This window comes from Panthera onca, chromosome A2, assembly GCF_046562875.1.
Source record: "Panthera onca isolate mPanOnc1 chromosome A2, mPanOnc1 haplotype 2, whole genome shotgun sequence".
Classification (NCBI taxonomy): Eukaryota; Metazoa; Chordata; class Mammalia; order Carnivora; family Felidae; genus Panthera; species Panthera onca.
This window is the reverse complement of record NC_138340.1, coordinates 12,003,315-12,074,628: the sequence shown is the minus strand read 5'-3', so window position 1 is coordinate 12,074,628 and position 71,314 is coordinate 12,003,315. Positions and strand designations below refer to the sequence as shown.

The 71,314-nt window shown below is 46.0% G+C and overlaps 4 protein-coding genes across 4 annotated transcripts; 2 read left to right on the top strand and 2 right to left on the bottom strand.

Annotated features, from left to right (window-relative positions):
- Nucleotides 1-26,518: 26,518 nt before the first annotated feature.
- On the bottom strand, nucleotides 26,519-27,463 carry LOC132673948 (olfactory receptor 2Z1-like). Its single transcript, XM_060626894.3, has one exon. It carries the CDS (start codon nucleotides 27,461-27,463, stop codon nucleotides 26,519-26,521), a length of 945 nt encoding a protein of 314 aa, XP_060482877.2.
- A 10,529-nt stretch (nucleotides 27,464-37,992) lies between these two features.
- Nucleotides 37,993-45,385, top strand: LOC132678314 (C-type lectin domain family 4 member G-like). The gene is made up of 7 exons (XM_060630504.2): nucleotides 37,993-38,218; nucleotides 38,551-38,658; nucleotides 39,165-39,218; nucleotides 39,315-39,404; nucleotides 41,654-41,805; nucleotides 42,676-42,779; nucleotides 44,178-45,385. The coding sequence occupies exons 1-7, from the start codon at nucleotides 38,137-38,139 to the stop codon at nucleotides 44,314-44,316; spliced, it is 729 nt and encodes a 242-aa protein (XP_060486487.1). The 5' UTR covers nucleotides 37,993-38,136; the 3' UTR covers nucleotides 44,317-45,385.
- A 10,352-nt stretch (nucleotides 45,386-55,737) lies between these two features.
- On the top strand, nucleotides 55,738-56,734 carry LOC132678310 (olfactory receptor 10H1-like). Its single transcript, XM_060630500.3, has one exon. The coding sequence runs from the start codon at nucleotides 55,738-55,740 to the stop codon at nucleotides 56,695-56,697; it is 960 nt and encodes a 319-aa protein (XP_060486483.3). The 3' UTR covers nucleotides 56,698-56,734.
- Nucleotides 56,735-64,912: 8,178 nt separating this feature from the next.
- Nucleotides 64,913-65,863, bottom strand: LOC132678312 (olfactory receptor 10H3-like). Its single transcript, XM_060630502.1, has one exon. The coding sequence runs from the start codon at nucleotides 65,861-65,863 to the stop codon at nucleotides 64,913-64,915; it is 951 nt and encodes a 316-aa protein (XP_060486485.1).
- Nucleotides 65,864-71,314: the final 5,451 nt, after the last annotated feature.

Below are 71,314 nucleotides of genomic sequence, written 5' to 3'. Positions count from 1 at the left end.
ACAGGGCTTTTTGGGCGGCTCCCCTGGCTGCATCACTCCTGAGCGATGCAGTGCTGAGGTGTGCTTTCTCTGGGATCCCTAGGAACATCACCCTTCAGCTGCCCCGAAGTGGGAATCTACTCATCCATGCCTCCCTTTCCCAAACGTTCATTGGCTCTCCTGGGACTACCTCCTAACGAAACTATTTGCACTCAAGTCCTTGACTCAGAACCTGCTGTGGGGAGAATCCAAAGGAAGACTCAAGGATTCCAGAATTTCTTCCATCTTTGAGAGAATCCCTTCTTTGTCCCAAATAGCTCTCCAGCTACTGCTCCCTTTCCCTGCTTCCCTGGACTGCCATACTTTTCAAAAATATTGCCTGTTCTTACACGTCAAGAGGAGCCATGACCCCCCACCACCCCTCCAAGACAGCCAGCATGTGCCGGCACAAGTGTCCATTGATAAAATCCGGAAATGTTTGGCACAGGCTAGAGCATACGCTTATAGTCCTTCTAAAGAACAGTAAAATTAATCAACAATACAAATCATAACATAAGCTCAATACTTCAATTCATTGCTGTTGAAGGTTGCAATGAGCTCTGATACATTGGCAACATCTGAGAAATATTTGCCAAACCTTTTGCCAGTTTGGCTATTGTCACTGCAAGCGGCATGGTCATGTGCTCATGAAATGCTCTGCACTGTAGGAGAGGTACCAGTGTGTCAGTATCCTCAAATCCGAGGTGGGCTTTGGTCTTAGGTAAGATTTACTTCGGCGTTTACCATTTGTGCATTGTAACTTTTGCGTAAGTGATTAAGTGTGCGATGCTTGGATAATGATCAAATCAAGTTTACAATAAAACATTAAAAAGAAAAGATCCAGGGGCCGCCTGGGTGGCTCAGTAGGTTAAGCATCCGGCATTGGCTCAGGTCATGGACTCGCAGTTCATGGGTTCAAGCCCCTCGTCAGGCTCTGTGCTGACAACTCAGAGCCTGGAGCCTTCTTGGGATTCCGCGTCTCCCTCTCTCTCTGCCTGCCCCCCACTCGTGCTCTGCCTCTCTCTCTCAAGAATAAATACGCATTTAAGAAAATTTTTAAAAAAGGATTCAGGATGAAAAGGCAACAAGGTTTCAATAAGTTTTTCATGTTCCTAGTAAATATGAACAGTACTCTGAATTTGTGGGAGAGGAGAGGAGGAATGCTATTCACTGTGAATTGTAACCCCGCAACATCTGATGATAGCAGAAGTCAGAGCATCCTGAAACAGTTTTGCTTCGATGTAAGACTCACTGTAAAATATGACAACTAATTTATATTTTTGGCAAATAATTATTTAGCAATAAAAATATAGATAGTTTATAGGAAGTAACAGGTGAAAGAGGTATTATATCCAAATACTGCTCACAAGCTGTTCACTCAAGTTTATTCATTTTGGAGAAACAGAGACAGAGCGTGAGTGAGGGAGGAGCAGAGAAAGGGAGACACAGAATCCGAAGCAGGCTCCAAGCTCTGAGCTGTCAGCACAGAGCCCGATGTGGGGCTTGAACTCACGAACCGTGAGATCATGACCTGAGCTGAAATCAGACGCCCAACCGACTGAACCACCCAGGCATCCCGTAAAAAAATTTTTTTTAATGTTTATTCATTTTTGAGAGGGAGAGACAGAGTGCAAATAGGAGAGGGGCAGAGAGAGAGAGAGGGAGACACAGAATTGGAAGCAGGCTCTGGGCTTTGAGCTGTCAGCACAGAGCCCGATGCGGGGCTTGAACTCATGAACCATGAGATCATGACCTGAGCCAAAGTCGGACGCTTAACTGACTGCGCCACCCTGGTGCCCCAAAAGTAATATGACTTTTTAAATTTTTTTTTTAACGTTTCTTTATTTTTGAGACAGAGAGAGATAGAGCATGAATGGGGGAGGGTCAGAGAGAGAGGGAGCCACAGAATCTGAAACAGGCTCCAGGCTCTGAGCTGTCCGCACAGAGCCCGACGCGGGGCTCGAACCCACGAACTGCAAGATCGTGACCTGAGCTGAAGTTGGACGCTTAGCCGACTGAGCCACCCAGGCGCCCCAATATGACTTTTTAAAATACTCCGATGTATGGTTAAAAGTAACTGAGACTTTTAAGAAACAAAATAATTAATAAAACCTCAAAAACTATAATACCCATATGGGCATGACAGTACCATTCAGACTTGTGGATCTGTGCGTGGCGAAACCCATTTACTGAAAAGAAAAAATAGCTTTGTGAAAAATTACCTCAAGTAATTAAAACCTCAACCATGATCAGTGTCACTAGAATTGTTTCTGTAATTTATTTTAAAAGCGAAATTCAAGACCTTGAAAGCAGTTTTAGGTTTGTGGTTGATTGCACGAGGCTGTGTGATTTATTTCAGAACAACATTTGAACTAAATCTGACATAAGTAAAAAATAGAGTCAAATTTATTGGATCTGAAAAGGTGGTCACATGATGCTTGTGACAGTTTGGTGGTGTTTTAGAAATGTCATCTCCACAGAAAATATGTATGTGAAGACTTTCTGGGAGTTTGTAGAGATATAATGTAAGTCCAGAGTTTTGGGCAAAGTGTGCAAAACATTCTGGATGTTTTAATTTGCTATCATTCAAGTCTTTCTGTTTAGTTGTTGCTGAATGAGTCAAAAAAGATATAACTAAAATGGAATACTTTAAATATTTCTCTTAAAACTTTACATATGCCACCACGCATCCAGGAAATGCAGAGAATAAACCAATGTATCTGAAGAACTGGAGACAGAAATAGTGAAAATTGGAGGCGTATTTGGACGCAAATGGACAATCTGAGAGGAGCCAAAGCTGCAAAGAACAGACTGGAAATCAGGTCAGGTCTTGTAAATCCTTTTCTCAATAAAATTGTGGGAAAGGAGTCAGCCTTTAGAAAATAAAGGTGTGGGGCGCCTGGGTGGCTCAGTCGGTTAAGCGGCCGACTTCGGCTGAGGTCATGATCTCGCGGTCCGTGAGTTCGAGCCCCGCATCGGGCTCTGTGCTGACAGCTCAGAGCCTGGAGCCTGTTTCAGATTCTGTGTTTCCCTCTCTCTGACCCTCCCCTGTTCATGCTCTGTCTCTCTCTGTCTCAAAAACAAATAAACGTTAAAAAAAATTAAAAAAAAAAAAGAAAAGAAAGGTGTGTGTTTTTCAGTTTGTGTTTAGTGTTTAAGATTTGGCTTTAATAAATACATTTTTAAGAGGGACATCAATACTCTGGTTTTACAAAAAAAGGTTTGGTTGGGTTATTAAAGCTGATGGTAATTTGATGTATAAAAAGAACTGAACACATAAAAATAATTGAAAAAAAACCCCACCGAGACGGAAGTGAAAGATATTACAAGAATGAAGAAATGTGCGATACTATCTGAAAACCAACAAAATAAACATCAATCCCCAGGTGCGGGGAGTGGGAGACTATTTGGAGGTCCATGACTAGATTTTATGAAAATGAATTTGTTGTTTGATGACACGAGTAAAAACAAATCCATTTATGGAATCCTAAGAGTTGATCAAAGTATATCCGCGAAGCTCTGTGGGACAAATGTTAATGCAATCAAGCTCTTCAAATAAATAGGACAATTAAACCATTGCTAGAGCTTAATCACGTGAAGAGGTATTGAATATATAAAAATCTCAGGATTACAAGAGCTAGGACTTGGCTTTCAATTTGAATTGTTTGTTCAGTAGAAGGTGAGAAAGGGGGCTCCTGGGTGGCTCAGTCGGTTGAGCGGCCGACTTCGGCTCAGGTCATGATCTCGCGGTCCATGAGTTCGAGCCCCGCGTCGGGCTCTGTGCTGACAGCTCGGAGCCTGGAGCCTGTTTCAGATTCTGTGTCTCCCTCTCTCTGACCCTCCCCCGTTCATGCTCTGTCTCTCTCTGTCTCAAAAATAAATAAACGTTAAAAAAAATTAAAAAAAAAAAAGAAGGTGAGAAAGGACTCAGCACCTTGAACATTGGTATTGATGTTAAGAGGAAATCTTGACTTTTTGAAGCTACAAGTGACCTAATGACAATCACCTTGAACCGTACCTCCTTCCATCTTTCCCTTCTCATTTATGATCTCACCTCCTACTCTCCACTGCACTCATTTCTGGTATCACTGATGTTCCCGGAACAAGCCAGACATGCTTCTGCCTCAGGGCCTTTGCACTTTCTGTTCCCTCTGCTTAAACATTCTTTTCCCCCAGATATCCACATGGCTCTGTTTTCCACTTCTGGCCCCTAAAATAACATATTTGTTAAGCAGGCAGGAGGAGCTTTTACAGAAGTAAACTAAATCTTGTCCTTTGTGTAGCATTTCACTCCCCCTCCCCGTAATATGTAGAGTACAATTCTGAATCCTGGTGCAACCACTATAGAAAACTATATGGAGGTTCCTCAAAAAATTAAAAAGGAAATGAAAACGGAATAGCTGAGAGCTATCTGCAATCCCAAGTTCATTGCTGCATTATTCACAATAGCCAAGATATGGAAAACAACCCAAGAATCTGTCAGTGGATGGTCAAGAAAATGTGGTATATGGGGTGCCTGGGTGGCTCAATAGGTTAAGCATCCGACTCTTGATCTGGGCTCAGGTCATGATCTCTCGGTTCATGGGATTGAGCCCCAAGCCCTGCACTGATACCTTGGAGCCTGCTTGGGCTTCTCTCTCTCTCTCTCTCTCTCTCTCTCCCTCTCTCCCTGCCTCTCCCCAACTCACGCTCTTGTGCTCTCTTTCAAAATAAATAAATAAACATTTTAAAAAAGAAGAAGGTTGTATGATTTCACTCATATGTGGAATTAAAGAAACAAAACAGATGAACATAGAGGAAGTGAAGGAAAAATAAGATGAAAACAGAGAGGGAGGCAAACCATACGAGACTCTTAAATACGGAGGACAAACTGAGGGTTGCTGGAGGGGAGGTGGGTGGGGGGTGGGCTAAATGGGTGATGGGCATTGAGGAGGACACTTGTTGGGATGAGCACTGGGTGTTATATGTAAGTGATGAATCATGAAATCCTACTTCTGAAACTGGTGGTACACTATATGTTAACTTCCTTGGATTTAAATAAAATTTAAAAAAATAAAGAAAAGGGGCACCTGGGTGGCTCGATCATTTGAGCATCCAACTCTTGGTTTCGGCTCAGGTCATGATCTCACAGTTTGTGGGTTCAAGCCCCACATTGGGCTCTGTGCTGACAGCTCAGAGCCTGCTTGGGATTCTCTCTCTCCCTTGCTCTCTGCCCCTCCCCCACTTGCACTGTCTCTGCCTCTCTCAAAATAAATAAGTTAACTTAAAATGAAATGAAATGAAATAAAATAAAATAAAATAAAATAAAAATAAAATAAAATAAAATAAAATAAAATAAAATAAAATAAAATAAAGAAGAATGTTGCTTAAGTAAAGTTCAAAAACACGCAAAATGATTCTATGGATTGTTCATGGATATGTCCCTTGTAGTGAAGGTGCAAAATGTGTATGGGAGTGATCGACACTAGCTGTAGATGTTGGGTGTGTCAGAGAGAGGGGTAAGGAGGGCAGCGACATGGGCAGTATGGGAATATGGGAATGGTGGGGGGGGAATGTACATGGATGTTTTACTTCTTCATTTGAAGGATGAATACAAACTATGTTTCAGCCTGAAGCATGATCTATGCAATATCACACACACACACACACACACACACACACACACACACACACACTGGTCCCCACATACCTTGAAGGAACTCACCAGGAGAGATGGGTGGGTAAGTAAATGATAGATTCCACCTCACTCTCAGGTCAAGGTCACTGCGTCCCTCGAGCTCCCATCCCAAGGCTCCAGACACATCTCTTGGGTGCCCCACCTTTGCTGAACTTGCTCTGGCTCCCACAGGCCCTGTGTCAAGCCCAGCTCAGCGTCTACCCCCAATCCTGTTCTACCTCTGTGCCCAGGCTTAGCGCTGCCCTCACTGACCCCCCCAGGCACCTGGGTTAGAGATGCGGGTGGTAGCCTGGTCTCCTTCCGCCCCACTCACTGCATCCTGAAGGTTCTACCTGAGCTTCCTCTCTTCTTCCTCTCCTCCCAGTACCCTACTGGGTTCCTGTCTTGTCATTCTTCAACTTCAACCCTGCTCCTTCTCTGGACTCTTTGGTTCCAGATTTCCTCTTCTGGATGAGCCTCCATAATGGCCACCACCACAGTGAAATGACATGCCTCTCCCTTGCTTAGAACCCTGCACTGGCTCCCCATTGCCCTGCTGCTAACAGTTAACCTTTCTTACATGCCTCCTGTGCATGCCACGGCAAGGAGTTCAACATGCTTCGTCTTACTTTGCCCTCTAAGATGGGCACTCTTACCTCCATTTCTAGGATCAGCAAGCCTGGAAAGGACAATCAACCACCCACCTTGCAGTTTCTTTTGCTCCAAACCTCCTCAAGCTCTCCGGTGAGGACCTCTTAGCACAGGACACTTCCTATTTTATTTTGTTTTCATTATACAGACAAATAACTGAAGCCCAGAGAGGCAAAGTCACTCCCCTGAGGCACACAGCAAGCCTGGCTGGAGACTCCACAGTCCCCTGCCTGTGGTTTACCCTGTCTGACTCCCTTTCTCCCCACTCACCTACGGAAGGTGTCACCTCTAGCCACAGAGATGTGTCTCCAAAGGTGAGCCAGCTTTTGCTGGGAGAGCATTGTGGGCCACACGTGATGTAGAGGCAAGTCTTTGGCCTCACAAGAGGGAGCTCAAGGACCTGACAGAGTCAGATTTATCCCTCCATCCCATTCCTCGAGCCCAGTCCCCGAGTCCTCGAGTGTCTTGTTGGGGCACGTGCTAATTGTCCGCTCCACACTCTGTCCTACTGGCCTGTCTCTTTGGGGAGGAGGGCGACTGCAGCTCGCTCTGGGCCTTTCCCTCTACTCCTGAGCTGCAGGTGGCAGGGGCTCTGGGCCTCTTCGGGGGACCTTCCCTGTGGGGCCTGAGCCCAGCAGACTCCCCCCCCCCCACCCCCTCAGCTCTGCCTGGAGCTGCCTCACCACTGGGCTATGTCCGTGGCTCCCCTTTGCTGGAAGCAACAGCCTACTGACATTTATTCTTAGTTAAGGTGAAATCCACATGACAGAATTAGCCATTCAGAAGCGACCACTTCAATGGCATGTAGCATATTCCCAATGTTGTGCGACCACCACCTCTATCTAGTTCCAGAACATTTTTATCTCCCCAGAAGGACACGCTGTCCCCCTTCTGTACTCACTGACGGTCCCTCTCCCCCAGACCCTGGCAAGCACCAATCGCTTTCCATCCCTGTGGATTTGCTCGTTTTTTTTATTTTTTTATTTTTTTTATTTTTGGGACAGAGAGAGACAGAGCATGAATGGGGGAGGGGCAGAGAGAGAGGGAGACACAGAATCGGAAACAGGCTCCAGGCTCTGAGCCATCAGCCCAGAGCCTGATGCGGGGCTCGAACTCACGGACCGCGAGATCGTGACCTGGCTGAAGTCGGACGCTTAACCGACTGCGCCACCCAGGCGACCCATTGCTCGTTTTATATAAATGGAATGATGCATGTGGGCTTTCGTGTCTGGCTTCTTTCACTCAGCACGACAGCTTCTAGGCTCATCCACATTGTAGTGTATGTCAGTGCCTCATTCTTTTTCACGGCCGAGTAATATTCCGTCGTATGAATGAGCCACATTTTGTTTATCCATTCACCATAGACATTTGGGTTATTTCCGCCTTTTGGCTATTGTGCATAGGGCCACTGTGAACACCTATGTACTGATATCTCTTCGGGTCTCTGCGTTCAGTTCTTTTGGGTACATCCCTACGTGCAGAATTGTTGAGTCATGTGGCAATTCTGTGTTCAACTTTTTTGGGGAACTCTGCAAAACTGTTTTCCACAGTGGCTCTCCCACTTTATGTTCCCCCCAGCAATGTATACGAGTTCCATCTCCTCCACATCCTCACCAACGCTTGTTATTGTCCGTCTTTTTTTACTATAGCTGCTAAGGGGTGTGAAGTGTTATCTCACTGTGGTTTTGACTTGCATTTCCTTCCATGAATGATCCAGTTGTGCATCTTTTCATGTTCCAAATACTTCGGAGCTTGCATAGCTACTGGTAAAATCTATTTGGGCACATACCCCTGCTACATGTATATTTATTGAAAAACAAAGTACTATTGTGAACATTATAAAACGCTCCTCCCAAATTGAAGTTAAAAAGAGGGCCACCCGGGTGGCTCGGTTGGTTAAGGGTCCAACTTCGGCTCAGGTCATGATCTCACAGCTTGTGAGTTTGAGTCGTGCGTCGGGCTCTGTGCTAACAGCTCAGAGCCTGGAGCCTGCTTCGGATTCTGTGTCTCCCTCTCTCTCTGCCCCTCCCCCGTTCATGCTCTATCTCTGTCTCTCTTTCAAAAACAAACAAACACTAAAAAACTTAAAAAAAAAAAAAAAAGGAGAAGCTCTGAGGATGACATAAACTCTTGGTCACTTCCGATCACCCTGATTAACCCTGACAATGGTTAATGCTTCAAGGTACCCTGGGACCAAGTTCATGGCTAAGGTTGTGGATAGAAACCCTTATCACAAGGGCTTTTTGACAACTGAAAAATATTAGACCCTTTCCAATCACAACTAATTTCTTTGCCACTGCCTTTCCCTGTCACAATGGGGCTGACACAGAGTTTATTTTAAGGGTAGAAATGATGCCACCAGCATTTTCTGGTTGACATTGTCCCAATATGCTGTCTTTCATGACAGGGGTTCATTTTTGGCGATGAGTTAATATAAAAATGGTTAATACAACCCGTAAATCAATTCATCCTGGCGCACAGAAATCGCATTAATGCCCCTTAAAATAGGCTGAGAGCTAGAGTCAATCTAGTGAAATAGAAAATGTTAGCAAAGTACACTTCCCTGTTACTTTTTAAGCCCTTTTTATTTGGAAATAATTTTAGACTCACATAAAAGTCACAAACATAGATGAAGTGATTCCGTGTATCTTTCACTCAGCTTTCCCCAACAGAAACATTCTTATAATTATATAATTATATATGAAAAGCGTATTAAAGTTATAATTATATATTGTATAACATATATGTATATATAATTATAGATTTATATTCTGTATATTTAATAGTATATAATTATGGTACAATTATAAAAACCAGGACATTGACAGTGGCACAATACTATGAACTAAATACCTTTTTTTGGAATGCATCACTTTTTATATGCCCTCAATTGCTTTGAAACGCTTTATGAAATTTTGTCAGTTGCATGGAGTTATGCCATCACCACCACAGTCAGGGCACAGAACCATTTCATCACCCCAAAGAAACTCCCCCATGCCTCCCCTTTGCAGTCAATATACTCCCCCCTTCCCTAACCCTTGGCAATCATTATCTGGTCACTATAACCCCCATAATCCTAACATTTCAAGAAAGTTGTAAATAATATCAGGCAGTATGTGACCTACTCAGCATCCAGGTTGAGAACCATCCAGTTTGTCACTTGTATCAATAGTCTGCTCCTTTTCACTGCTGATTAGTATTCCATTGCATGGATGGACCACTGGACAGTTAGGCTGTTTCCAGCTTTGGGTTTTTGCAAATAAAATTGCTATGAATATTCGTGTACAGAAGTCTTCATGTCTCAAGGGTTTTTACCCAGGAGTGAGATTGTTGGATGATGTGGTAAGTGTAAATTTAACTTTATAAGAAACGGTCAAATCCTTTTCCAGAAGGGCCATTCTATTTTGCATTCCCAGCAGAAATGTGTGAAAGTCCTGGTTGTTGGCACTTGGTATTGTCAGAGTTTTTATTTTAGCCATTCTGATAGTTGTGTTCTGATGTCATTCTTGGCTTTAATTTGCATTTCCCTGATGGCTAGTGCTGTTGAACGTCTCTTCATGTCTTTGTCATCTGTACATCCTCTTTGGTGAAGTGTTCGTGTGTGCAAGTCTTCTGTCCTTTCTCTAATTACTGTAATTTTAATTTTAATTTTTTATTATTTTTTTTTTTAAATTTTTTTTTCAACGTTTTTTATTTATTTTTGGGACAGAGAGAGACAGAGAATGAACGGGGGAGGGGCAGAGAGAGGGAGACACAGAATCGGAAACAGGCTCCAGGCTTCGAGCCATCAGCCCAGAGCCTGACGCGGGGCTCGAACTCACAGAGCGCGAGATCGTGACCTGGCTGAAGTCGGATGCTTAACCGACTGCGCCACCCAGGCGCCCCTGTAATTTTAATTTTTAAATGTTTATTTATTTTTGAAGGAGAGAGAGACAGAGCATGAACGGGGGAGGGGCAGAGAGAGAGGGAGGCACAGAATCTGAAGCAGGCTCCAGGCTCTGAGCTGTCAGCACAGAGCCCGATGCGGGGCTTGAACTCACGGACCACAAGATCATGACCTGAGCCGAAGTTGGACACCCAACCAACTGAGCCACCCAAGCACCTCTCTGATTACTGTTACTTGAAAAGTTTTTGGAAGAGAAAATGAATGTACTTGAAAGTTATTCTGTTTTCTCCTTACATGCAGGGCCACTATACAGCAGAACTCCCCAGTGTGGAGGGTGTGTGTGGGTGTGGGTGTGGGTGTGTGAACCATTCTCATTGCTGTCTGTGTGAATGGCGCCCCCATGAGGTTAGTGCAGTGCACACACCCCACTCCATTGTTCCTGCCAGCCCTGTCTGTTTCTCACTGGAGCATCTTGCCTGCCCCAGGTTGACAACAGCGGACGCTGATCTATTCTCTTGTGGTGGGATGTTGTCCCTCACCTGCTTGGGAATAGGATTCCTTACAACCTAGCTCCAGTGGACCTTGCCAGTCTCCTATACAGCCAGTTCCTATCTCCACTCTATCCTAAAATCATGCTTTCTCAAGCCCCAGGGCCTTTGCACATGTGGGAAAGCCACCATCTCTACAGACTAATGATTCTTTATACTATGTTCTCCATGCCAAGTTCAAGCCTCATTTCTAGGACATTTTTCCTTCACTGTTGATCAACCCCCAGGACCCTCACTCTGACCCATCCTTAAACATTTGTGCTGGTTGGGGTGGGGGGTGGTCTGTGTCTCTAGACTGGAACTTCTCAAGGGCAAAGTATGGAACTGAGCTTTCTCTGCCACACCAACAGTATTCAGCACAAGGCTGAGCAAAGAGAGCCAGCAGAAGAGTGGTCTGTTGTTGAAATAATAAGCATGGGTTTATTTTTTTAAGTTTATTTATTTATTTATTGAGAGAATCCCAAGCAGGCTCCATGCTGTCAGAGCAGAGTCCAACATGGGGTTGGATTCCAGAACCATGAGATCAAGACCTGAGCTGAAATCAAGAGGCAGACCCTTAACCGACTGAATCACCCAGGTGTCCCTAAGCACGAGTTTGAAGAAGATTTTGACAGCTAATATTCAGAGTTTTGCAATGAAATCATATGAATTTTGAGTTGGGTGGGAAGAGCCTACAGGAACAGCTTTATCATTCTCATGCCCCTGTTTGGACCTTCCTGACGGCCTTCCTTCACTCACTCATTCATTCATTCGATTGTTATTGAGCACCTGTATGTGCCAAACCCTGGGCCAAGGGAGGAAAGACAGCATCTTTGTCCCTCGTCCAGTTCACATTTGAATGGAGAAGGCAGGCAGAAACCCAATAATTGCACAAATAATAAATATATGGTTACAACGTGACAGGGGCTATAAACCATGTGATGCTAAGAGCAAAGGTAATGGGGGCCCGAGTTGGGGTCAGAGAAGGCTTCCCTGAGGAGGTGGCCTTGAACTGAGATGGGAAGAATGAAAGGGAGTGGAGTTGGCCAAAGTAGAGAGGGAAGAGTGATTCAGGCCAAAGGAACAGCAGGTGTGAAGGCAGGAGGCAGGACATCCCCGGGGCACCTGCACTCTCAAAGATCCCGTTCTGCCTCATAACACACATCTTAGCAAGCCACTCGCAGTAAATGCATTTCTTTCTCTGTTAAAAAAAAAAAAAATCGTAGGGGTGCCTGGGTGACTCAGTTAAGTGTCTGACTCTTGATTTGGGCTCAGGTCATGATCTCACGGTTTGTGGGTTCAAGCCTCACCTCTGGCTCTGTGTTGGCAGCACGGAGCCTGCTTGGGATTCTCTCTCCCCGTCTTGTGCTCTCTCTCTCTCTCAAAAATAAATAAATGAACTTAAATAAAAAGTAGAAAAGATTGTTATACTTTTGCTTTTGAAATTATTTAGGGGCCATGAAAATTACTGCACCACCTGCTTGCTGTGCTTCTACAGGGATTCTTGCAAACAGAGAACATCTAACCCACAGGTAACTTTCCAAATGTAACCACTTTTTGGGGGAATGCTACCGTTCACAATGAAAGGTGTTGACATCATGCTAGTGGAAGGAGACATTTCCTCCAAGCGTTTATTGATTTTGATTGTGCAGCCTTGCTTTTATGTTTTCAAACGTCAGAGAGTGTAGTTTTTAGTTTTTTCTTCCAGGTTTGAACATTTTCAGACTCCCAGAAAAATATCCTGGCGGGTCGGCATACTGGCGCCCCCCAGCGCCCATACTGGGAAACGCACCCTGCAAGGATGTAGGGTCTTGGCCGGCCTGGGGCTGTGAAAAGTCAACCTGCAACCCAGCTCGCCCCACCCGCTGTCATTGTTGTCCCCGCCAGGTGAAACCCAAATTGCAACTAGAAGGAAGTGTCTCCACAGCACAAGATTCCTATTATGCCTCTCTGTCTTTGCAAAGGAAGTTCCCTTTCTATTCTTTTACTTATTTTTTTTTATTTCCAAACTAGATTGAGGTATCATGGCTACACAGAAAACGGCACATATTTATGTATTTATTATTATTACTTTTAATGTTTATTTATTTTTGAAAGAGAGAGACAGAGCATGACAGGGGAGGGGCAGAGAGAGAGAGGGAGACACAGAATCCGAAGCAGGCTCTAGGCTTTGAGCTGTCAGCGCAGAGCCTGATGCGGGGCTGACCTGAACCAAAGTGGGAAGCTTAACCAACCGAGCCACCTAGGCGCCCCCAAAGGGCACACGTTTAGAGTGTGCAATTTGATAACTTCTGATGGGTGTGTACATGCATGCTTTTAAAATTATAATGATTTATAATACTAATTTTAAATATATAATGATTTATAATACTAATTTTAAATATATAAAATACAAATAACATAAAATTAAAATAAATTCAAATTGATGAAATAATTGCGAGAATATTACAAAGAATTCTTCCAAGTCCTTCTCCTACTTTGACCAATTGTTAACCTTTTTTTTCCCCACATTTGTGTTATAGTTCCAACTCTGTATATATACATTTTTTTTTTTTTCTGAACCACTTGAGGGTTTTTCTGAACCACTTGCAGACATAATGCCCCTCTACCCCTACTTTATGTGAATTTCCTAAGAAGAAGGGTATTCTCTTATGTGACCATAGAAAATTTATGAAATTCAAGAAATTCATCACGGACACATTTTATTATCTAATAGCTAGTCCGGATTCCAATGTCTCCAATTGTCCCCACATGGCTACAATCTATAGTGGTTTTCTTCTGTGATCCAAGATCCAGAAGGTACAAGCAGGATCAGGTGCATGTAGATCCAGTCCAGGATCAAGCATCCATTTCTAGTTATTATGGTTCTTTTGACTCCTTTCATAAAGACCAGCCTCTCAGCTTTTCTTGCTCTTTCATAACATCAAACATGTAAAACTATACTTGATTTTTTATTACAAATTTTCCTACAGGATAAAAACATTGAAAGAGTTTTATAATGAATTCTTTATTTATTTTTAATTTTTTAAATGTTTCTTTATTTTTGACAGAGAGACAGAGTATGAGCAGGGCAGGGGTGGAGAGAGAGGGAGACACACAACCCAAAGCAGGTCCAGGCTCCGAGCTGTCAGCACAGAGCCCGACGCGGGGCTTGAACTCACAAACCGCGAGATCATGACCTGAGCTGAAGTCGAACGCTTAACCGACTGAGCCACCCAGGCTCCCTGATTACAATGAATTCTGATATGCCTGCCACCCTGGTTCAAAGGTTCTCAAAGTTTCGACATTGACATATTTGAAGAAAACAGGTGGATTTTTGTTTAAGTTTATTTATTTACACTGAGAGAGAGAGGCCAAGAGAGGAGAGAATCCCAAGCAGGTTCTACGCTGTCAGGGCAGAGCCCAATACGTGGCTTGAGCCCATCAACCAGGCTGTGTCCCACCAACTGTGAGATCACAGCCTGAGTGAAACCGACTGAGTCACCCAGGCACCCTCTGGTGGATTTTAATGTGGAATGTCTCTCAGTGTGGGTTTATCGGACATTTGATCATGATTAGATTCAAGGTTATAGTTTGGCAGGAACCACAGACATGTTGCGTCCTCCCTGGTTCATGGTTTCAGGAAGCACGCAATGCTATTTCTTTCTCCTTCTATGGGCACCTGGAGATCTCATGTGCGGATGTTTCTGGGGAGACCAAGGGAAGGAGTGTCCTGAGGAAGAGCCAGCAAAGGCTGCTTGGGCAAGTGCTTCTGTGGGCAGAGGGTGTGAGGGGCTGCTACGTACGGGGGCCAGAGAGGATGCGGTGTTTCCCAGGGTGTGAGGAGGGACATATTCTGGTTCAGTGCTCACATTTTCCTCTCTGTTTCTCTGAGTCAGTGCTTCTCACTTTCCAGCTTGCTTCCAATGAGTTTCTGCCACTAGGAGTGTCTCATGAAGGCCCAGAAGGTTAGAGGAAAGTCAGATCAGAGGGAGACAGGTGGCTGTCATAATGCCGGAAGCTCTCCTGGGAGCATCAGCAGGTGGCTGAGGCTCTGGCAGCCGTGGTGGCAGAACTCCTTCGTTTGAGGAGGAAGAAACCCTCTCTGGTCCAGACTTTGAAGAAACCCTCTCTGGTCCCCATGAGCCCCTCTGCTTGCCGCCTGTCTCTCTCCCCTTCCCGGTGGGTCTGTAACAGCCTCCACTTCCTCATTCATTCATCAAACCCTTATTGAGCATCTCATTTGGGGGTACTCCTAAACCTATGACCAGACACTCAGATGACCAGTGTAAGATTCCACCCTTACCCACAGCAGAGACATAAAGAAACAATATCACAGACAGGGGAACCCAGACGCCACATGAAAAAACACAAGGATGATCAACCTCATCAGTAATGGGGGCGGGAAGCCACTACAAGATGCTGTGTCACACTCATGACCCAAGGTGGATGAAAAAGTCTGGCAACAACAACAAGGTTTTTTGAGGCTTTGGGACAAAGAAACCCTTATCCACTGCTGGGGGGAAAGCAAATGGACAAGATCACTTTTGGAGAATAACGTGACAGTATCTGGAAAGGCTGAGAATGCACTATTCTATGATTAGTAATTCTTAGCTTTATACCCTACAGAGATATGGGACATAGAGATGTGTCCTGTGGGAAGCATGGGGTATATGTTTCCATGTGAGCACATGAGAGGTTGTGATCAGGAATGTACGTCAGCATGGGGCACCTGGGTGGCTCAGTCCGTTAAGCATCCGACTTGGGTTCAGGTCATGATCTTGAGGTTTGTGAGTTTGAGCCCTGCATCGGGCTCTGTGCTGACAGCTCAGAGCCTGGAGCCTGTTTTGGATTCTGTGTCTCCCTCTCTCTCTGCTCCACCCCCACTCATGTTCTGTCTCTCAAAAATAAATACAAATGTTAAAAACAAAGGAATATACATTAGCAAAATGTGGTATATCCATGTAATGGAGTACTACACAGCCCTAAAAAGGAAGGATGTTCTGACCCAGGCTACAACATGGATGAAACTTGAGGACATCATGCTGAGTGAAGTAAGCCAGTCACAAAAGGACAAACACAGGTCGATTCCACTTCTGTGAGCTCCCTAGAGGAGTCACAGTCACAGAGGCAGGAAGTAGATGGGGCGAGCCAGGGGCTGGGGGAGGGGATGGGGAGTCAGTGTTTCACGGGGACAGAGTTGCAGTTTTACAAGACGAAAAGTGTTCCAGAGACGGATGGTGGGGAGGGCCGCGCAGTGGTGTGAAAGTACTTAGTGCCACTGAACTGGACACTTAAAAATGCTTAAGATGGTAAATTTTACATCATGTGTATTTTAGCCACAAGAAAAAATTTGGAAAGCAAACCATTGGCAACACTGCTCATAATGGTGGAAGATTAGAAAATAGCTAGATGACCCTCAGCAGAAAGATGGAGAAATCCGTGAGGGTGTATTCCCATGGTAGAATACTGTCACCCCGGAAGCAAATGAACCAGAGCCACGTGTGCTGACTGATATAAATCTTAAAAACATGGTTCTAAGCAAAACACAGCAAGCTTCAGAAGGATGTGTAGAGTGACCGTATTTATATAAAGATTGTAAAACCCCTAGGGGCATGACAAAGGCCGTATTTAGAACAGTGGTTACCTTGGAGGAGGGAAACGATGGGACAGGGGAAGGGACTCACGAGGTCTCAGTTGCATCTGTGACACCCCCCTGTGAGGAGGGTTAATGTTTGTTTATTGTAAACTATACTTTAAATTTTTTTCCTTTTGATTTTTGTTACTATTTTTTTGACGTGTGCCTTACGAGCGATGAATGGCATACATTTGGCCTGTGAAACCGGCCACAAGAAAGATATTGAACATTTTTTTGAATGCCTGAAATCCAAAGGCTTCTTTTTTTGTTCCTCTCTGTGCGTGTGTATGTCTCTGTTTCTCTCTGTCTCTGTCTCTCACTGTCTCTGTGTCTCTTTCTGTATTTCTGTTTCGGTCTAAGTCTCTGTGTCTGTCTGTCTCTGTTCCTTTCCCTTCTCTCTCTGTGCCTCTGTTTCTCTCTGCCTCTCTCTATCTCTCTCTCTCTCTCTGTGCCTCTGTGTCTGTGTCTCTCTGTCTCTGTCTGACTGTCTGTCTCTCTCACACACATTTGATGAAGTTCTTGGTTCCTGTCTTCCATTCTCAAAGAAGAAAGTGGGAACAGCAACAAGTAGACTGGGCCCACTGGCCCGTATCTGGGTTCTGACCACAATGCTCGGGCTGATGTCGCCCTCCTGGGCATCCACTGGTGGACATCCTCCAGGACTTCCCAGCCTCCCTGATATTCCTTGAACCCCCAAACCAGAGCCTGGGTGTTGTCACCCCTATCTGTGCTGCCTCACCTCCATGGCCAATAGGTCACCACTCCCTGCTTCTCTTACCTCCTAAAATATCCCTCCTTCCTGTCCCCTACTCTCCTCTCCAGCCCCCTGCCTCTCATCTCTCTCCTGGACAACCATTCTATGCCCTCACTGGTCGCTCTATTATCTCCCCTTTCTCTCTTGTCCCCTGGACAATCCCCAAAGTAACCTTGTAACTAAGTCCAAACTCCTTGCACGACAAGCCCATAAATCAAGAGGCATGATGTTGGGATAGGAAAGTGACTTTGTTTGGGGTAGGGAGCCAAGGATGGCTGGCTCTGTCCCAAAGAGCCATCTCCCTGGGCATGAAATTTGAGCTTCTTTTGTGTTAGCAAAAGGGGGAAACAGGAGGAAGTTGGAGTCAAAAAGTGACCGACATCCCAGGAAGGTCGTGAAACTTCTTGGTCAGCTGATCCTTACATACAGAAATCTGCTCACATCGTTCCTGAAAATCTTGAACTTAGCGCAGTCATTTCTGTACATCCTTTCTCATCTCAAGTGAGGTAGGTTTCAGGTTAAAAAAAGCAGTTTTTGCAAATCTCAGCTGTAAGCAAAATTCCTTTGATGATTAACATGTCTCCCTGCAGGGCTCATCAGAAGTTTCTAAGCTACGGATCATAGCAGCAAGGAAAATAGGAGGAATATGGAGTCAGACGTGCTAAGTTTCTCCTGTTTGCAACCTCACATGCCTCCCTGCCAGCAACCCTGCAATAGCTTTTCCTACCAAGAGGTCACCTGTACTGAGGGTTCACTATGTGAGTGATTCTGTGTATCTGATTCTCCAAGGTAGCAACTATTACTCCCATTCCCTAGAAGACTTTGAGGTGCAAGGAGGTCAGATGACTCAGGTCTATTTGCTTCCAAAGCCCGTTCGTATAAAACATCCCAGCCCAGGAGTTAGCACGGCTTACACACATGAAGACTTTCTAGTCCCATTCGTACAATATGAAGACTAACTAGTCAAGACTCAGAGAGGCAAAGTCACCTGTCCAAGGTCACACAGCGGGTCTGGCTATCTCCAGAACTCCTGCTCTTTCTTTCTGCTCCCACCTGTTCTACCTCTCTTCCCACTCACCTGGCACGTGAGCTATGATGTCAGGCACTAAGCCCACGGTGGTCCATACACTTCTGTCTTCTGGATCTGAAGGTATCTGGTAAGTGGTGAGTTGGGTTGCGTGGAGAATGGGGTCTGGGGCTTTGAGTGATGGGGAGGTAGGTCTGTGGTCCCCCAGGAAGGAGTTTCAGTGCTCATAGCCCATTGCCTTGGGGGTGAGCCCCTGAGTGCCTTGTTAGGGATCCAGAAGCCAAATAATCGTCTGCTGTGTATAGAACCACCACTAGATGTGGCCTCTTGGGGAAAGTGAGTAACTCTCATCATTTCTTTCCTTTTCCTTTTCCTCCACTTCTGTAGAGGCCCTGATCTCTGAGACATTTTTCTTGGAGAGAACTTTCTTCCAGGGCTCTGGAAGTGGCAGAACTTCCCTGGCACCCTTGCGTCCTGTGACAAACCCAAGGTGCTCTTCTCCTGCTCAAAATCCTACCATGGCTCCCATCCTTAAGCAGGACCTCCACACTTCTTTTTTTTCACACAGCTTTTTATAGGAAAAAAAGCATGTAAGCATATATTCATGCTTATTTATAAATAGATACATCTGCTACAGATAGAATATACAGTATTTTATGAGCCACATCCTGTAAATGCTAACTTACAAAAAGCAAGAAGAAAATGAACCCTATTTAAGTAGATTTATAATTACAGCAGCTTCATATTATTCTTAGCTTACACGTCCAGGCACATATAATGGTTAATATTAATGCTTACACATGTGTATATAAGACAGTCTTCTTGATACTTTCACATTTTTTGCCGGGAGGCTGACTTCTATTCCTGCTATTGCATTTATCAATTGCTTTACAACACATAACCCCCAAAGTTAGTGGATTTAAACAACATCAATAAGAACATTTATTTTGCTTATGAATATCTTTGTTTTGTTTTCATTTGTTTTTAGATTGAATCTCTCCCCCCCCCAGCTTTATTGAATTATAATTCAGTATATATTTAGGGCACACAATGTGATGATTTGGTATGTGTATACATGGTGAAATGATGACCACAATCGAGTTAACACATCAATAATCTCTTGCAGTTACCAAAGTTCTTTGTGTGATGAGAACACTTAAGACCCACTCTCTTAGCAAATTTCAAGTGTATGATACAGAAGGATTAACTATAGTAGCCACGCTGTGCATTAGATCCTCAGAACTTGTTCATCTTATAACTTATAAAGTTTGTACCTTTTGACCAACACCTCCCCATTTCTCTCCCTTCCAATCCTGGCAACCACCATTCTGCTCTGTTTCTATAAGTTTGATTTTTTTCCCCCTCCCAGATGCGGCAGATAAGTGAAATTATACAGTATTTGTCTTTCTCTGCCTGGCTTATTTCACTTAGCATAATGTCCTCCAGGTTCGTCTATGTTGTCACGAACGGCATTATTTCCCTCTTATTTATATCGATAAATCTCCATCTGTATATCACATTCCTTTATCCATTTATCTGATGATGGACACTTAGGTTGTTTCTGTATCTCAGCTATTGTGAAAAATGCTGCAATGAACTTCAACATCCAGATATCTTTTTGAAATACAAGACAATATCTCTGAGGAACATGAATGCAAAATTCCTCAACAAAATATCAGCAAACCAAATTCAGTAGCACATTAAAAGAATCATACATCATGGCGTGCCTGAGTGGCTCAGTCAGTTAGGCGACCAACTTCAGCCCAGGTCATGATCTCATGGTTTGTGAGTTTGAGCCCTGTGTCGGGCTCTGTGCTGACAGCTCAGAGCCTGGAGCCTGCTTCCAATTCTGTGTCTCCCTCTCTCTGCACCTCCCCTACTCATCCTCTATCTCTCTCTGTCTCTCAAAAAATAAATAAATGTTAAAAAAAATTTTTTAAAAAGAATCATACATCATGATCAAATGGGATTTATCTCGGAAATGTAAGGAAGGTTCAACATATACAGTAAGTAAATGTGATATGGAACACTAACAGAATGAAAGGTAAAAATCATATGATCATATCATTAGATGCAGAAGAAGCATCTGACGATACTCAACATCCTTTTGTGATAAAAACTTTCAACAAATTGGATATAGAAGGAATGAACCTCAACATAATAAAGGCCACATATGACAAGCCTATAGCTAACATCATACTCAACAGTGAAAGGTTGAAATCTTTTTCTCTAAGATCAAGAACAAGACAAGGATGCCCACTCTCACCTTTCCTATTCAATATAGTACTAGAAGTCCTAGCCAAAGCAATTAGGCAAGAAAAAAAAAATAAAGGGCATCCAATTGGAAAGGAAGAAGTAAAACTGTGTTTGTTTGCTTATGGATTTTAATTTGAGATGGGCTTGGCAAGGCCAGTTCACCTCTTCCATTGGAAGGCTGAGGGTGGGAATCATTGAACACAGTGTATTCTGGATGTCGGCTGGACTTCGGCTGGGACTGGCTTGCAACACCTCTGGGTGGTGCCTCCATGTTACACCTTGGCTTCCTTGCAACATGCAGCTGGGTTCCAAGAGTGAGCATCCCAACAGGACCAGGTGGAAACTGTATGATCTTTAATGATTCAGCTTTGGAAGTCACATTGGGGCCACTTTGACATAGTCACAGTGCCCCTCCCCCCCCCAGATTTAAGGGGAGGATATTTACGCCCCACTTTTTGATGGAAGAGTATCAACATCACATTGTAAGAACAGTATGTGGGACGGCAGATATTAGTACGGTCATCCTTGGAAAATGCAATCTGCCAATGTCACTGATTATGGTATTTTCCTCTCACATTTTACCCAATGAAGGGTCCTAGCCTCAGTCACTTTCATAGGTATTGTGCTTGCGTTTTTAAAATTAATTTTTTTCTGCAGATTATTTTCAAGGAACGTTCTTTAAGTTACTTGTCTGTTACATGGAGGGTGGTTTAGGGAAATCTGGATAACTCAAGCCATTCGTGCACTTTATCAAGTATGCAATCCTTCTATAAGACAAATTAAGAACAATATACATTAAAAATATATTTATCTGTGAAAATATGTGTATTTTTCTCTGTGAAAAAGAGGAGGGGTGCCTGAGTGCCTCAGTTGGTTAAGCGTCTGACTCTTGATCTCAGCTCAGGTCATGATCTCACAGTTTGTGAGATTGAGCCCCACATCGGGCTCTGTGCTGACAGCATAGAGCCTATTTGGGATTCTTTCTCCCCTCTCTCTCTGTCTCTCAAAATAAATAAATAAACTTTAAGAAAAAAGAAGAGGAGGAAATGATCTCTTGAGGAAAACGGGTATTTCTCTCTTGAAATCATTTTGTTACCATGAGTATATTGCTTATTTAACCCTTAGCTGGATACTTTGAGCATCAGTGGACTTTCCCATTAAGTTAAAAAGCAAAAATATAAATGAGTTCCACTGGATTTTTTTTAACCCAAGAATGAGTCTTTATTACCAAAGTAATTTTTTTTGTTTTTTAAAACTTATCTTGAAATAGTTATAGATGCACGAGAAGTTTGAAAAATAGTACATCGAATTCTGCAAACCTTCCACTCAGTTTCACCCAGCAGTTACATTGTATATAAGTATGTAGTACAAAATCAAAACCAAGGAATTCACATTAGTACAATGTATCTATATAGTTGTATGCAATTTAATCACAGGTGTGGATAAAATTGTCATTTTGAGGGTGTCATAGAAATGGAATCACACAATGTGTAACCTTTTGTGATTGGCTTTTTGCACTCAGTGTAATGCCCTGGAAATGTGACCAAGTTGTTGTATGTATCATGACATTTTATTTCTTTTTTTTTTTTTTTATTACTGGGCATGTCATGGGCTGAATTGTGCTCCCCACTCCAAATTTGGATGTTGGTGTACTAATCCTTAGTACCTTAGAATATGACTTCATTTGGAGATAAGGTCTTTACAGAAATTAGTAAGTTTAAAATGACCTCTGAGGGTGGGCCTTAATCCCCTATGACTGATGTCCTTATAAGAAGAGGACAGTTGGACACAAAGATAGACACAGAGAAAAGATTATGTGAAGACATAAGAAGACAGACACCTCTGGCCTCTGGAGCTGTGAGAAAATACATTTTTGTTGTTTAAACCACCCAGTCGGTGGTACTTTGTTCAGTTAGCCCGAGATAACTAATACAGAGGGTTGAATACTATTGTATGGTTTCCCGGTGTTTGTTCAAGCATTCATGTGTTGAAGGATATTTGAGTCATTTCCAGTTTTTCACTATTACAAATGATAGCTGCTGTGAATATTTGTGTACAGGTTTGTGTGTGTGTGTGTGGGGGGGGGGGCTGTATTGTCACTTCTATAAATTCCGAAGCCAACAATTAGTGAAATTGATGTAACATTTCACTTGACAGTCATTTCTTTAAACACTTGTTGATTTCAACTTTGTGGTTTTACTTTTGTGCTTTGGAGCAAAACTCTGCTTTTCTCCTTTTTAAAAAAATTTTGTTTTCATTCCTAGGTCCCAGTTACGTTCAGAAGCTCCTGGGATGCTGCAGACGGCCAGTGGGCAATGCCCAGGTTTGAAGCTTGAGGAAAGAAATAAAGGCCTCGTTAGACCCCTAAGTTATGTGAAATATGCCTCTGGAAAATCTTGGGAATGATCCACCTGATTTTGAAACACTAGCGTCCCCTAGCGCTTGGTTTGGGTTACACATCATGGAAGAGGGTTTCATCGTGAATGGGGATGAGGAAGGAATTCCTCCACAACATCTATATTTATATCTTCTTGATGAATCGACCCTTTTCTCATTATGATGTATCCTTGTTTTAAATATATAATTTATTGTCAAGTTAGCTAACATACAGTGTATACGGTGTGCTCTTGGCTTCAGGAGTAGATTCCCATGATTCATCACTTACATATAACACCCAGTGCTCATCCCAACAAGTGTCCTCCTCAATGCCCATCACCCATTTAGCCCACCCCCCACCCACCTCCCCTCCAGCAACCCTCAGTTTGTCCTCTGTATTTAAGAGTCTCTTATGGTCTGCCTCCCTCTTTGTAACTGTATATGTTTTTTTCTTTCCCTTCCCCCATGCTCTTCTATTAAGTTTCTCAATGTCCACATATGAGTGAAATCATACGATATCTTTCTCTGACTGACTTATTTCATTTAGCATAATGCCCTCCGGTTCCATCCACATTGTTGGAAGTGGCAGGATTTCGTTCTTTTTCATCACTGAGTAGTACTCCATTGTATATATACACCACATCTTCTTTATCCATTCATCCATCGATGGACATTTGGGCTATTTCCATAATTTGGCTATTGTTGAAAGTGCTGCTATAAACATTGGGGTACATGTGCCCCTGAAATGTCCTTCTTTATCTCTGGTAATTCTCCTTGCTTTCAAGTCTGTTTTTTTTCCTGATATTGATATAGACACTCCACCTTTCTTATGATTAGTATTTTCATAATTTGCTTTCCATACTTTTATAAGAGATACATAGCCAAGGAAACTTGAATGGCCAATAAACTTAGGAAAAGATTCTCCCTCTCACTAGAAATCAAGGAGATTGAAAGTACACCAACGAAGACATAGACTTTTCCTCCAAGAAATTGGCAACATTTTGAAGTTTTATCATTCAAAATGTTGTTGACATAGTTGGGGAAATGACCAGTCTCCTGTGTGGGTGGCAATCTTTGCACGGTAATTTGGCAATATCTATTAAAAAAAATGTGTGTACTTTATGATGAAGCCACTCATCTCTTAGAGATAACAGCTGGGTGTGATGAGATTGAGAGGAAGTGAGAGACTCAGTTCTTCTGACAAGGTCAGTGGTGTAGGTGAAGGCAGAGGAAGAGCCCGAACCAGGCCTGGCATCATTTTCCCCACTGAACTTGCTTAAAGCCTCTCATGCTAATGTTCATGAAAGTCTAAGAAATAAAACTAATCAGCCTCACAGAACCTTACTCTTTTCTATATTACCTTTGTTGTATCGAGTACAATGAAATATTTCTTAAAATTGTTTTAGTGTTTGGTTATTTTTTTTAAATTTTTTTTAATGTTTTTATTTATTTTTGAGACAGAGAGAGACAGAGCATGAACAGGGGAGGGGCACAGAGAGAGGGAGATACAGAATCCGAAGCAGGCTCCAGGCTCTGAGGTGTCAGCACAAAGCCCGACGTGGGGTTCGAACTCACGAACTGTGAGATCATGACCTGAGCCAAAGTCAGACACTTAACTGACTGAGCCACCCAAGCGTCTCTACAATGGAATATTTCTTTTTTCAACTTTTTTTTTTTTTTTTTTTTTTTGGGACAGAGAGAGACAGAGCATGAACGGAGGAGGGGCAGAGAGAGAGGGAGACACAGAATCGGAAACAGGCTCCAGGCTCCGAGCCATCAGCCCAGAGCCTGACGCGGGGCTCGAACTCACGGACCGCGAGATCGTGACCTGGCTGAAGTCGGACGCTTAACCGACTGCGCCACCCAGGCGCCCCGAAAAGTATCTCAGATTTGGGGAGAAATATACACACATTCCAGTCTGTTTTTTGTAACTTCAGGGAAGCTTTGCTGCGTCTGGGAAGAGCGGGGGTAGAAATTAAAGAGAAGAGCAATAGAGAAGACTGAGGATCCTGGCCAGCTTATTCTTGCTGGTTTGTAAAACTGCACAAAACATGCCCTCCCCGCCCCACTCACCTGCCCAGTCCTGAGAGCAGCAAAACCATTATAAGGGACTTCCACTCATGTCTCCTGACCTTCGTTTCACCTATGACCTCAGAGTGATCAGCTCAAGGATGACTGTGGCCAGTAGGAGACAAGAGAATTCTCACCAGAATGCTGTATTTCCTTGCCTTGATTTTTACAATTTCCTTTCTAGTCTTCAGGAGACATTTGCCTGTTGGAAGCACTGTGATATGTTGAACACAGACTCGGGCAGCCTGGGTTAGAATCCTAGCTCCCTAAATATGGAGAACAAACTGAGGGTTGCTGGAAGGGTTGTTGGTGGGGGGATGGGCTAACTGGGCCAGGGGCATTAAGCAAGGCACTTGTTGGGATGAGCACTGGGTGTTATACATAGGGGATGAATCCCTGGAAACTACTCCTGAAATCATTGCACTATATGCCAACTAACTTGGATGTAAATTTAAAAAAGAATCCTAGCAACTTCCTAGCTGGGTTATCTTGGGTATGTTACTTAAACTCCCCATGTTTCAGTTTCTTTATCTATACATAAGACAATAACAGTATGGACTCAGAGGGTTGTTGAGGGTATATGCTGTGACAATAGAAACCCTGTTGGCTTTATAAATAAAAGTTTATCAACCACATAAATTCCAGTATAGGTCATCTCTAATACCATACTATACTACTCTGATACTATACTGTAGTCAAATTGTGATAGTATATTGCAATATTGTGTACTACAAGTAGTATAGTATTCTACAGGTATCATCCCTGATACCTATGTTGACTGGTCCAAGAGAGCTCTGAAAATGGAACTTGGGCTTAAATGTGGGCTTGATGACATAGTTCAAATACTTAAAAGCCCTCACTCAATAACTCCTTTCCTCGACACACACAATACCTCCATACACATAGATTGACACCCATTATTCAAAATGCTTAGGATAACGTGTCAACTCAGCCTTGGTATGCATAATAACAGCTCTGATTCTTAATCCAAAGATATATTAGGTAAATATCTCTGCAAAGACAAAGAGTAGGGATGTATCATTCTTCTGGAAATCCTTAATTGAGTAATCTTAACTCTTGTAGTCAATGGTGATGACAACAAAAGTTTAAAAATGGCAGCATCCAATCTTAGAAGGCCTGGGCATTCAGATAAGAGTGGTCTTCACCATCCTACAACCGCTTCATAATAATTGAGATAGTAAATATAACACATGCTTGGACTGTCCAACCAGGGTCATCGTGAGTGACAGTCTTCCATTTCAGTGAAACCTAAAAATATGACTCAAACAAAGGTACCACTGAGAACCAACATGGCTTACTCAGATTTCAGAGATGGGGTCCCAGACCCATCACTCACTCTGCAGAAATGTATAAGAATAGGGTGTAAGCCAGAACAATAACAGGTGACCAAAATATCCACAAGCTGTTGGGTTAACATTATTTCAGTAAAATTTCCTTCTGTTTAACACTGAAAAAAAAACCAAACGAACAACCAAACAACTCCTCCTCTTATTTAAGCGATTGGGTTCTTGTTTTCTATAAATCCCCAAGAGAAAAAGCAACTCTTGGAAGAGAAAGGGAGTTGGATATAGTACACCTTGCACCACATGAATTGTAAATGAAGGATAGGCCTCAGCTGTAAGGGAGGGTCCCAGAAACAACCCAGAATCCTCCATGAGGTCATCTCTTTGACATAAAGCCAGTTCTGCCAAGAACCTTGACCAAAGCCATTCGAACCTCTCTGTTTCTCAGGCTATAGATGAGGGGGTTGAGTGTGGGGGTGACAAGGCTATAGAAGAGGGAGACCACATTGTCCTGCTGTGGGCTGTGGTAGGTGCCTGGAACCATGTACATGAACATGGCTGCCCCATAAAAGAGCCCCACAACAGTGATGTGAGAGGAGCAGGTGGTGAAGGCCTTGTGTCGGGTCTCTGCTGAGTGTGTGCAGAGAACGGCCCTCAACACATGGCTGTAGGAGGTGGCGATGAGTGACAGGGGCAGAAGCAAGATCAGCATTCCTGAGATGGACAGCGACAACTCATAAGCAGAGGTGTCTGCACAAGAGAGCTTCAGCAGAGCCGGTAGCTCACAGAAGAAGTGATCCACAGTGTGTGAGGCACAGTAGGGGAAGTGCAGGGTGATGGAGGTCTGGATGGAGGCCACGAGCACACCTGACAACCAGGAGGTGCCCACCATGAGCAGGCAGACCTGACGTCTCATGAGTACAGGATAATGCAGGGGGCGGCACACGGCAACAAAGCGGTCGTAAGACATGAGGGATAGCAGGACACCTTCAGAGACACCCATCAGCATCAGGAAGAACATCTGAGCTGCACAATCCCCAAAGGAGATGGAACCCTCTCCCTGCAGGAAGTTGGCTGCCATCTTGGGGATGGTGACCAGTAGAAAGCCAACATCCAATAAGGAGAGTTGACTGAGCAGGAAGTACATGGGCGTGTGGAGCCTGGAGTCTGTGCGGATCAGGAAGAGCAGGATGGCATTTCCCAGAAGGCCCATAGTGAATATGACAGCCACAAGGGAGAATAGGACCAGATGTGGCCCCGAGTGGCTCAAGAGCCCCATGAGAGTGAAGTCTGAGGTCACTGACTGATTTGATTCCCCCATCCTCCAGGAGGCATCACCCATCTGCAGGAAGAAGGGGATATTTGGAAGGAGTCTCAGTGGGCAGTAGTTTTGTCTTGCATGCCAAATAGAATTGTTTGGTAAGGGTTGCTCTGGAGTCTCAAGAAGGATGAAGAGCACAGTCTCAGTAAGAAAAAAAATAATTGATTCATTATATCTGCTTTGGTCAGGAGGTAGAGAATAGCAAAGTCTTGCCTTTACCCTCCAGGCAAGCCCTATCCACCTGTACTTACAGTTAAACTCTCTATCCCCAAGCTAAGGAGTCCAAGTCAATCCCAGGGCAATATTGGAATATGCCCATCCCAGATGTCCTGGAGCCAAAGCAGAGGTTGTATTCCAAAGACATTAGATATCAACTAGGGAGACTTTGCCAAAGATAATAGGAGAGGATGAGGCTGGAGAAGGAATGTAGTGTGTTTGGATTGTTTGGCATATAGTTAAGAGAATATACTCTGGGCTAGAGCAAGATTCGAATGCCAACTCAGCTGTGTCCTAGCTTTGTGACTTTGGACAAGTTATTTAACCTTTCTGGGAGTCAGTTTCCCCATCTGCCTATGGAGATAAATAACACCTCTTCGTAAGAGTAGCTCTGAGTGTCAAATGAGATAGTGAATTAAAGAGCTCAGCACAATGACAACCATGTGGTAATTTCTTGATTTAAGTTCACAACTATTACTCATATCGTAAAGGAAATGTAAACATTAAAAAAATTCAGCTATAGTCGGGTAATGTATGCCTGGTGCTTAGCCCAATGTCTGGGATATTGTAGTACTGTTCAATAAATATTAGCTCTTTTTGTTGATGTTATTCAACATTATAATTCTTGTCCAGTTGCATGGCAAAAACTGATCAAGTTTATTCTCAGTCCTGCTCTCTTGAAATGACAATTTCCCTGTCCTTACCCTAAGTCAGTGGTTCTCAACCAGAGGTAATTTAGCCCTCTTTCCTGTCCAGAGGACATTGGCAATGTCTGGAGATATTTCTGATTGTCATGACAGAGTGCTAATGGATCTAGTGGGTAGAGGTTAGAGATGCTACTGAATATCCTATAAGGCACAGGATGGCCCCCACCACAAAGAATTGTCTGGTCCCAAATTTCAATGGTGCCAAGGTCGAGAAACCCTTCAACTGATATCCATCAACTCTTCTCTGACCTGGAGCTGAGCCTCTGGGAGATCTCTTGAGTCCATTGTCTTGGTCATCCAACAGAGATGAGCTTCGTGTCCCATGCATGCCTAGAGATTAATCTGTGAAGTTGAATTTCCAGATACATTTTAAAGGAAATATTAATAAGACTAGTCCCGACTGAAATCCCTGGAGAACTGCACTGTTTCCATGACTCTGTATAGAGAAGGGTTTATTCTTTTAATCATTATTCCTTGGGGCAAATTCATAGCCAAACAGTCCCTCTGGACCTTGTCAAAGGATTTGCAAGGGGACAGTGTACTTAGCTCTTCTCATTTCACCCATATCTCCTCCCCCTCAACCCATACACCAAAGGGAAGAAAAGGAAGCTAATTCCTTTTAAGCATTTACTATGCATCAGACACCCTGCTAAGGTCAGAGAAAGGCTGATGGGTTTCAGTTGAGGGTTTCTCAACGTTGACGCTATTGACATTTTGGGCCAGATCATTTTAGGTATGTTACAGGCATTTTTTAAATTTAATCTTGCTGGTAGGTATTATCATCTGCCTTGTATAGGTGAAGGAGCAGGGATTCAAAGAAGGGCAATAGCTGAGTATATTAGGTTGAATAATGTTTCTCTCAAATTCATGTCCCCTTGGAACTTCGGAGTGTGTCCCTATTTGGAAAGAGGGTCTTTGCAGATGTAACTGTTAAGCATCTTGAGCCTAAATCATCCTGGATTCAGGGTGTCCTCTAAGAGCGGGCACAGGGAAGGTGGACATGTGGAGATGGAAGCAGAGATTGGACTGCCCCAGATAAAAGACAAGGAGCATCAAAGGTTGCCAGAGATGCCAGAATCTAGAAAAGAGCCATGGGACAGATTCCCCCTCAGAACCCCCAGAAAGAATCAATCCTGTCAACACCTTGAGTTCGGACATCTGGTCTCCAGAACTGTGAGAGAACACATGTCTTGCTTTAGACCACCCAGTTTGTGACCCCTACACACTCATACACCAATCCAAGGTTACCCAGCAAACAAGTGGTAGAATCAACTTTTAAACAATAGCTGGTGCGATTCCAGGGTTCCTATGTTTTTTTCTTCACATCCTACTTTTTAACAAAAAATAATGGATTGTTCAGGTCCTGCTTCTCTAGGTAAACCCTTGGCTTTCCTGCTCCAGTCATGCTATGTTCTTCTCTTCTGTTGGAGAATGATCTACCTGTGTGGCCTGGGGCAGGAGCCAGGACCTCACCAGCTGTGGGTCCATGGTCTTGGATACTCTTGCCCTGGAGCTCTCCCACTCACTCACCTGGCTTTAGCATGGTTGTCCTTTCACTGGATTGGTCAACAGTCCCCTACTCTTCACCTTGAGAAACCATGCAGATCAACTCTGGTTTACCTCCAAGAAGTGTCAGTTGGTCTGGAGCGTGATGTGAACTCAGTACCATTTGCCCTGGTACCTTGAATCCTCTATCTCTGAAGACTATATATCTCCCCAATGTCTTACCCAGTAAAGGCCCCCTTCCTTCCCTCACCCTCAACACTGTTTCCCTGACCTCACTTTCCCTTCCAGAATTTCCAAGTGGTCTCTTTGCTAATGCTACATCCACAGAGCAGCACACTCTCCCATTGCTGGCTTTTGGAAGCTCCTGTAAGCAGCTTCTCCAACAGGACTGTCTGTGAGCCCCTCTATCATGGTTTGTTTGCCTTGGGCTTTGTGCACATTCTTCCTTCAGGACAGGATGCTTCCTTCCACTCAACCCACCTTCCCCAGCCAGGCAACAGGAAGCACGGGACAGGAACCAATCTTGGCTTTGGGTGTGTTGTCTCCTTGTTCTAAGTCAGCCAGCTCCCTCATATCTTAGGATCAAGAGTCTCTCCAACTCCAGCCAGTCTTTTTTTTTTTTTTTTTTTTTAAGTAAGCTCTATACCCAATGTGGGGCTTGGACTCACAACCCTGAGATCAAGATTTGCATGCTCTACCTACTGAGCCAGCCAGACACCTCTCCAACCAGTTTTTTGAGCTGACTTTTAAACTCCTTCCTTCTTACCTTTTCCTCATTATTGTTTGCATTTCAGACCTGATGCCTTTTGCTGAAATGAAAAGTGAGAGAAGAGGCCCTGGAGTTAGTGGACTCCCTGTTGCCAGTAAAACCTTCACACCATCACTCCCCTATGAGGAAGCGTGGCTGAGCCCTCCCTCCATCAGACAGAGGGCAGCTTCTATGAAAGTTCATGTGTGGACATTAAAATAGACACCCACATCCCAGGGTCTGGCACTCTCAGGCTCTTGGCAGTGCTGACGGATTGAGATAAAACAGATGGTAAGATGCTCACCTGTGAGCCGGGGAAGATGAAGAGGCAAATACAATCCCTGTCCCTGAAAATGCCTGCATACACTCAAATTCTGCACCATCATAAAAATGAATATAAAACTATCAACTTCTGAGGCTCTTTCTTGCCCTCAATATCTCCTCTCTAACCATGCCTACTGTCCAGAAACCTCCACAAGCAGTGGGGTTCCGGGCTCTCACTTCTACTTGCCAGGGTCTGAAAGACCCCCCTCTAGGCCCTCACAAATATTTCACTTCTTATGCTTGGACGCTTTCTTGATAAAACCTCCCCAGAATCCAGCATTAAATTAATCCTTTGATTAATTAATCTTGCCTTGGTCTACGGGGTGACCGACAAAATTGTCTGAGGATAGAGGCCCTGGGGGACTGTGTTACATCAGAAAGCTTCTTTTTATCTCCTTTTGTCAGAGAGAGAGAAAATCAATAGCCATGGGAGCTAGAGCCCTCGAGACTGAAATTATGCCAGGAGATACATTTGCCCAGCCCTCCATTCCAGGAAGGTGGGAAGCACTGTGGGAGATAACTGAACTCTCCAAAGAATCTAAAGGCCAACAATAGTGTCTGATAATTCAGAAGTCTTTATGTGTCCCCTTGTGAGAGAAGGGGATGTGGGAATCCCCCCTCCCCCTGCCTTTTTTAAAGCATGGATACACATGAACATAAACACACACAAAATTAACATTTCTGATTTTTAGAGAATTTTTTTGAGCAAAATAATGAAGCTGTGATGTTAGAAGAATAACCAGGAAATAGCCCCCACTTATTCTGCCTATTCTAGAGTAATTCCTGTCTCTCTGAGGGCACTCACAGAATGCACAGGCACATATTTGCATTCAGTCAAAGAGGGCAGGCGCTGTCACCGAATGATCAATCATAGTCTGTAAGTCAGGAAATGAATGGGAGGACACTGCCCAGGCCAACAGTGCACCCTCACTCCCGCTCCCCTTCAACCCCCTACTCCCACCTCCTTCCACCCCCACCCCACTCCTTCCTGCCCCCAATAATTCAAGAGAGGAGGGTTTGTTTGGAAGAGAAGGGGGGATTTATTTTGGGTGCTGACAGCTGGGGCAGGTGGCAACCTCTGTGCCGGCAAGAAGGAGACCTAGATTTTTTTTTTTAACGTTTATTTACTTTTGAGAGAGAGACAGAGCACAAGCGGGGGAGGGGCAGAGAGAGAGGGAGACTCAGAATCTGAAGCAGGCTCCAGGCTCTGAGCTGTCAGCACAGAGCCCGATGCTGGGCTCGAACTCACGAATGGTGAGATCATGACCTGAGCCAAAGTCAGATGCTTAATCGACTGAGCCACCCAGGTGCCCCAGGAGTCCTAGATTTTTATAAGGAGAGGTGGAGGGGTTGGTTTGCTGCAGGAAAGCAGGCAGAGAGCAGACAGAGAGCACGTGATCAGGGTGTGCAGGGGGATGGGGCTGGGTCTGTGTTCAGCACGGGATCTGAGGTTCTCGGGCAGGAAAGGGGATGCGTGGGGTGTGGGCTTTTCTGGTCTGGCAGTTGGAATGTTCCGGTCATTGCAAAACACCTTCCTCAATGCTTAGAGAAAGTGTGATAAGAGATAAGCATAATGGGTTTTAGTGTGTGAGTTAAGCCGTCTTGTCTCTTTCTGGTTTTTTTTTTTTTTTTTTTTTTTAAATTTTTTTTTTCAACGTTTTTTATTTATTTTTGGGACAGAGAGAGACAGAGCATGAACAGGGGAGGGGCAGAGAGAGAGGGAGACACAGAATCGGAAACAGGCTCCAGGCTCCGAGCCATCAGCCCAGAGCCTGACGCGGGGCTCGAACTCACAGACCGCGAGATCGTGACCTGGCTGAAGTCGGACGCTTAACCGACTGCGCCACCCAGGCGCCCCTCTCTTTCTGGTTTTAACTTGGTTGAGCAAGAGGGCCCCATAACCGGAGGTCTGGAATCTGTTGAGTGTTTCTTGGACAGCATATATGATGACTTTTGAGAAATATTTGATTAATATTAAATATAAATGTATGAATATAAATTTAAAATGTACTTATAAATACTTTATACATACAAAATAAATATATGAATATTTATAAATAGTTACATAAAGTTTATATAAGTTACGCAATTTGTATATAGATAAAGGAGGTAGTTGGGGTTTATGGGCTTTTTTGGATTGGTTGATATGCATATGGAAGATATGCTCCCAGATGAGTTGTTTGCTATCTCTAGAAATTGTCTAGTCTCTCCAGGATCAGCAAGGCCCCAGCTGTCAACACATCAGAAAATAAAAAGGCACGACTAATACAAAATACCAATGCAAATCCAGTAACTGCTGACTGTTTACTAAAAGGTGATGTGTGTCAACTGTGGTTTTAACTCCTTGTAAATAGAGCGGAACACTTACATCTTTGTAACCAATTACAGGCTACCCGCAGGCATTCTGGGCCTTTTCTTTGTTCAATAGTAAACTGAGCTAATTCTGTATTTAGGAATTGGCATGTTCTTTGGGTTTTGATTTTTGTTTTTCCAACACTTCCAAGTTCCCAGACAGTGAATCCAGGTATAGGAAGGCTCTGTCCTTATCCTTGACCTTCCTTGAATAATTTCTCTCCAGGACGGTGGAAACAGAATTTATGGGAATCGTTTAGAAGGCAGCATTGCCCAATACCAGACATAAAAATGTTCTGACTTTGTGGTTACATAGGAGCCAACTGTGTTGTGTATGAGTAAGACAGTGTTGTTGTGCTGACCTCTAAAATAGGTCCTCAGAAAATACCGTTCTGATAGATGGATCTCCAAACTGAAAAAGCCGTCTTTTTTTTTTTTTTTTTTTTTTTTTAATGTTTAATCACAAAAAGCAAGAGGACTATAAAAGTCCCTCATTCCATTAGCAACCATATGGCAGTTTAACTTTGCAAAGTATTTTTGTATCCCTTTTTACATTATTAAACCTTTATTATGAAACATAATGCATATACGTAAGATGTAAAAACAAACACGCACAATCAGTGGATGGTTATATGATAAATGTTCCCACATTTACAACCCAAGTGCAGTAAAAGGTGCTCTCGCCAGACCCAGAGGCCCCCACATAGTTCTCTCTCATCACATGGGTTAGTTCTCCAGACTTATCCAGTATCCTGAATTTCTGATAATCATGTACTGATTTTCCTTACAGTTTTCTACCCATGTATATATACACCCCTAAAGAATATAGTTTAGCTTTGCCATTAAAAAAAAAATAACTCTTAGGGGCGCCTGGGTGTCTCAGTCAGTTGGACCTCCGACTTCAGCTCAGGTCATGATCTCTCGGTCCGTGAGTTCGAGCCCCACATCAGGCTCTGTGCTGACGGGTCGGAGCCTGGAACCTGCTTTGGATTCTGTGTCTCCCTCTTTCTCTGCTCTTCCCCTACTCATGCTCTGTCTCTTTCTCTCTCTCAAAAAATAAATAAAAACATTAAAAATTAAAAAACCCAACTCTATTGATGTATAGTTTACTTAAAATGACCTCATCTTAAGATATATACGTATTTATACATGTATGTATAGGTTAGGGTTAGGGGCAGAGGGAGAGAGAGAGAATCCCAAGTAGGCTTTGCACTGACAGTGCTTGATCTCACGACTCTGGGATCATGGCCTGAGCCGAGATCAAGAGTCAGATGCTAAATCCACTGAGCCACCCAGGCGCCCCCTTAAGTTATATATTTTGATGAGTTTGGCACAGAACCTTCACCACAATCAAGATATAGAATATTTCCATATTTCCAGACAACTGTATTCTATTTTCTGTTGTTATAGGTAGCTCTGTATAGATGAGACCTACAGTAAGCTAGTATTTTTGGTCTGATTCATTCAACATGCTTGCTTGTATGTATGTATGTACGTACTTTAGAGAGAGAGTGTGTGTGAGCAGGGGAGAAGGGCAGAAGGAGAGAGAGAGAATCTGAAGCAGGCCTCATGCTCAGCATGGAAGGTTGTGGATCCTACAACCCTGGGATCATGACCTGAGCCGAAATCAAGAGTCAGATACTCAACCGACTGAGCCAGCCAGGTGCCCCTCAACATGCTTTTAAGAATCATTCATGTTGTTGCATGGGTCAGGAATTCACTCCTTTTACATTGCTCAGTGGTGTTCCATTGTGTGGATATTATGATTTGTTTATCCATTCACGAATTGATGACATTTTAGCTATTTCAGCCTTGAGGCTATTAAAAGTAAAACTGCTAAGAATATTAGTGTTTCACATTTTTGAACTTTTTCTCCACAAATTTCAAATTGAAAAAACTTATTTTTTAACGTTTATTCACTTTTGAGAGACAGAGTGCGAGCAGAGGAGGGACAGAGAGAGAGGGAGACTCAGAATTTAAAGCAGGGTCCAGGCTCTGAGCTGTCAGCATAGAGCTCAACACGGGGCTCGAACCCACAAACCACGAGATCATGACCTGAGCTGAAGTCAGATGCTTAACCAACTGAGCCACCCAGGTGCCCCATCAAACTGAAAACATTTAGATGTACAGAAAGGTTGTAGGAATAGTGCAATGAACCTGTGTGCCCTTTGTCTAGCTTCACCATTTATCAACTCTGTGATATATTTACTTTACAGAGTTATCTATCTATCTATCCATCTATCTATCTATCTGTCCATGTGTCCGTCTATCTATCTATCTATCTATCATCTATCTTCTATCTATCATCTATCATCTACCTACCTCACATATACTCTTCATTGCTCTTCCATTTGAGAGTGGGTTGCACAAATTGTTTTTGAATAATTGCTTTAGCTTCTGAGGAGATAATTTATGTAATCTTGTGTGGGTTTTTTTCCATCAGAATAAAATATGAAAGACTCATCCAAGCTGCTGTATACAGCTCTTGTTGGCTCATCTTCATTGATTTATGTTTTCTGGTTTTCCATCATATGGATATACTGCAACTTATTCTTCTATTCTATTTGATTAATCTCAATTTTGGCCATTACGAAAGATTGTGATGAGCATTCTTGAACACACCTCCCTTGCAAATAAGCACACAGCTGTGTTTCATATACACCTACAAGTGCAACTCCAAGGGTATGTGTGTTCTCAGCTTTGACGTCTGTGCTCAACTGTTTTCTAGAATTACTGCACCATTTAAAAAAAATTTTTTTAAATGTTTATTCATCCTTGAGAGACAGAGACAGAGCATGAGCGGGGAAGGGGCAGAGAGAGGGAGACAAAGAATCTGAAGCAGGCTCCAGGCTCCGAGCTGTCAGCACAGAGCCCCACGCGGGGCTTGAACTCACGAACTGTGAGATCATGACCTAAGCCGAAATGGGACACTCAACCGACTGAGCCACCCAGGCGCCCTGAATTACTGCACCAATTTACACTCACGCCAGCAGTGTAGGAATGTTCCAGTCGCTCCGTATCTCCAGCAACACTTCCTGATGGACTTAAAGATTTGCCCCAATCTGATATGCATGTAATAATATTCCCTTGTCCTTTGGTTTGTGTTTTTCCCGATTACTAATAAATGTGAGCACTTTTTCCTATTTAAAAAACTATCAGGACTGCCTAGAAGCATGAGGAAACTCTCTGACATATACCACTATGGTCATAATTGTGTGAAATACGTATGCGTGCGGCTAAAGATTACAATGCAATATGGAAAATAGGTGGTATGTTAGTTTCCTGGGGCTTTTGTAACAAAGTACGGCACACCGAGGGGCTCAAACAACAGAAGCTTATTGTCTCACAGTTTGGGAGGATAAAGGTTCCAGATCAAGGCATCAGCAGGTTGGTTCTTTCTGGGGCGGGAGGTGGGGGGTGTAAGGGAAGGATCTGTTGCTAGCATTTCTCCTGGCTTTTGTAGCATGCTGGCCATCTGCAGCGTTCCTTGCCTTGTAGAAGCATCACCTTGACCTCTGCCTTTATCCTCACATGGTATTCTCTTTGTGGACTAGTTCCCATGTTTTATAAGGATACCTGCCAGGTTGGATGAGGGGGCCCACCCTACTACCCCTCATATAATTTCCTCTTAACTGATTACATCTGCAACGACCCTATTTCCAAATAAAGTCCCATTCTGAGGTCTCGGAGGTTAGGGCTCTAACACATAAATTTTGGGGGGTGGGTAGAGGGTTACCATTCAACTCGTAATAGATGGCTAGGCAACTTTTCTTTCCTTTCTTTCAAGTGCATAAAGCTGATGTTGGTAACACAGCAGAGAATGATGGGGAAAACTGCTTGGTGTCAGAAAGGATTGATTTACATCCCAGCTATGCTTTTTATTAGCCTTGAGTTTTCACCATGCCAAGCTTTTCATCTACCCTGTGTTGAACAGTCGCTATCTTGGACAATTTTTTGTGAAAATGAAATGGGATAGAATGTATAAAGAAAGGGCATTTTGGGGCATCTGGGTGGCTCAGTCAGTTGGGCATCTGACTTTGGCTCAGGTCACGATCTCGTGGTTCATGAGTTCGAGGACCACATTGGGCTCTGTGCTGACAGCTCGGAGCCTGGAGCCTGCTTCAGATTCTGTGTCTCCCTCTCTCTCTGACCTTCCCTGGCTCATGCTCTGTCTGTCTCTCTCTCTCTCTCAAAAATAAATAAACTAAAAAAAAAGAAACGGCATTTCATCGTATTTGACAAACAGGGCAGTCAGTAAATACCAACTCTTTCTTCCTTTGTCATTGCATTATACTCAACATTTTACAACTTTAAAATAATAGTTAATCAGCTAGCTAACTAGAGGAATGCATGAATGAATGCATGAATGAATGAATGAATGGTGCTGGGAAGTGACACCCGCCTCAGTAGCCAAGAAAAGAGTCACACAAGTGATTTCCTAAGGCCAAATGTCCACCACTTACTGTGCAAACCTGGGATGACTGTTTACACGAAGCTGTTAGAAGCAGAGAGGGGTGATGGTATGAGTATAGGGGTTTGGATCCAGTTCTGGGTTGTTTTGTGTCTTAACCACCTTGGGCGGAGATCAAGTTTGCAGGGGAAGCTCGGTGCCCGCTGCCTCTGCCCCAGGTGCCCGGGTCCCCTCCCCCATCAGATTACTTGATCACAGGCCATCTAGAGATCTTGGGGCCCCACACTGAGCCAGGAAGGAAGACAAATGTGGGAGGGTTGGGGACGAGGGGGTTTCCTTCTAAGGGCTGGGTAGAGTCACCCGACAGCCTGCAGGGCAGGGGCATCTCAGAGCTGAGTGAATTGTAGCCATGGCTGAAGCCAGGAACTTCCCAAACCCCAATGAGATTACCGCATTGAGAGCCAAACTCCCCCCGCAGCCGGGGAACACTGGTGAGTCAGGGAGCTGGGACCAGGGGCCCTTTTCCATGTCAGGAAGAGCTGGGTGCTGGGTTGCCCTGATTCCCTCACAGGTTGGAGGAAGGGAATATCAGGTTTGAGTCTTCCTGAGCCCCTTTTCAGCCCAACCGCCGTCACCGCCGTGACTGCTTATACTAGAGAGATGGCCTTCTTTTTCCAGCCCTTTCTAAGTCCTCCCGTCTGGTAGGTAGTGAACCCAGAATACCCCGGGGATACGGCAGTTTCCTGAAGACTGTTTGAGGCATCTCAGGGGGTGAGAGAGTGTATATCCTTGGGTAGAGGGAGGCTTACCTGGTTTCCCCCAGGTCGATGGGGACAGACGTCCAAGGATAAGACCTGGAGATATCTCTGCCTGGCCGTGTCCCTGATCCTGCTTCTCATGTTCATTATCCTCTGTGTGGTTCTGCCCAAAGGTAAGGCATCTGGGCCAATGGGGACAGGGTGACCACAGGGAAGCAAGCACCTTGGCTCCTACCCTGCAAAGGCAGGTCTGCAGGGCTGGTGCAGGGGTGGCCGGTCTGTGTCCCTAGTGGGATCATAATGGCAACAGAATGGAGCTCACTCCCCCACCAGTCTAACAGGCTGGGGGGCCTGCATGGGCCCAAGTCAGTCTGAGTTGTTGGTGAGTGTCTTCCCAAAGCTCATCCCCCAACTGGACTCGAACTCCAGCCTCCCTGCTAAAAGTATACACCTGAACAAAGGTCCTGTCTTGCCGCTTACTAGCTGGATGCTTTAGACAAGGACCTTTACCTCTCTGGGCCTCAGTTTCCTCATCTGAAAAATGGGCGGGGCATTTCAGAGCCCCAGAATGCCTTGCTCTGGGAACGGGAGAAAGTCTTGGCCCCTTGGGGTTTGAGGAACATGGAGAGACCCCAGGAAGGTTCTGGGGTCCAGAACACTTACTTGCGCCTCTCCCCAGTCTTGAAGAGGACACAGCAGGTGCAGAAGGAAGTCATTCAACTGAATGAAAAAGGTGAGTGGGGTTCAACATGGTCGGCCTCCTGCCTCTCCACCATATCTCCTCCCTCTGCCAAGACCTTGACCAGCCCTTTCTTTTTGGGCCTCCCAGTGATGCAGGGACTGGGGCAGGCTAGGCACGACCTGGACTTCATTCGGGGTGAAATGTTCCGGCAAATGAAGGCTGTACTGGCAGGCAATGGTAAGGAGTGGGGGAGGGGAGGTGAGAGGGAGGGGTTGTGCTCCCGTCACAGCACCTGTAACAGTGGTGGGGCTTCTGGCAAGTGGCTCTCAGAGGGGCACCCCGATGCCAATGGCTCCTCAGATCTTTTCAGAAAGTTCAAGTGACATGATCAGATCACACTTAGAGTGGAGGGCTCCCAGGAAAACAAGACTTTTGAGACAGCCAGATCTGGTCTAGGCTTGTGGTTGTGCATGACCTTGGGCAGCCCATTTAAACCACTCTGAGCTTCAGTTTCCTCAGCTGTAAAGTGGGGGGAAATTAACACTATCTTCTTTAAGACAGTCAGGATCTGGAGCCTCCACTCTTAAAAACCACACTAGTGTGTTACAAAATGTGGTCAGTCCTTACCAGCACGTTAGAAGTACCTGGAGAACTTGCCACAGTGTAGATTTCTGGGCCCCAAGCAAACAACACTACTTGATCGAATGCTGCTGGAGGGAGTGTTCTTGGTGCTACATACTTTTTATATAACTTTTGCGTGAGTGGATGAGATGCGGTATACGTACATTTAGTTCTTATTATTCATGTAGCTATGTTTTATGTGGTCCCTGCAAATGATGGCGAATACTGAATCATTGCAGAAATAACAGTATTAGTTTTACTTGACCCCCTGGTCATAACATTCTGTCAACTGATCAATACATAACCTTGTTTTTGTGTGTTTCTGTATAAATGTAAAGGTTGTTTATTTTTATTTTTTATTAAAATATTTTTTAATGTTTATTTATTTTTGAGAGAGACAGAGAGACAGAGAGCGAGTGGGGGAGGGGCAGAGAGAGACGGAGACACAGAATCCTAAGCAGGCTCCATGCTCCGAGCTGCCAGCACAGAGCCTGACAGGGGGCTCCAACTATGAGATCATGACCTGAGCCGAAGTCAGACACTTAACCGACTGAGCCACCCAGGCGCCCCTAAAGTTTATTTATTTTGAGGAAGAGAGAGAGGAAGAGAGAGAATCCCAAGCAGGCTCTGTGCTTTCAACACTGAGTCTGACCTGTGGCTTGATCCCAAGAACTATGAGATGATGGCCTGAGTCAAAATCAAGAGACGGATGCTTAACCAACCGAGCCACCAGGCTCACCTGTTTAAATATATTTAATAGATATCGTTTCATTAACATTGAACTCATGGCTAACAGCACTATAACTCATGCCTGAAGTAAGCTTACCTAACGCGCACGCATTTTCTCTGTAAGGCACGTCTCAGCCTTCTTGTGCATGTAGGAACACTGACAGTGCTTTAGCACGACTCTTGAGGGCCTTTGTAAACAGCAAAATCGCCTACAGAAGGCATAAAAACATGAAGCGCGTGACACGAAATGGCCCACCAAAGGCGAACTTGCTTATGGTATGAGAAAAGAAACAGCAAGGCAGAACTTGCCTTATTCTGTCTGACTCCAGCTTTTTGCCACTCTGTGCAGGTCTGTGAGTGACAAGGAAAACCTCACAAGTATTGATTTGGGGGTTACGAATCAATGTTAACAAGTAGGTGAATTTGCAAATACGGAGCCTGCAAATAACAAAGATCCACTGTGTGTGTGTGTGTGTGTGTGTGTGTGTGCGTTCACTAACTGGATATAGATGAATGCAGTGAGAATTCTCTGTATCACTCCTGAGCCCTCGCTGCCGAGTTCCCACCTAACTCCCAGGAACCACTGTAGTTATATTGTATAGTTTTTCTTCAGAGCACAGTTTCTTAAACTGTGCACCATTGATGTTTGGGGCTGAATCATTCTTCCAGTGGGGGGAAACTGTCCTGTGTAATGCAGCATCCCTGGCCTTGACCCACCTGATGGGATAACCCTCTGTGAGTTATGACAACCAAAAAAGGTCTCCAGGTGTTGGCCATTGTCCCCTGGGGAAAGAATCACTTTCCCCACAAAGGAGACCACTGCTCTAGAGTTTCTTTAAGCAAATGAGGAATGTCAAAACCTATGTCCCTCTATTTTACACTAAAGTAGGATATTATTCACACTGTTCCTTGAGTTCCTTTTCCCCATCTCATAGGCTATCTATAGCATTTTCCTATTTCCATCTGATGAGGTTCAATAATGGGGGGTGCCATCTTACCAGGTAGTGAGCTTCCAACTGTTGGGTGTGTTCAAGTGGAGACCACTGGGAATGTGACCAGGGGGTGATGGGGGACACACCCCTTCACCGGATGGGAAACTGGATATGCCAGCTTGGCTAATGGCTCCATTCTCACAGAATCCTCATGTGAGCCTTGCCCCCTGGACTGGAAGTTCTTTCAGGGCTCCTGCTACTTTTTCTCCCTGGACAACCTCACCTGGACCCAGGCTAATGATTCTTGTGCCCAGAAGCAAGCTCACCTGGTTATCATCAACAGCCGAGCAGAACAGGTGGGAAACGGAAGGTAGAATCTTAGCAGGTTGGGAGAGGGATTATAAAAGAATTTCGGGGTTCATATTTCCGTCCCCTTTGGGGTCTAGCACAATACTCCTAGTATGGTCTTCAAGACCTGCTTCATCTTGCTTCAACCCAAGCTCACTGCTGTGACATGTGGGGAATGGACCCTGTGCACTGAGGTCCTGCCTCCAAGCTCTGATTCATGTAGGTCCCTCGGTTTGCAGTGCCCTTACTCTTGCTGTGTGGAGAACTCCTACTCACCTGTCAAAACCCCAATACAAACATCCCTTCTCCATATTCTCTCATGACATCATCAGAGACTTTCACCACAGAACTTCACACTGCATCAGGGTTGTAAGTATGGGGCTGGATCTAAATAATATCTGGCTCTCCTGGTCCAGAAGCAAGGCTTGGCCCGAAGAAACGCATCAAGAGTGTCTTTTGAGCTGGGTTTCCAGCCAGAGATATTCCTACAGCCTAAGATCAAACCTTGCTCTGGTATGCATTGACCTTAAAAAACAGTCACAACCAATATTTGTCCAGTGCTTCTTTCTAGGTGCACGTACCTCACACAGTCTATTCTTTTGATCTTGAGAATATGCTATGAAGTGGAGATTCTATTCTTTCCATTATACAGATGAAGAAACCAAGGGGTGGATTAAATGTCTGAGGCCATACGATATGCACATAGTAGGTCTGGAGTTCGCATTAGGATAGAAAGTGCTGTGCGTGGCTGCCTCTGTCTGCTTGCCCACCCAAAATCCCCTCTACACCTTAGCCCTCCTCCGGTCCCCGGACACTCCAACCTCTGTCCTTTCAGCTCTGATGGAATTTTACCTCGCAGTGTGCCTTCTCCCATCTAGGACTTCCTGACATCAACTGAGCAGGTGACATCCTGGATAGGCCTCTTCAAAGAGGGCCAGAAAGGAAACCACAGGTGGATGGATGGCTCAACCCCCACCTACACGTGAGTCTTCCTGTCTGTGATGCAGATGTCCCTAACCACCCAAGACAGTCTTCCCCTAAGATACTGGCAGGGCTTTTAAAGAGAGATTTTATGACCACTCAGGATGTTCCCCTGTCATTCATTCACTATTTACCTGAAGCAACTCCCCAAACACAAGCCCTTTCTATCATAGCAGCTATTGTTATTTTATTACTTGGGAATGGTGTTCCCATTTAAAATGATTGAGAAACAGTAGATTCAATGCCAAACTGGTCCTGTGTTGCAGGACTTCTCAGAGCCTTGGATGTGCCTATTCAGGAGTATAATAACGTAGCATTTGCCAACTGTATGAGTTTCCTATAGTCGCTGTAGCAAAGAGCCACAAACTGGGAGGTGAAAACAACAGAAACTTATTCTCTCACAGTTATGGAGGCCAGAGTCCCAAACCAATATGTCAGCAGGACTACACTCCCTCCAATGCCTGTAGGGGAGGATCTTTTCCTGCCTCTTCCAGCTTCTGGTGGCTCCAGTTGTTCCTTGGCTCATGGGCCCATCACTCCAATCTCTGCCTCTGTGGTCACATACCCTTCTCCTCTCCCCTGTGTCTTCTCTCTTCTGTCCCTTATAAGGACACTTATAATTGGATTGAGGCTCACTCAGTCAATCCAGGATGATCCCCTCAGCATCCTTCACTTAAGTTAATCTGCAAAGACCTCTTTCCCAAGTAAGGTCACACTCACAGATATCTGGGGTTAGAATGTGGGCATATCTTTTCAATGGGGACAACACTGAACCCACTATACCTTCCTGTCAGTTACCTGCCTTCTCACACTCTTTGCTTTTGGACATTTCCATCTGCCAGCATCACCCTTCCCTGTCTGGCAAACTGCTCTGGATGGGTCCAGGCCCAGGGCATAATTAATCACCTTGGCAAACTCACCTGCCGTCTGAGCACGTACCATATACCTTACATGCCCTGGTCATCACATCCTCAGAATGTGCTCCCATTTTGCAAAAGAGGAAAACAGAGGCTCGGATATTAAGACTGTTGCCCTGGTCACATAGATGACAGGTGGCAGAGCTAGAAGTTGGACAGGGTGAATCTGGCATCAGGGTGAATGGACCTCAGAGAAGGGGAGAGGGTCAGCGAGATGAAGGAGTCAGAGAAAGTGGCCCCAGAACTTGGAGACTCCCCTGAAGACTGTTTCCTGTTGCTACTCCCATTTGAGCTCAGTCTCTCCACTTGGAAAAAAAAAATGGGAAGGGGTTGACCAGATGACTACTGTAAGATGGGCTCAATAAATGATTCCCACTTGGGGCCTCAAGAACCTTAGGGCCAGACCCTCACTCATAGAGAGCAGGGTAGGGGGCTCAGGCACTGGCCCATCTACTCAGGAATTTGTGGGCATCTCTTGACAGTAACTGGGAGTCTGAGAAGCTACATGATAATGGAACTGCCCCCGCCTGCATGATGATACACAGCCATGGATACTGGAGCAACTTCTCTTGTGAATCAGGGAGATTTGCTTTCATTTGTGAGAGGCGACAGAACTGCTAACCAAGCCCTTATACCGCACTTCCTGGGACTGACGCAGAACCCTTGATATACAGCCTCAAGCCCTATCCCTGCCTTCTCTGGGTTCTGAGTTCACAGAGGCAACAATAGAGGACATTTCTCCAAAGCCTAGTGTCCTTTTCTTGGCATTGGGCTTGCTCACCCTTTACTTCCTTTCCCGATTTCTGCTGAGTGGAATGTTCCAGAAGCAGTCCTGGGCCCATCCCTGCAGGAGAATGGTAATTCTTAACTTCCATTAAATCCAGGCTTGGCCACGATCTTGCTTGAGCCAATGAAATGTGATGGGAATTGACATGTGCCACGTTAAGCAGGAATCTTAAGAGCCTTGTGTGGTTCTGCCATCTTCATTTTGCCCTTGTCAGAAGACCACCTCTCCCTACAAAGGACAGCTCCTTCAAATATGGTCCTGCAGTGAAGAAGATCCCCTTCAGGCAGAGCTTCTGCTGACCCATAAACATGACCAAGAAGTGAATTTTTTTGTGGTTATTGGCCACTAAGATTTTGAGGTCACCAGTTGTTACCACAGCATACTAAACTTATGCTGACTGATACAGGGGATGAAGTTCCATTTCATAAAACCCCAAGATCTAGGGCTTTCTTCCAACACAAAAAGCCTAAAGCTTGTGGATACAGGGCGATTGGGTCCCTCACATTCATTCAACATTACCATTACCTCAGCCAGCCTCTCCAGCTTCCTCTTCAGCATCTCCCTCCAGGCCAGTCTCCTCTCTGGTTCCCAGTGAGATTGTTCTAAGACATTTCCAAAGCCCCTTCACCATCTGGCCACTTCCCTTTCTTCATGCCCCTCACACCTCCATGTGTTTGCTCTTGTAGTTTTCTTTGCCTGGAATGCTCCCTGCCCCTGGCTTCCTGTGGGACATTTCCTCATCCTTCACTGGGCCCAAATCAACTGGTACCATCTGCATGGGCTACTCAAGAGTCTGACTCTTGCTTTCCTCTCAGAGACCTTTATTAACTTTGTGATTATGATTTATGTTGTACAATGCAGTGGATTCTTAACCCATTAAAAAAAAATCCTTCAATCCCTTAACTGTGTCTTGCCATTTCTGTTAATTCCAAAACCTATGTCAGTTTCCTCCACATTTGTAAGCCTGGATTCTTGAGACCAAGATCTGTCAGAAAGTACAGGCATCAGGCATTAGGATTAGGCATGGCCATTCCCTGCACCTGGCCCAGGCTCTCTTCCTTATACGTGTGTCACTCATGGCTAGATAGTCATGGCACAAGAAAGTTAAGATCTGTCAGAATAATTGTTCTCCAACAAGTTTCATTTTGAATTGGCCAAAATAGCAATTTGGTCTGGTCCCTGCCATCTCTCTCGTCAGAATCTGAAACTGTATGGGGATGAGATACATGCCTGTATCCCTGCTGCAGAGAAGAGAAAGATAAAATGTGATTCTCTTCCAGGACCATGGAGATGAGTGGTCAGAAACTAGGAGTGGCCTCTTGTTCTTCAGAAAGTGTAGCTGAAGTTCAGCTATTAGAAAAATGCAGTCGCCAGGTGACCAGATGTCTCACAATGATTTGGCGAAGGGGACCAAACCATGTGCTCTCTCTGGATGCATTTTGCAACTGATTCATTCAGTAAAAACTCACAAGTACCTATAATATGCCAGAGACAGTGATTAAGAACCAGGGTGGACACACCTGTCACCAGGTTGCCTTGATGGGGCTTTGTAGTTTATGGCAGGGGGGGAGCTGATAGAACAGGGGTAGAGAGCAAGACGGAGTCACTCATGTCAAGCAGTAACTTATGTCAAGCAGGAACACACGCAGCTAAAGACATACACCGAAACCAGCACAAGCTGATGGCATCCAGAACTGGTAACCTGCAGAGCCAAAAGAGGTCTGCTGAGGCCCAAGACTGATTCAGCTCTTTTTCAAAAGGGAGTATCCGGGGCGCCTGGGTGGCTCAGTCGGTTAAGCGTCCGACTTCGGCTCAGGTCATGATCTCACAGTCTGTGAGTTCGGGCCCCGGGTCGGGCTCTGTGCTGACAGCTCAGAGCCTGGAGCCTGCTTCGGATTCTGTGTTTCCCTCTCTCTCTCTGCCCCTTCCCTGCTCATGCTCTGTCTCTCTCTGTCTCAGAAATAAATAAACATAAAAAAAAAGAAATACTCTAGGTATTTCTTAAAAAAAAAGGGGGGGGGAGTATCTTTGCAGCAAACTGTCAGAGTCTCCAGATGCTGCCCCTTTCACATCTAACCGCATTGAAAAGGCGACTGCCCACAAAAGGTCTGCCCGATGTTCAGAGATCATCCTCCAGCACTTGAACATAATAACATAACATGTGCCGGGAGCGGACCCAGACCAGACTGAAGCCTCATCCCAGCTGTGCACTCACGGACTGACCTCGCATTTGCTTTGTTGACTTCTTACCCCTTGCGGTGCCTTGTTAGTTGTGTGACTTTGTCTTGCACTTTGCTTCATGTGACGTGAGTGAAGCCAAGTTAAACACGTAGTAAAATGTCACCGAGTTTGGAATCCTGAGCCTGCTTTACAATTACGTTAACCTTGCCGTATGGCTGAACAAAGCAGACCCCGTGGGGACACACACAACGTGTGTACGTGCCTCCATAGAGTGCTCGCGACGGGGGGGTCTGAACAAGCAACAGTGGGACCTGATCCTCACTGGGGAAGGATCCAAATCCAGGAAAATAATTTCATCGCAGCCCCCCCTGACTCTGAGAGAACATCCGTTTATTTGTTGACTCCGATGCTACAGCCAGCCCAAGAAAGTAGCATTTTGCTCGTGTGGACTCTTTAACTCATATTTGCATAAACTAGTTTCTCCCCCTGAGAAGGTAAACACCAGAAGGAACCGCATCTTGCTTGCTCTGTGTTTGAATTTCTAGAGCCTGGAACGCAGAAATCTCTCAATAACGTTTGGTGAATGAACGGATGGATAAGTTCCAAAGGCATGGGGCAAGGTAGGCCAACAGTGAGCTGCCTCCGTTCCCTCTGGCCACAGTCCTACAGGGCTCCCCTGAGTGACAAAATAATAACATGTGCTAAGTGCCAGACAGTTTATACGTTAGGCAGATGCTATTACTATTAGCTTCCCCGTCTTCAGACAGAGAATCGGAGAGGTGAGGTCATTCCCAGGATTTCCACCTGAGTCGGTCTGATGTGAGTCAGTGCCCTGAGGCACAAGGGCTACCAAAGTTACCACACACAAGATCTGTCCTTGCCTGTTAATCTGTGTTTAAGAACCTGAAGACAACTGAACAGTTCGCACTGGTGGCCAGCTAGTCTTTGTTGAAAGAAGTAAACGACAAGCCCCAGGAATTTGCTGGAAGCCATGTCTTGGGGTAGCAGGCGATTAGAAGCATTGTCTCAACCCACCAACCCTAGCCTCATCCCATGCGTTTAGAGCTCATCAGCCAAGGCCCCTGGACACACTTCCTGGAGGACGCAGAGAGGTGAACAGAATTAGGGTCATCAGGAGTCGGTCGATGGCATTAAAGAACACGCTGGGACCCCTTCCCTGCACAGCCTGCCAAACCCCCTCGCATACCAATCCCTGGAAGCCAAGATAGGGCTCATTACTGAAAGAGTCACAGGACTTCAAGTGACACCTGGGGACTCGTTAAAAGTTGGCTCACAATTCCCCACCCTCCACTTCATTTGTGGAAATTAAAGAGTCCCTGTGGATCAGCCACAGCGCTGCAGGCAGATGAGATCTGATGCACAGCCCAGGGCTAAGGTGGAGACAGGGCCAGGGATTCACCCCCCTCTGGAGAACTGGTCCCCAGATAGTTTTCTGACTTAGACTCAAGCCCAAAGCTGGCCATTTGATTAACATCAAGAGACAGAAGTGGCAACTGAGGTGACATTCTCTTCCCCCAAGCCACAGGATTCCCAGAGCTGCAAACAGCCGAATGCTACAACATGCACACTGGGGCCCTGGGCAGCAGAACCCAAGCGTGCAAAGCACCTGCTGCCGGGCGTGGCCGCTGTGATCGCTCCGCGCTGCTGACTATGTGGGTGGGGGTGTCCAGAGCTCCGGGGGCGGCTGACAATTCTACTTCTGCAGCAGGCTCACTGCAGTTATGGGTATTACCTGGCCAACACCGCCCCTCCTTCCCCACTACACTGGCAGTCCTGAGAGGGCAGGACCAATCTGAACTTGCTTAGCATTGTGTCCCCCCCAGCCGGGCACCTAATAGGTGTTCAATAAAACTGCCTGAGAGAACAAACTAGCCTCTCACTACAACCCTATGGGAAGTCCGTGTGCTGCAAGGTCCCCCTGAGGTGTGAATGGCTATTCCCCAATTTATCTGAAATTCACTGACATCACAGCCAGTCTCCCTCTTGTAAACTGTGTGTCGTCTAATGCCTGTTGGGGTTATGGGGTAACGTACTCTGTAATCTGATCCCCACCTGCCATTTTAGGCCATTTTGAGCCACTCACCCCTCTTGCTGCCCAAGACTCTGTCATGTCGGCCTTACTCTGTTCCTTGGATGGACAATCATCTTTTTGCCTCAGGTCCTTTGGACATGCTGCTCCTTCTGCCGGGTGTACCTTTCCTCTCATTCTGCCCCTGGAACAAATGTCGCAGCTGAAATGTCACTTTATCCACGAACCCGCTCCCCTATGCCCACCTCTACCCTCCCTACTGTCTGTGGGTTGGTATTTGGGCTCCTACAGCCAACCGCCTTCCTTCCCTCAAACTCCTCACCCTCTCGTCTCCATTCAGTTATCCATCATCCACCCTCGCCCTTCTACTGTAATGTTCACAGGAGCAGGTATGTCAGTCACGGTGGGCTCCCTGGCGAAGGGCTCAGGCATTGCATACACAGCTGTTGGACACATGCTGGCTGGGGCTGGACTTCCTCTGAGCTGGAGATAAGAGTTACCTCGTGCACAGTCTTTGGGTACCGAGGCCGGACATGCTTATCAAACTAAGCAGCTGGTGTGCCCTGTTCCGACTTTACCCAGTTATCGAAGAGCAGATCAAGCATGAGGCTTCCTCCCCCCATGCACCGTGAGGGGATGAGGGGGGACTTCTTAAGCAAGACGATGACCAAGGATTTGAAGACTTCTTCAGCTTGACTTAACTGGGCAATCCGCAGTGGGACTTTTGTCCTATAAACACTCACGGTTGTCCCTGGTTTGTGCTACAGATGGAAAGGGACTGGACCCGAGCTCCACCTCTAAGAGCAACTGGACAGGAGGGGGAGATAAGCGAGCGCTGAGGTCATTCAAATCTGGGAGATAAATGCCGTGAAGATACAACCGACTCCCAGGACGCCACAGCCCCCCGACCTCCCTGAGAGCCATCGAGGTACCAAGAGCCAGGAAGGAAAGCCACTGACAGTGAACTCACCACCAACACTAGAGGGCGCCGTCCTGTACTTGTGTCTGGGCTCAGGTGGAAGACACAGGGGCGCGGTGCGGTGGAGGGAAGCAGGTGCAGGGCGCTACTCTTGGGGACAGGCTGCGTCTGAGCCACCTCTCCGTCTGCAGCTGCGAGCAAAGACTCTGACACCAGCAAGGGCTGATGGTCGTCTGGGGGACAGAGCCACTTGAACAATGCTCCTCGGTCACCCCTGCTCAGACCCGGTGGCGAGACCCAGAAATGCACGGGCCTGTCCTGGAGAACGGCTGAGCAGAGCTGCAAGGCTGTGGCTCAAAGCGACTTTGGTTATTGACCGTTTATCTCCGGTGGCCACACACTCATGCCGGGCACACAGCAGGTGCGCAGGAAATACCTGTGAGACAAACGAAAGCAGGGTGCCCATCGTTCAAGAAAACATTTGAAATGGGCGCTGAGCGGGGAGAGGGGCTCATGTCGACCAAGCACCTACTGGGTGCCAAGCTCTGCACACATGCTGTCTGTTATCCTCATTCAGCCCCATTTCACAGAAGAGCAGGTGAGGCCCAGAGAGGCCAAACCACTTGTCCGGGGCCACAGCGCCCTCTCCAGGCAGGGCTGCAACATGCAGCTGAACTGAGACCTTGGTCTCCACTCCTCCTGGGGCTTGGTATTGACTCCCGTGTGCGATGTTAGCCTGGTATCCTGACCTCTCTGGCCATCCAGAAGCAGCAGTAAAAGAGATTTCTCCTTCGTCCTGAGCTCATTTCTTGGTTGAGCTCATTTCGTGTGTTTCTCTGATGCCTTTCCCGATTTGAGTTGTGCCAGAAAATCCCCCAGATTCCCCCCACATTCTGGCTCTTCTGCTGTCCCAGTGGGATAGAGCTTAGAGAGAGTGTTGGCTGGACCTCAGTCCAGGCTGGCACCTCCTTCCAGCCCACTCTCTCCTCCTGGGCCCTAGAGGGTCGGTCCTGCGGTGCCTCCAAGTCCCTTCACATTTTGGCTCCAGTCTGAGTCCCCAGCCTCCTCTGAGCCCATTCTGGACACTTCTCCATGCCTTGGCTCTGCTGGTTCCTCTGCCTGCTGTTCCGTCCCTGGCACTGTGTGCGGGAGACTTTTCATCCTTCCGAGTTCAGCTCAGATGGCCCGTCCCTCCTTTGCCGCCTGCACTGTGGGGTCTCACAACACTCACTGCATGCCTTCCTTCACTGTTTTCTTTAATGCATTTTTATTGAACATTTACTATGTGCAGGAATCATTTTTGATGTTGGGAACACAGCATGGAACCAGTGAGGCACTGTCCCTGCCCTCATGATGTCACAGTGTCATGGGAGACAGCGACCCATAACCAGGGAAGGACAAGACTGTATGATAGGGGATCTCCGGGGAAGCGAGGAGTCAGAGAGGCACCAGACCCAGCCAGGAGTGGGGTAATCACGAAAGGCTTCCTGGAGGAGGTGGCAGGTGATCTGAGACCAGTTAGTTGAGGCAGATGGGAGGGAGGCATGAGGGATGTGGTGGGACCTGGGGTGAGAGTCTGGTACATTCAAGAAATTGAAAGTGCTCCCATCTCATTTTAGCTTAGAGATGCAAAGTGGGTGTTGGAAGAGAGAGGGGGGGCTGAGAGGAAACTGGAGGGACTAACAAGGAGCAGACTTTTGGCTGCAGGGAGGCATCTGGGACTAGGGAGCCATGGATGGTTCTAAGCAAGGGGAAGGATGGAATCTGATTTGTTTAGCAGGATCCCTCTGGTGTTGTGTGGGAAGCAGGTGCAGAAGTCAGAGCCAAAGCAGAGAACTGAGGCAGGGGGGATGCTGTAGTGGGTTTAAATAGTATCACTCAGAAATGTGTGTTCTTGGCACCTGGGTGGCTCAGTCGGTTAAGCGTCTGACTCTTGATTTCCACTCAGGTCATGTCTCCCGGTCATGAGATAAAGTCGGGCTCTGCGCTGACAGAATGGGGCCTGCTTCTGCGCCTCCCCTGTTTACATATGCAATCTCTCTCTCTCTGTCTCAAAATAAAGAAATAAACTTTTTTTTAAAAAAAACAGGAAAAACCCAACTACAGTATTAAAAAAAAAAAGAAGAAGAAATGCATGTCTGCTTTGGAACCTCAGAATTGTGACTTTGTTTGGAAATAGGGTCTTTACAGACGTAAATAGATAAGGATCTCGAGATGAAATCCTGGGTGGTGGTCCCCGATATGGCTGGTGTCTAATGACTGGTGTCCTTACAAGGAGAGGAGAAGATATACAGACATGAGAAGTTCATGGGAAGACACAGGCAGAGATCGGAGTGATGCAGTCAAGGTGCTGGTGACCACCAGAAGCCAGGAGAGAGGCGTAAGACTGACTCCCTCAGAGACTCCAGAAGGGGCTCCCCCTGCCCAAGCCTGGCCTCCAGAACTGTGAGGCAGCACACCGCTGTTGTTTTGAGCCACGCAGTTTGTGGCCATTTGTCTCCTCGGCCCCAGGAAACGAATACACGGGCTGGTGCCGTGTTCTAGGTTACACGTGCCCTTCCCAGGTGGGCTTGTCGGAAGTGACAACACGGATCCAGGAGGAGAGTGGAGGCTGAGCTGCGTTGCGGCCCGAGAGCGAGGCCAGCCTGGCTGCGGGTGGCTGGGGCGGCCTGGCACTGTCTCCTCCCTCCTCAGTCCTTCAGCCTGGGGCAGCCTGGTCCCAGAGCAGGGCCATGCTGTGGAGAGCCCATCTCTGTCCCGGTGCCTCTGCCTCTGCAGAGGCCGGACGTCAGCCCCTCCTCTGGACCACTGCCAGCGTCTGGGACGCGGGGCTTCCTCACCAAAGTGGGCACCAGCCTGCTCTGGGAGGCATCCTCTCTGGAGGCCCTGGGGTGCCTGTTGGTGGGGTGTGGATGGAGCTCGGGCACTGGGAATGGGGTGTCCACACTCCACACTCCCTGAGAGGGAAGGGGAGGGGCATCACCTCCTTTTGTGTTCCCTGCCCTGTCCCCTTAGAGGTCGTCTTCGTACCTCCTTGTCCCCACCTAACCCTCTTCTGTGGGGTTTCAGAACAGCCCAGCTCCCAACTGGGCACAGAGGGCCTCAGGGAAGGTTTGGAGGCCACATGTACCCCTGTGGGCTAATCTCAGGGAAGCCTCTGGCTGTTTCCCTGAGGCCCCCTCCTGACTCTGGGGCCCTGAGGGTGCCCTCCCCATCCCCCCCCCCCCCCGCCCCCAGCACAGATCTCCTCTGGGATGCCTTTGGAAAAGAGCTTGAAAATTGCAGGAGCAACCTCCCGCCCTGCCTACCCCACTTTGGGGCTTCTGGTGTTGAGCATCAGTGGGGAGACCCAGGGCTCCCTCTGCTACCCACTCAGAGCGCTCCCGCCGCCGCCAACGGAGGGTGTGCCCCTGGGTGTCTCCCGGAGGAGGTGATGCAAGCCCGGGTTGTGGGGAAGGACTGTGGGTAATCAGAGTGTTGGGGTGGATCTTGGGACCCAGAGCCCAGCCGAACGAAGTCCAAGGCAAACAGGATCTGAGCGGAGGCCTCTGATTCCCAAATTGTTGACCCAGGCTGGCCGCGTATGCACAGTGCACGCACATCCGATGCGCATCCTGGCTGTGGCGGTAGATCTTAGGGTGAAGGTTGTCAGGGACACGGGCGTCAGTCGCCGTCTTCCGGCTTCTACTGTGAGAGCGTCTGTCTGTGTGTGCCTGCAGGCTTGCCTATAGCCGCAACTCCGCGGGTGTGTGAGTCCTTCCCCAGGCGGGGTCTCTGATCTGAGTAACTGTCCGGGTCTGATCACAGCAGGTACATGTGGGCCCCCTGTGTGCATATCTGGTGTGAGAGCTCACAGCAGCTGTGCGGGGTGGGAGGGGACGGGAGGTGGAGTACAGGTACGTGGAGATGGGGGGGCACACCCACCCACGTGTAGATGTTGGTGAGACACAGGGGGCACCGGGGTCCAGGTCCGTAGGAACAGGAGGCCCCCACCCACCCCTGAGCAGAGCGGCCCTGAGGGCCTCCCCTTCTGCTCTCACACACACCTGGGCAGAGGCTCAGGGTCTCCTGCCAGAAGGAACAGGAAAGCATAAGGGGGGTGGTGGGTTCTTCCTCCCTCTGCTCCTGACTGGCCCTGGGCACTCAGACCCTCCCTCTCCCTCTCTGGGGACAGTCTGGGCTGTGAACCAGGGGAGCAACAGCGCAGAAGTAGAAGGGGGCCAAGGAAGGCCCACTTTGCTTTCTTTTATTATTATTATTATTATTATTATTATTATTTTAGAGAGAGAGAGTGCATGCACAAGTAGGGGAGAGGGGCAGAGGGAGAGAGAATCTTTTTTTCAATGTTTATTTATTTATTTTGGCGGGGGGCAGAGAGAGAGGGAGAGGGTCCCAAGCAGGCTCCACACTCAGCGCAGAGCTCGACCCAGGACTCCATCCCACAAGCCTGGGGTCACGACCTGAGCCAAAATCAAGAGTCCGACGCTCAACCAGCTGAGGCACCGGGCACCCCAGTCCCATTTTGCTTTCTAAAACAATGGGGCAAAAATCACATAATATAGAGTTAGCAATTCTAAAGGTGGCTTTTTTTTAAGTGTATTTATTTATTTTGAGAGAGACAGAGACAGCACGAGTGGGGGAGGGGCAGAGAGAGAGGCTGAGAGAGAATCCCAAGCAGGCTCTGTGCCCTCCGTGTGGAGCCCAGTGTGGGGCTCGAGCTGACGAACCGCAAGATCATCACCTGAGCCAAAATCTAGAGTCTGATGCTCAACTGACTGAGCCACCCAGGTGCCTCCATCCTTGCCATTTAAACTTTCACAAAGTCGTGACACACGCACCTCTATTTGGTTCCATACCTGTCACCAGCACAAAGGGAGATCTACAAGCCATTAACAGTCACCGTCCGCTTATCCTGCGCCCATCCCCCCCGCAACCACTGGTCTGCTTTCCGTCTTGATGCATTTATCTCCTTTGGATATTTCTAATAAACGAAATCCTACAATGTGCGGTCTTTGTGGCTAGCCTCTTTCGCTCAGCATAATGTCTTTGAGGTTCAACCGTGTCGTAGCATGGGCCACGTGTTGTGCTTTTGGTATCCTGTTACATGGGCATGCCACTTTTCATTTATCTACTCATCTGTTGATCCATCCTGCGATTAAAAAAAAAAAAATGTTGCATTTTTGCATCAAGCCTGTTGGTGGCAGAGAAAGGAAAGCAGAGAGACAGAGAGGGGACACCAGATGGAGCAGGTGTTTGGAAGGAAAGCTACCTTCACGAGGAGCTGGGCCAGATGTGAGTCTGTTGTCACTTGGGGAAGGATGCGGGAGAACCTGTAGCTGGGAGCCTTGCTTGCTCCAGGAAGCAGGAGGTTGGGGATAGCGGCGTGGCTAGGACTCAAGGAGGGGCGGGGATTCAGAGAATGGCATCGTGAGATGATCAGCGATACAGCAGGGGTCAGAGAATGCGACTCTGGTGATGCCAGTCAGACCATGTCCTTGTGAGGGACTCGCGCAAGTCAGGCCGCACAACAACCACAGTAGCTAAGAGCCGAATGTGCATCCCTTCACCTACGTGCCACGGCAGCTGTGTGGAATAAGCATTATTATTCCATGTTCCAGGTGAGCTAGTAAGGGATACTGCTGAGATTTAACCAGAGCCTACGTCCTCTCCAAGACACGTAGGAGACGAGACTTCCAGCTGAGCTGGCTGTTAGGGAGTAGCTCTCTCTTAAAATCAGGAAGGATTTAGAGTCACAAGTTGGGGAGAACATGGAGTGAGCCGCATGCTCAAAGACAGAAAATTCTGGTGGTTGTACATGGAGTCAATAATGGTAATAGTAGTCATAATAATTGTCAGTATTATTTTTTACTGAGTTTTTACCACGCACCAGGACCAGCGCTAAGCACTTGAGGCCCACAGTCTTCCATGAACCCCGTGCAGCTCAGAGGAGTGCTGACCGTCGTCACGAGCAGCCTGTGGCCGAGGGACCGGCCATGGCCTGTGGGGTGAGGGGGTACCTCCTTGGGGAAGTCCTCCCAGGCTGGGCTCAGCACACACCTGTAGCTCTTGCCCACCTGGCCGCCCTCGCTCTCTCCCCACCCAGGGATGGCCGCCATGCTGGGCCGAAACCACAGCTCCGTGTCCGAATTCATCCTCGTGGGCTTCTCCACCTTCCCAAGGCATCTCCTGCCCGTCTTCTTCCTGCTGTTCCTGCTCATGTACCTGTTCACGCTGCTGGGGAACCTGCTCATCATGGCCACAGTCTGGAGCGAGCGCAGCCTGCACACGCCCATGTACCTCTTCCTGTGCGCCCTGTCCACCTCCGAGATCCTCTACACCTTGGCCATCACCCCGCGCCTGCTGGCCGACCTGCTCTCCACCCGCCGCACCATCACCTGGGCGGCCTGTGCCAGCCAGATGTTTTTCTCCTTCACGTTCGGCTTCACCCACTCCTTCCTGCTCACCGTCATGGGCTACGACCGCTACGTGGCCATCTGCCACCCCCTGCGCTACAATATGCTCATGAGCCCCCGCGGCTGTGCCTGCCTGGTGGCCTGGTCCTGGGTAGGTGGCTCGGTCACGGGGCTGGTGGTGACCACGGCCGTTTTCCACCTCACCTTCTGTGGACCCAATGAGATCCACCATTTTTTATGTCATGTGCCCCCTCTCTTGAAGCTGGCCTGTGGAACTGATGTACCAGTAGTGGCCAAGGGCGTGGGGCTGGTGTGCATCATGGCCCTGCTGGGCTGCTGTCTCCTCATCCTCCTCTCCTACGCCTTCATCGTGGCCGCCATCTTGAGGATCCCCTCAGCTGAGGGCCGGCACAAAGCCTTCTCCACCTGTGCGTCCCACCTCACTGTGGTCATTGTGCACTACGGCTTTGCCTCTGTCGTCTACCTCAAGCCCAAGGGTCCCCAGTCTCTGGAAAGAGACACCCTGATGGCCATCACCTACACGGTCCTCACCCCCTTCCTCAGCCCCATCATCTTCAGTCTCAGGAACAAGGAGCTGAAGACTGCCATGACCAAGACCTTCCTCAGCAAACTCCATCCCTCCAGCATCTAAGTGGCCAGTGTGGAGGCAGTTTTTGAAGAAGGGGAAGGATGACCATACCCTCATCTGTACAGTGGGCTTAACAATGCTTACCTAGTGAGAATGGTATAGATTTGTGTGATGACACCTATGGCAGAGCAGGTACTAATAAATGTGAACTTTTCCTCTTCTTCCTCCCTTGGTTTGTGTCTTGGATATTAATTTTATTTTATAATTAAACAGCATTACTGAGATATAGTCCATGTGCCGTATAATTCATCTATTTAAAGCACTCGATTCAGTTGGTTTTAGTATATTCACAGTTATGCGATCCTCACCATGATTAATTAGAAACATTTTTTTGTCACCCAAAAGAGAAATTCATTCCCATTCAGTCACTCCCCATTTCCTCCCCAACCCCCTTAACCCCCAGCCCTAGGAAAGCACTTTTTTTCAAAAAAATATGTATTTTTAAAATTTTTAATTGCAGTAGAGTTGCCACACAGTGTTACCTTGGTTTCAATTATACAACATATGCTCAGCCAACTGTATACATCTGTCATCACACAATGCTGTTACAACACCATTGACACATTCCCTATGTTGTACCTTTCATCCCCGGGACTCACTCATCTACTTTGCCTGTTCTGGACATTTCCTACAAATGGGAGTATATGTTAGGGGATGTTTTTGACTGAGTTCTTTCACTTGGCATAATGTCAAGTTTCTTCCATGTTGTAGAATGTATCAGAACCTCATTCCTTTTTATAACAAAATTTTTAATGTTTATTTTTGAGAGAGAGACAGAGAGAGTACGAGTTAGGGAGGGACAGAGAGAGAGGGAGACACAGAATCTGAAGCAGGCTCCGGGCTCTGATCTGTCAGCACAGAACTCCATACAGGGCTTGAACTCACTAACCATGAGATTGTGACCTGAGCCGAAGTCATATGCTTACTGACTGAGCCACCCAGGAGCCCCATCTTTTTTTTTTATATTTATTTATTTTTTTGACAGAGAAAGAGAGACAGAGAGAGAGAGAAAGACAGAGGGCGAGTGGGGCAGGGGCAGAGAGAGAGGGAGACACAGAATCTGAAGGAGGCTCCAGGCTCTGAGCCATCAGCACAGAGCCCAACGCGGGGCTCGAAGTCATGGACTTGGAGATCATGACCTGAGCTGAAGTCGGACCCTTAACCAACTGAGCCACCCAGGCGCCCCAGAACCTCATTCCTCTTTATTGCCAGACACTATTCCATTGTGTGGACATACTGGACTTCGTGTGTCTGTTCATTGCTTGGTGAACATCTCAGGGTTTCTACTTTTGCTATTTTGAATATTGCCACTATGAATGTTTGTGTACAAGGTTTTTGCTTGAATATATAGTTTCGTACTATTGCGTATATACCAAGGAGTGGGTTTTCTGGATGCAATGGTACCTCTATGTTTAATTATGAAGAATGTTCCAGACTCTTTTCCAAAGTGGCTGCATCATTCTGTATCCTCACCAGCAGTGCAGAAGGGTTCAAACGTCTCCACATCTTTGCCAGCACTGGCTATTATCTGTCCTGTTCATCGTAGCTATCTCTGTGCTGTGAAGTTTATCTCTTGGTAGTTCTGACTTGCATTTCCCTAATGAATAATCACGTTGTGCATCTCATCACATGCTTGGTGCCCATTTCTGTGTGTTCTTGGAGAAATGCCCTTGATACTTCACCCAGTTTTAAAATCGGGTTGTTTGTCTCTTTGTTAAGTTGTGGCTAATTGTTTAGAGTTTCTGGTTACAAGGCCCTTAGCAGATCTGTGAGTTTCGAATATTGTCTCGCATTCTGACTTGTCTTTTCACGAACCTGTTGGTATTCTTTGCAGGACGGAAGATTTTAATTCTGATGACATCCAATCTATGCATTTTCTTTTGTTGCTTACGCTTTTGGTGTTATGTCTACGAAACTATTGCTTAGTCCAAGGTCGCGGAGATTCACAGCTATGTTGTCCTCTAAGAACATTATAATTTCAGTTCTTACATTTAAGTCTTTGGTCCACGTGGAGTTAATTTTTGAACATAGTGTGAAGTAGGGGTGAATGTTAGTTTTGGCTGGGTTCATCTCCTTGAAAATGACCATGTCTGTGAACTTCCATCGGTTGTCCATACCTGTGGTTCTACAAGGATGTGGGGAAAGGGAAGTCACCCCATGCATATGTGTGGGATTGAATTAGCAAACAGTAGCATTATTTCTGGCTCTTGGGCTGCTGTCACTGATGCTGGTCTAGCAATGGTAACAGTTAGTAATAGTCACTATATGAATATATACTATGTGTTGAGCATTATGCTATATTCATTATTTTTGTATTTTTTTAATTTTTTTTTTTTTTGAAAGAGATCATGTCCGCGAGTGGGAGAGGGGCAGAGAGGGCAGGGGGACAGAGGATCCAAAGTTGGCTTTGTGCTGACAACAGAGAGCTTTTTTTCAGGGCTTGAACTCACAAAACCTTGAAAATCATGACCTGAGCCGAAAGTTGGACGCTTAACTGACTGAACCACCCTAATGCCCCTATATTGAGTACTTTTAAATTTTTTTTTAACGTTTATTTTTGAGACAGAGAGAGACAGAGCATGAACGGGGGAGGGGCAGAGAGAGAGGGAGACACAGAATCGGAATCAGGCTCCAGGCTCTGAGCCATCAGCCCAGGGCCCGACGCGGGGCTCAAACTCACGGACCGAGAGATCGTGACCTGAGCTGAAGTCGGACACTTAACCGACTGAGCCACCCAGGCGCCCCAGAGTACTTTTAAGATAGCATTTCTTTACTCCTAAAAACCTGAAAATGGGGGGGGGGGGAGGAAGGCAAGTTGTGCCAACAAAAAATGTCTTATTATTTATAATTTCCTGCTGCCTTTGAAGTCATAGGAATAAACTTATTTCTAAATGGAGCACTAGGTGTGAAGATGCAGGGCAAGAGAGGGCAGGGGAGGGAAATGGAGGGGAGAGAGAGAGAGAGACAGAGAGAGAGAGAGGTTTCTTTCTGTACATTAGCAGTGGAACAGAGAGAGGAAGCCAGGCAAGGCAAGGAAAGAAGCGGTGGCTTCACCTGATGGGGCTGTGGGCTCCGCTGGGTGGGAAAAAGAGTGGGAGAGAGGAGAAGACCCTATTGTTGGTAGTGATGGTATCTTTGGGGAAAGAGACAGCCGATGGCTCAGAGCCTGGACACGAACGTGGTGCAGAGAACACAGGTGTTAGGTTTTAGACAGTTTCCACGTGACATCGACTATAAGGCTTCTTCCTTACCTGCCCACGAATGTGTGGCATTGTCATGACCTTGCTGAGCTGCACTGGTCTGCTGAATGCACCTTGGTCAGATCTGACTTCAAAGTGGACCCAGGAGGAACCAGGCTTGCTGCCTTGGGAGTCTATTGTTCCTCCCCCTGGGTCACCCTGATGTGGAGCGGAGCAAACAAACGCGAGGGGCCATCACCACGCGACAGGTAGAATTCCCTCTAACGAGCTGGCTGTTTGCTACAGGCAAGGAAACCAAGGAAGAGAGAAAATACGTAGATGGTATTTCCAATGTGCCACTGACACTCTCTCTGATCTACCCACTCTTACTCAGGGAGCTTCAAAAATCAGCACAGCAATACCTATCTCTCTGGTTCCCATTTCCTGAAATGAATCTTCTCTCACATTTTACTTTCTATCTGCACTTTGAACATTTTGTTTTCCTTTCACGCAGGGTACCCATTTCTCCCTGATTTTTTACTGGTGAAATGTCTAGTTGGCTTGGTAATGTGCCAAAGGTTAGCGGCATGTGATCTCGTTGACAGCTCACCCCCCTTTATATTGATTCCGTTGGATTTTTCCACTACAGTGGACTGGGAAATGAGTGAGGAGGAATTCAGACATGGAACAGTGGTGTAGCCCCAGCATGGCGGCCGTCCCTCTGGGGAAGGAGGGAAGAAAGCTCAGTGGACATCACTCAGGGTCTCCATGGAGCCCAGCCTGGAAGGACTTCCTCGAGGGGCTCCCTCAACCCCCCAGGCCATGGCCAGTCCCTTGGCCATATGCTGTTCATGATAATGGTCTGTGCTTCACAGAGCTGCTTGGGGTTTATGTAAGATCATGCCCCTCAAGTGCTTAGTAGACGGGTCCTGGTGCATAGTAAGAATTCAAAATAATAATAATTATTCTTATGACTACTATTTAAAATCCAAGTGGAAGGAGCTCAGGGTCTCTGTGCAGCCACATCTGGGTTGAGTCCCACTTCAGAGCTTGTCAGTACCTATAGTCCTTTTTCTAAGTAGGAATGGAAAAATAAAGAAAAAACCCAAGTCTAGTCTTTTGTTAAAAAAAATTATGCTAGGATCTTTAAAAAGTTGAATTGGGGGGTGCCTGGGTGACTCACTCGGTTAAGCATCCGACTTCGGCTCAGGTCATGATCTCGCAGTCCATGAGTTCAAGCCCCGTGTTGGGCTTTGTGCTGACAGCTCAGAGCCAGGAGCCTGTTTCAGATCCTGTGTCTCCCTCTCTCTCTGCCCCTCCCCTGATCGTGCTCTATCTCTGTCTCTCAAAAATAAATAAACGTTAAAAAAATTTTTTTTAAAGTTGAACTGGAACAATCTGGTGCTGGTTGACGTTCCATTTTTGAAAGGATATTGTAAATCTTACAATCACTATGTCCTGTATGCTACATCAACTCTGAGCTGTGTGCAAGCTTAGTAAAAATTGTGTGGTGGCTTTCCACTTTTTATACAAAACTCTACCATGTTATCCACATGAGTTAAATAAATTTGTGTAGTTTTTAAAACAGTGCTCCTAGGGGTGCCTGGGTGGCTCAGTCAGTTAAGTGTCTGACCCTTGATTTTTGGCTCAGGTCGTGACATCAGAGTTTGTGAATTTGAGCCCCACATCAGCTCTGTGCTGACAGTGTGGAGGCTGCTTGGGATTCTCTCTCTTTCCCTCTCTCTCTGCACCTCCCACCTTGCTCTCTCTCTCTCTCTCTCTTTGAAAATAAATAAATAAACTTAAAAAAAGAACAGTACTTCCCCAAAACTCCAAACCAATGTTGGGTTGGTTCCTTATTTCTTCCTATAATAAATATCTTCATATGAATCAATAACATAATGTAATATGATATTATATGTTATGTTGCATTACATTTTTAAAAATTATTATTGTACAATATATTATATAACATTATATAATATACATAACAGATAATGTATTATATATAATATCACATTAATATATAATCATATATATTATAAAAATATATACTGTGTTTTTATTATATGATATATTAATGATTACATATTATCATTGCTTATAAAATTAAATTTATATTACATTTTATATGTAACATAAGTATATGCATTGCATATGAAAAATACTATAATTTATTAATATTAAAAGCATGTAATAATAATATACAATTATAAAATTTAATTATATTAAATTTTATACATAACATAAGTATATACATTATGTATTAAAAATACTATGCTTTATTAATATTAAAAGTGTGTAATAATATAAAAATAATAAAATAATAATAATATATAAAATACATAATAAATTATTTAATATATTCTTACATCAAATATATTTTTATTTTTTATGTTATCATGCCATGTAATTATGTTAATTATATTTATATATGGAAATATAATATATATTATACAATATATGAAATATATACTATATTATATATTATGTTAATATATGCCATATTAATATAGTATATTATATACTGTGTTGACATTTGCCATATAATATTGTATATTATATATATTATATACAATATCACAGTATAAAATATATATAGTTCAATACATATTGTATTTTATAAAATGGAACAACACAATTATAGCATACTATAATCTATAATGTATTGTAATCGCACTAGAACATTAGTTACTCACAAGATTGAGTTTTCCAGGCAGTTAACATATATTTATTTAGAACCTACTGTGTGCCAAGCATGGTGGAGCTGTGATGGTGTCCAGACAGAGTCCCTGCCCCCAGGAGCTTGCATCCTAGTGGGGAGGTTAACCGGGGAAAGGAGAACCAATGTGTGCTGTCCTGTATGGCAATCCTGCTAAGTGCAAATAACTCATACAAACTACCCTGCAGTGCACACACAAGGTCTCTGCACCACGTGCCAGTGCTAAGAGCATCAAGAGCCGAGGGTTTACCTCCCCCCCCCAGCAAACTTAGCAAAATCCCGCACACTCTGTGGAAATAAATGACCCTTGTACACAGGAACAGTCGTAGCCACACACAAAGCTGGGCTCCCCCTGCACCCGCCCGCCCCAGGCCCAGAGGTCTGCAAGCACTGGGCACAATGAGGTGTGTGAGCAGGCCTGCGTCCTTCGGGGGATCCGGGGAGGGATGTGTCTCCTGCTTTCCCAGCTTTGAGGGCACCACGCATCCCCTGGCTCGTGGTTCCTGCCTCAGCTACTCCGATTCCTCCTTCTGGTGTCACATCCCCTGCTGCTCCCTGTCTCTGGCCCCTCCTGCCCCCTTGTATAAGGACACTTGCAATTATAGCAGCCCATCTGGGTGATGAGGGTAATCCCCCTGTCTCAGATCTTAACTGCATCTCATCTGCACACTCCTTCTTGCTGGTTAAGGGAAGGCAGCCACAGGCTCTGGAGAAGCACATCTTAGGAATGGTGGGGGCATCCGTCAGTAATACCGATAATGAGCAAAATAATGAATGGAACCCCAAAACGGCCATAGCTGGTTTTGCCAAGCACTCGTTGTCAGTGTTCATGAGACAAAGTGTCTCATAAACTCCTCTGGAGTCCGTGTTTCCCTCTGGCTGTGTGAAAGGGGTGTGTGCCTAGGGCTGCACCTGCCCTCCTTCCCTGAAAGGGGTCTCTTCCTTCTAATGACAGCTTTCTCCTCTAGGTCACGACCTCACTTCTCTCTGCAGACACCTGAGAGGTGGGTTCCTGATCACCAACTTCACACACGTGTACATTGTGGCCTGGGACAAATTATCCATCAGATTTGCATTTTCTGCATTTCAAAAATATGAATAGGCATAGACGTGAGTCATATCTAAATGTGGAGAAAGAATAATTTGAGAGTCTGAAGAATGAATGCGTCAGAAACCCTTCACACAACATTGGGCAAACAGCAGGCACTCATATGTGACGACAACCCTCCTTAGGTTTATTATTATGAAGCATCCTCTACCTGCAACTCAAATATCTGGCTACAGTTTAAGCAAGAATTTATACCAACAGAAGACCCCCTTATGGATCCTCAGACATATGATTTCCCAAACCCCAGCATGGGAGTCAGACAGACCTAAAGTTGCATGTAACCCCTTCCTTCACATGTTGTGTGACCTTCACCAACATTTCTCATCTGCCTGAAGGGGTACCCACACCGTTGGCCTTTCTTTGTGCCATCTTGAGATAGCACTGTACCCTCTAACACATCCCGCAGATAGATTCAAGTAAATATGGGAATGAGAAATCTATGTTTTATTGAAAGTAATTGGGGAAAAATGGAAAAGGATTTCCATAAGATGCCAGATAGCAACACCCTTTTGACATTTTGTGTGTTCTTATCCAAGCACTGAACACTCTCCTCCCCTCTCTCTCTTCCTCTCCCTTCCTCCCTTCCTCTGTCTCTTCCTCTTTCCCTTCACTTCACATTCTGACATCCTTCACTCAACACAGATCAAGGTAGAAAATATCCCTTAGACTCTATCCCTTACAAAGGCAGAAGCAATTATACACAGTCAACCAGCTCCTTGGAGAGAAATAGTTTATTTACTTTTTGTACATTTTTATTTTAAGGGGTATATAAAACACTGGACCCAGTGTCTGAAAGAAAAGCCCCCATTCTGGTGGCATTTTTTATTATGCTTACTTTTGTTTATCCTTATGATAGAGAAAGGAAAGTCTTCCCCTGATCCTCCATTCAAGAAAAACCATGGGCATCAGTGCCCGACACATCCATGTGAATCTCCCTCCAAACCATAGCTAGATAGCACATTCTTAAACAGAATGGGATGGAGTTCATCACATGGGGTCTTAAACAAGAGATCATCATTGTTAGAACCCATGCAAGAAAGGCACAAACAGCTTGGAAAAAGCAAATACGCAGCATGTATACAACACCTATTGACCCATCCAACAATACTTTCTCAGTATTTTCTTACATTGAATCCCTACATCAGTCTTATGGAGATGGACCTTATCATCCCCAGCCCTACTGTCATTTTCCCCACCACCAACTGGCCATCAGGAGCTTAGGGGACTGAATTTTCTCTGGAAGCGTTTCTTTATGGCATTCTTGAGCTCCTTATTTCTGAGGCTGAAAATGATTGGGCTGAGAAAGGGGGTGAAGACTATATAGGTGGTGGCCATCAGGGTGTTACTGTCCATAGAATGGGGGCCCTTGGGCTTGAGGTAGATAATGGAGGCAAAACTGTAGTGCACAATGACCACTGTGAGGTGGGACACACATGTGGAGAAGGTCTTGTGCCTGCCCTCAGCAGAGGGGATCCGCAATATGGCGGCCACGATGAAGACATAGGAGAGGACGATGAGGAATAAACAGCCCATCAGAGCTGAGACACACACCAGGATCACAGCCAAGGTGACGGAGGCTGTTTCTTTCCCACAGGCCAATTTCAAGAGGGAAAACACATGGCATAGAAAATGGTGGATCACATTAGACCCACAGAAGGTGAGGTGAAAAACTATCAGGGTTGACATCATCCCTATGACTGAGCCACCGGCCCAGGACCAGGACACAAGGCGGGCACAGCCACGGGGGCTCATGAGCACATGGTAGCGCAGGGGGTGGCAGATGGCCACATAGCGGTCGTAGCCCATGATCATGAGCAGGAAGGAGTGGGTGAAGCCAAATGTGAAGGAGAAAAACATCTGGCTGGCACAGGCCGCCCAGGTGATGGTGCGGTGGGTGAAGAGCATGTCAACCAGCATGCGAGGGGTGATGGCAACGGTGAACAGAATCTCAGAGGTCGACAGGGCGCACAGGAAGAGGTACATGGGCGTGTGCAGGCTGCGCTCGCTCCAGACTGTGGCCATGATGAGCAGGTTCCCCAGCAGCGTGAACAGGTACATGAGCAGGTACAGCAGGAAGAAAGCGGGCAGGAGATGCTGTGGGAAGTTAGAGAATCCCACGAGGATGAACTCAGTCACCATGCTATAGTTCTGACCAGCCATGGGTGCTGCATCTGGTGAGATCAGAAGAGGAATGAAGGTGACCATCATGACAATCATGAGTCTATACAACAATATATGAAATGGGGAGACTATAGATGCAGTATGTTAGGATTGGGAAAGTGACCCGGATACTCACTGGTTCTGCTGTTCTTTAGCATGGAACTGAAAGTCATGAGCGGTGCTATAAATAAGAACAAGAAAGAAGGTATGTACGGATGGGAAGGAAAGAGACATGCTCCTTCACCCAGAAAAAGTAAAGAATGAAGACATAAGGTACCACAGCAATAGAGAGCACAGTCTGCAGAAGACAAGATCGGCTCGCAACACTCAGTATTTCTCACAGAATTACTCCAGCAGTAATCATTCAAAGCATAAGCTTTAAGCAAAACTAAGATAACATTCCCAACGGTGACACAAACTATAAAGACACGGCTCGCCAACATTGTGGTCTGGTGATTTCTTAACACTCAAGAAAATGTGAGACTCTGATGGGTTCCTGTTTGGGTGCAGTACAACTCTCTGTTTTCACCATATTAGAAATTAACACTGAGATTGTCTGAAAATATGTAGTATGGATACATTCATGGGACACCTGAAGGTTCAGTCAGTTAATGGTCTGACCCTTGATTTCTGCCCAGGTCATGATCTCACAGTCGTGAGATCAAGCCCCATGTTGGCATCAATACTGAGCATTGAGTCTGCTTATGATATCCTCTCTCTCTCTCTACCCACCCCCACTTGCACATGTTCTCTCTCTTCTCCCTAGAAAAAAAGAAGGAAGGAAGGAAGGAAAGAGGGAAGGAAGAAGGAAGGGCGGTAGGGAGGGAAGGTGGGAGAGAGGAAAGAAAGAAAGAAAGAAAGGTCAACCTGTTCAAACTGCAATATAAGTCAAACTGTCAATATAAGTAACATATTTTTAGGAAAGTAAGTACATTTACAAAATTAACATTTAGTGAGAAGAGTGGCTTTAAAAAAACATTTTAACAAATTTGGAGACCAATTGATGCTCATTCTGCTTCTTCATTCAGCCTGTGGCAACATGTTGTTTTAGTCGAGCATATGATGAAGATACATCCTCACCTTCATTGGAAAAGTAAGCACCTGATGGTGCCCCAGAAAGGGTCTCCGGGACCCCAGGGTCCTCATATCACACTTTGAAAACTTCTGTTGTACGATACCTAGGAACTAATCAAACACAAGCAATACCTCCAGATTCAGAAATGTTAACCATTAGTAAAAATGTCGATGGCTATCTGAATACACGAAGGACAATCACTCTCTCGGGTGGATGAGCGAATATGGTGATGATTACATCATCAGTATACCTGCATGTTCGGCTACAGTGAATCAAATGTACATTTGATAAAAGTTTCCTTAAGTTCCTTCTGGAAAATAAAGTCAGTGTAAAACCATACCAATCTTCTAAAAAAATGGGTTAACTAGGAGAGAAATGCCCTGGCAGGTGTGGAGACCCATGATAGACATCATACACATCGTTGTCATTTCCAAGTGTGACCCTGGAGCAGCCACAGACAGCGATGAAGTTGGCTACACACCTCAGAAAGTACCCCAGCGTGATTCAAAACTTGATACAGGTGGGAGCACAAATCCAAGAGAAAAGATGGATGGTTTAGGAGTCTGTGGTGGGAACACTGGCCCTTTTATGAAGCAAAGCAAATCTGAATTTCTGCCTAAGGCCATACACACAGGTGGAATCCAGGTGGATTCAAGACTTAAATATGAAACACAATGCCCTGAAGGTAGTAGGAGAAGGTGTTGGAAAATACTTCTGTTGATGTAGGAGTGGAGAAGGACTTCTTAAACAAACTTCAGAAGCACAAACATGAGGTGGTTTTGAAAGACATGAAAACATCAGCACGATGTGTTTCTGTTCAACAAGATATACTGGATCCAGTTAACGGGAGATGGAAAGGTGAGAAAAATCATTTTCATTGTACAAAAAAGGACTGGGGAATATAATCTAGAATTAACAAGAGACCGATTATGTGTACAAAAAGCAGAAAGCCTGATACAGAAATGAGCAAGGCATAAAACAGAATTTAGCAAAGGTATGAGGAGATAGCTCACAGAGGGTGTAGTAAGAGCCAATAAAAACATGCTAATAAGAAAAAAGAGAGAGAGGGACAGAGAGACAAAGGAAGGGAAATGCAACGGAAATTCAGTGTATATCTATTCAATGCCCCAAGTTAGAAACTCCCTGGTGTTGATCAGTTTTGGGGAGAATGCAACCCTCGTGCACGGCCTGTGAGAGCGCAGAATAGTGGAAATGAGGAGTGCACGTGCTCTGTGGCCCAGCACATGTGCTCCTGAACATCTATCGCGATTGCTCAAAGGCATTTACAGGGGAGCATGTCAGAGGGTGTTTCTGTAGCATTGCTTTTAGTGGGGAACTGGAAAGCCTGCTTGTCCATTCTTTGGAAGGGGGCAGGACCCATGGGCTGGATGCAAACCCTGCAGCCCCAGCCAGTTCGATGCACGCACAGCAGCATAAATGAAGCCATAAGATGTGTTGAATGAATGAAGCAAAAAGCAGACGAACGCTCCAGCATAATAACCTTTCGGCATATTAAAAATAGAGCAGCTGACACTATTCTGTAGGATGCTGTAACGGTGGATACATGCCATTATGCATCTGTCAGAATCCACAGACCCCACGACACAGACAGTGAACCCTAATGTATCCCGTGGGCTCTGGTTGTAGCCATATTGGCTCACCAACAGGATGGCTCACAACAATGTAGCCATATTGGCTCACCAACAGGAACAAATACACTATTCCAAGAGGTAAAAGAGGAAACCGTGTGAGGGAGAGAGGCAGTATGTGTTTTCCTGCAAACTTATAATTTTTGTATAAAATCAAAAAGCAAAAATTTTTCTATGAAATTTAAAAGGATGCAAATAATTCACAGCACATATATGCACAGAGAAGACCGTACGCATGTACAAGAGCACATGCAAATCAAAGCGCATACCTTTAGTATGGGAGAAGGTTGTTGGCACTGGAGGGATCAGGTGGTTGAAAGGGAACGTGAGCAAAGTAAGAGAAGGACGTGATGAAAACCAATGCTTGTCAAGCGCAGCGACCCAGAAACGTCATTGACTCAAACCTCTGCACCTGACATCCACCATAAAACAAAACAAAAATGTTTTTATGAATAACTTGAGCCTCGATGCCGCCCACAGCTCCTGAAACCCTTGGATCTGGGGCAGGACTCAGCCATAATTGCACCCCCTGGTCTTACTGATGTGTTGTTCCAAAGGATCCCCCACAATAGGGGTCAGCCTGGAGCCTAGAGGACACGGAACCAGCAGGACAGGGAGGGACTTTCCCAGAGTGAGGAAGGCTGGGCTGGTGAGCTGGAAATAAAGTCTTCTGACCATGCAGCCTTCCCCCCTTCCCAGACCAGGAACCGAGACACCCATGTCAGCCCCCTTCTGTGCCTCAACCCCCATCACTCAGCACCCTCTCCCCCTGCTAAATAGCTGTCTGTGTGCTCTGCTCCTATCCATCTGCATGGCTCCACCTCCCTCCCTGCACTGCTCACTGCCCCAGGCCCCTCCTCTGCTCCCACTGCACTCTGGCTTCCAGAGAGAACTGTCTGAAACGCACCCCAGGTGTGCAGTCATCAGGGTCAGGGTTCAAGCCCCAGCTTTGGTGTGTGTGTCTGAGAAAGAACATTCTAGCCCCGAGCCTCCTCTCTCCAACTGAAAAATGGGAGTAAGCAGAGAACTATCTTCAGAAGGTCCAGATTCATGGAAAGGGCTCCATGTTTACCTAACATGGGGTGTTATCCCTGATGCTGATATCTTTCCCTGTCCTCTGAGCTGCTTTCCTGTCATCAGTCTGTACCAGATGCACCAGTTGGTCCCATTATAAATGTATGGTCTCCCCACTGGGGCCCTTAGGATCTCTGGTGACCTGAAAACACAGCTCCATTAGGGTCTTGTCCAACCTCCACCCCCTTGCCTGGCCCCTGCCTCACTCTGTCTGCCTTCCCACCTGCCACTTGGTGGAGTGGCTGCAGTTCGCCGGGCTGGGCTCCCCCATCTCCTCCGATAGGTGCAGGAGAGAGTTCATCTACTCTGGTCTCACAGAGGTTGGCTCTCCCACAGGTACTGAGCTCATGTCACACACCTGCATCCAGGAATGAATCCAGCTCAACCTCTGTGCCTCCCCTCAAGGATCACCTCCAGGTTAGGAAAGGCCACCTTCAGCCAACCCAGGATACAACGGCCAAGGCAAGACACATACCTGACACAAGGTTTCTGAACCTCAGTACGTGTGGGATTTGGGACCAGGATCATTCTCTGGGGTGGCGGCTGTCCTGTGCATTATATAACATTTAACAGGATCTCTGGTCTCAACCCATCAGATGTCAGTAGCATCCCCTCCAATCATGAGTCATGACAATAAAAAAATGTCTCCAGACATGCCCACATGTCTCCTGTGGGGCAGAACTACCCTGGGCTAAGGACCACTGACCTAGAAGCTACAAAAGGCACTAGGCTGGGTAAATAACCCAGGACCCATAACAGGTACCTGAGAAGACTTTCAGCAGCTGTCCAAAGGTAAGAGCCTGTCTTACCACCCTTCTCCCAGGACCTGTCCCCATCCCTTGTCTGGACCTTGCTCCCAACAAGTGTCCCACTATTGCCACCTACCCTGTCCCTCTTGGTCTCCCTCTTCCAGGAAGCAGCCAACAGGGCTGCTTATTCTGTCAGCAGCACACAAGGGCAGGTGTGGCGCCAGACTTCTGGGCTCCTGGAACTGATTCTCTGTGCTTTATCCCTGCTGTAGCTTCCCAACACGCTGCTCCCCAGGGCTCCCCAGGATGCCAACTGGGAAGGGCTGCCCTCAGGGTCTGGAGCGGCCAAGAGAATCATCAGAGGGCCTCTGGGGACCTGCAGCTTCTACTCTTCTATTTAGCCTCTATTTAGCAGTGTAAATGCCAAATCATAGGGAGTACCTATGTTCATCTTGAATAGATTCTGCCAAACGGTTTTCCAAAGTGATTATACCAACAGGTACGTCTTAAGCCCAAGAAACATGGTCAGATTCCTGTTTGTAGGAAGCCCCTCTGGCTGCTGTGAGGGAAGCAGGCTGCTGAGGACCGGCGGGGTGGGCAAACACAGAAAGAGATGAGCAGAAGTCCACGTGGGCATCCTGGAATCCCCAACACAACCAAGACTCCTTGCTGTCTCTGTCTGCCCTAAGCCCCAGTCCCTGCTGAGGACTAGGAGCTCCAAGTCTTGGGAGAGACCGGGCTAGAGTAGATACCTTAAGGTCAGAGCAGGGTCAGAGGGAAGGCAGGAGCTGGTGCGGCCCAGAGTGGGAATCCAGAGCTCTGCTCTGGGGTCAGGGCAGCTGGAGGGTGTCCCAGAATAAGGGTAATTTAGAGCTGGGTCTTGGGGACTGATTTCCTTTGGTCA

Bases quoted from the DNA above. Each gene is read 5' to 3' on its own strand.
- LOC132673948 (XM_060626894.3), bottom strand. From the start codon at position 27,463: ATGGGGGAATCAAATCAGTCAGTGACCTCAGACTTCACTCTCATGGGG.
- LOC132678314 (XM_060630504.2), top strand. From the start codon at position 38,137: ATGGCTGAAGCCAGGAACTTCCCAAACCCCAATGAGATTACCGCATTG. The intron at 39,219-39,314 runs GTGAGTGGGGTT...TGGGCCTCCCAG, and splicing joins CATTCAACTGAATGAAAAAG to TGATGCAGGGACTGGGGCAG. The intron at 41,806-42,675 runs GTGGGAAACGGA...TCTCCCATCTAG, and splicing joins TCAACAGCCGAGCAGAACAG to GACTTCCTGACATCAACTGA.
- LOC132678310 (XM_060630500.3), top strand. From the start codon at position 55,738: ATGGCCGCCATGCTGGGCCGAAACCACAGCTCCGTGTCCGAATTCATC.
- LOC132678312 (XM_060630502.1), bottom strand. From the start codon at position 65,863: ATGGCTGGTCAGAACTATAGCATGGTGACTGAGTTCATCCTCGTGGGA.